We start from the raw sequence: 72,089 nt of genomic DNA on the forward strand, positions 1-72,089 counted from the left end.
TCAAGTTAACTTGAATAAGCCTATTTATCATGAGAAACTGAAAATGAAAATGTTTTTGCTTGAAATAGTTCAATCATTGAACTATTTGGATACTAACACAATCTATAATCTCACAACTGATTTTGCCGGTAACTGTAAGACCTATATATTCATTCAAGTTAACTGGAATAAGCCTATTTATTATGAGTAACTGAAAATGAAGTTTTTGCTTGGAATAGTTCAATCATTGAACTATTTGGATAATGTCTAACCAATATTATCAATGTATTCATAGTCTTACAACTGATTTTGCCAGTAACTGGAAAACCATAAGTATTCAAATTATTGACTTGAATAAACCGATTTATTATGAGAAACTGAAAATAATAAAATTATTGCTTGAAATAGTTCAATGATTGAACTATTTGGATACTATCACCGTCTATAATCTTACAACTGCTTTCACCGGTAACTGTAAGACCTATATATTCATTCAAGTTAACTCGAATAAACCGATTTATTATGAGAAAATGATAAAGTTTTTGCTTGGAATAGTTCTATCATTGAACTATTTGTATACTATAGTGAGGTCCACGTTATAATAGCAGTGGCAGAATAATAGCGATGCAGATTCTCTGCATTAATTAATTATATTTCCACACTGTCAAAAACATAATTGGCATCGTTGTGGACCTAGAAAAGGATAGTATCACCGGCTTTGTCGAATGATAGACAAGGATAGCAAAACCAAAGTTGATCAAATACTGTCATTATAACGTGGACCTAACTATATTACAGTGTTTTTGACGGTAACTGTAAGACCTATATATATTTTATTATATAGTTATTGTCTTGAACAGAATAACTAGTTCAAGTTATTGACTTGAATAAAACGACTTATCATAAAAAACTAAAAATATTAAAGTTCTCGCTCAAGGAAGTTGAATGGTTTTAGCTTTTTGGATGATAATATCACAGAATAATGTCTGTAGTCTGACTACTGTTTTTGCCGGTAACTGGATGACCTGGAGGCAATTCTTGAAGACAATTCTTGAATAGCTTCCAAAAGCTCGTTCTGTCTCTGTTCAAATTGCTCTCTCTGTTGCAGTTGCACCTCGTGGATACGTTGCAGCACGTGACTCATGTGTTGAACTGTGTTCATCAAGATGGCTAGGCTCTGGTCTGGCACCTGTAACAGTTTTTTTTTGTCATAGTCATTCAATTTCAGCTGATTTACATCCATGAAATCAAGCCGGTAAATAGCTGATTGTAGAAAAAATAAACATATGACTTTCATTACTGCTTACTACAGTATAGTTATTTGTGCAACTAGTGCGCAAAGTGACAGTTTGCTGCACCGAAAGAAACGTTTACGCCCGAGCCGTAGGCGAGGGCGGAATGGTTTCTTGAGTGCAGCAGAGGAGCTTTGCGCACGTATTTCACATTAAGTTTTTCCTACAGTTACCATTGAATATGAAAAGTGGGTAATTATGGGTAAAATTGCCTGAAATGCATCAAATGTTTTTCTGTGTAATTTTATTATTGATAAAAACCTTAATTTATTGTCAAATTGAATAAAAATGTTGTCCTTGGTTATAATATATACTTAATAATTAGCGCGTTGTGCTTGGTTGCACCTCTGCTCACTATAGCAGCCACAGCAGTCACTGTTACCAACTTCATTTTGATTTTGCTGCACTGTTGCTCCATATAACCTACTAAGTATTTTGCGTTGCCATGTTGCAAATCTGGAGTGCAGAAAAATTTTTCCCGCACTAGAGCGGAAAAGTGATTCTTTGCGTTCTGTAATCAGTGCAGCAATGGCCACTTTTCAACGTAACTGTAGGAAAACTATATTACCCACAGTATGGCCATTGACTGTCACGCTTCTGATTGGTTACCTCGATCACATGGTACAAATCCGCCATTAAGATTCCAAACAAACAAGTCCTATCTTATAGCATTAGAAATTTGGAACTTATCACTTCTTTTACCGATTGTAAACATATTTTGAACTCACGATGAGTTTGATATAACATTTTCGAAGGGAAATTGATTATACTTTAATATAGGCAATAAAGAAAATTTAAAAAACACTAATAAAGCTTGAAACATTAATTTTCCTTCCTTCGGACTCATCGCAGACCACTTCTACAGCTTTCGCGGACAACTTATTAGGAGCCACTGATCTAGATAAATATGCAGAAAGATAAATTTCAATTTCATTGTATTTCCTCATCCAATTTATTGGATCGAACTTCAAATAATCTAATTTCAAAATACTTTTTGCGGCTCAATTAAATATAACATTTTATGAAATTTTTAACCGTGATTAAGTGCTGATTAAGTAGTACGTCTTGACTTCTATCATTAATTCTCTCCAGTACTGAGTACCCTATCCATAACATGTTCAATAATTATTGATATAATATGGATTTAGAGTTGCATTACCACGAGCTTAAGATTTGAAATATTACTAAATATGAATAATAATGGTAATGTATTTTCTTTTTCAATTGCTTACATGTTTATTAAAATCATTAAGTAGAACTATGGCTAGAACAATTGACTTTTCCACAGTTTATATCCAATGTTGTGTTTAAAATATTATCGTCAGACTTATTGGCTGTCAACTAATAAACAAAATATTTGAATTTTATGGAATCTATTGTGATGAGAATTCCATATTTCCACAAATAGATATGACAGCTTCATTATTCTTTGTCAATGGAACAAAATTTATTACAATATCATGACATATTTCAAAAGCTTTTTGGAGATTCAGCTTTCAGGTGACATTACCTACCTTTCATTTTTACTCGCTATTATCTACGAATTACTATTTAAAGTTCAAAAACTATATTAGGAATATAGAAAAAACATTAAAGAAATTATATCGAAGTTAATATTCACAAAAAATATGCTTTAATAAGTAAAGGCAAGCGATTTTACTTATAATCGCCTATAAGCTCCATTGTAAAATTCAAATATTTGGAATCTTCATGGCGGCGGCGGAAAAAAATTCCAATGACCATACTGTGGGTAATATAGTTACTGTACTGCTTACTATACTGTAATAAAATCATATGTGTTCTTTACAGTCGAGCATGTTTCTTAGTTCCGAAATAGGAACAGCAACACTGTTACAAAGACCCTCCGTTTAGCGCTCCAGGTGGAAGTTTAGTCAACTACAATCAAAAAATTCCTGATTCGGAATTTGTAAACTAGGGTATGTTTACAGAATGCTTGTAATAACTTTAGCACAAGCAGGTAATGTTTTCTATTTTTCAATTATTCTTCTTTAGATTGTTATGACAAAAAATATTGTAAGTTACTTGGACGTGAATGTCTTTTGGAGTGCTCGAATGAAATTCTAGTCTCGGCTAACGCCTCGACTAGAAACATCATTCTCGACTGCACAAGTCCCCTTCTCATCCTTGTGACGTAAGATACTATTATTCAAATTCAAATTCGTTTATTTCGTTATAATCACCAGGAAACGTAATAGAATATTGAGAAAAACTGCTACCTACAAACGATTATAATGCACACAATATCAGAAAAGTTGGTACAAGCAATATTCCAATACTTTTTGTAAAGTTATAAACGCTGGGTTCTTAGTCATCAGCTGTCTACTAACGTCAATGGAAAGATACATTTTCAAGATGTTCGATGTTTTTGAACGGGTAGTATTATAGTCGACTAGACAGCTGATTTATGATGAATAATTCTATAGTCTGATTTTCACGGTAAAATTGGCGTATGAAGGAGGCTCCTTTTTCCTTTTATATTATCCTTGAAATGAAAAATCTCCAAAAACCTAGTATATACGTCGACGCGCAATTTAAAAAGGAACATACCTGTCAAATTTCATTAAAAACTATTACCGCGTTTCGCCGTAAATGCGCAACATAAAAACATATAAAAATTTAAACATTAAGAGAAATGCCAAACCGTTGACTTGAATCCTAGACCTCACTTCGCTCGGTCAATAAAAATCAAAATTTTTATTCACAATACAAACAATTGAGGGTCCTGCCAAACTCGAAGGTTTTTTGGCGGGTGCCCAGTTACAAAAAAATACGAGTTACAAAGATAAATAAACTTAGACAAAATAAATATTACATTTTAAAGATTTTGAAAGTATAAGATGGAAGAAAACAAATTCTAGATCTTGGGAAGTCTAATTATTATTTTTAACTCTGTGCAAGTGTGTGTGTGAATGCTTGTAAAATCTGACAAAGCATTTATTGGAACAGGTCCACTTCGATACTCGTTCCGTTACTACATAGTCATTTGTCCGTTTGCACTGTCCGGTGACGTCACAGTCACGGTTACATGTCACAGTCATGTTCAGGATTGCATTTTCTTATATTATTCGTTGTTTCAATTTTAATATTTGTATTATTCAATTTTTTGGTATTTTATTTCGTCCTTTAGGCATCTTACTTTCAAGATAATTGCTACTTTTTCATCAAAATTTCGCAAACGTTTTGCTTACGTATCGAGTGTTTCCGTCTTCTTCTTTGTTAGTCGAGCGTCGACCTAGCTTTTTGTCTTTCAATCTCTTCTCGTCGGTGAGTGCACATCGCTTATGTGGTCTACCTTTCTTCATCCAAATTCATCTGGTTTACTGAACGTTTTAAATGTGAATTATTCCTTCAAATTAATTCTTCAAATGTATTCATCAACTGTGATGCAATTATTTATCAATTTCTTCGTGTATTTACACTGATAGACTTTGTCAAGATTCCATAGTCTCGTGTTGGCGTCTATCGCCATTCTTCTAACAACATGGCTTCACCACTTGAAACTCAGACTTTCAATTTCATCATCTCTACCGTTTGGAAAATCAATCTAAAAATTCCACAACTTGAATTCGAGTTATTTGTTTGGAGTTCTACATGTTCCTGTGCACATTCCCATTGGGGGAATTGTCTGCTGTGCTTGATGCTTCCATTTTTTCGTAATCGCCTGGCCATCATGTCGTCGCTTACTGAACGTGCTGTTCCGTGCTGTTCCTTGGGGTACCGTGGATTCTTTGCCTGTCTGCCTGGCCGCATCTCTTTCTTCAAAATTTAATTCAGGTTACGTAAATCTTTTTATTCAATTTTCATTTTACTCATGTATTGCATAATTGTTCATGAAACAACCTACAGCGTGTCGAAACTGGACCACGTTGTTCTCTTTTTCTAATTCAAACATTCAATGTTAATTCATATTACTTTTGTAGCTATTATTCAGCTTTTACGGCAATTAAAAACATTTAATTGTCCGTACTTATTCGGCAATCGAGCCTATGTACATGAATTCAATATGCTACAGTGTATGTCTCATTGAGAGCACTGTCCTACGTTATTTCAAAGTTATAATATGTATTTCATTGTATTTGATAGCTACCCTTGGCTTGCAAGTGTATTTTCATATCTGAAGTGTTCTATTAATGTCTAACTTGACATTCAAATCATTGAAGGCCTATGTCGCCTATATTAATGTACTCAACATTGACAATTATTTCATTGTATTTTATAGCTACCCTTGGCTTACAAGTGTATTAATGTCGACCAAGACATTCAATTTTGTTGATAGCTACCCTTGGCTTACAAGTGTATTTTCATATCTGAATTGTTCTATTAATGTCTAACTTGACATTCAAATCATTGAAGGCCTATGTTGCCTATATTAGTGTATTCAACATTAATATGTATTCATTGTATTTGATAGCTACCCTTGGCTTGCAAGCGTATTTTCATATCTGAAGTGTTCTATTAATGTCTAACTTGACATTCAAATCATTGAAGGCCTATGTCACCTATATTAATGTACTCAACATTGACAATTATTTCATTGTATTTGATAGCTACCCTTGGCTTGCAAGCGTATTTTCATATCTGAATTGTTCTATTGATGTCTAACTTGACATTCAAATCATTGAAGGCCTATGTCGCCTATATTAATGTATTCAACATTGATAATTATTTCATTGTATTCGACAGCTACCCTTGGCTTGCAAGCGTTATCTTAAGGCCACCGACGCCTATTTCAATGTGTATGACATTGATTTTGGAACTTACTTATGTTAATGTCAACCAAGACATTCTCATTCCTGAAATTACTTATTGGTATTAATGTCGATTACTCTAAGGTTATTTGTACTAGTGTCAATTAAGACATTCAACTATTTCAATATATAGAGCATTATCTACATCTCATTGTCATTTGTTATTATTCTTTTTAAAATCATTACCATTGAATTTTTCAGCATTAACTTTATTATTGTATCATTTAAAATTTTCTATTCTCAATTCAGGTATCATTGACAGTACCTTATCAATTGTTGTCAGTCTTCAATGGTCATTAGTGTCATTAATTTACATTCATTCAAATTTTGTAATTGCTTATTTTCTAACGGTTTTATTCCATATTGTAATAAAATTCATCTGAAGATTTTATTCGATTTAATTTCCATACACTTGTTTTTGTATATGGCCATCTGCCTATTATTTTTTTAATATTAAATCTCAACTTGCTTACTCATTTTGTCTTTTATTGGCATACTCCCAGCACTTCAAGCTATCAGTTTTTTATGCACAGAATTTAGAGATTTATTTTGTAGGTATTAATAACAACTATCATTTACAGTCCACTGCCCTGACTTTGGATTCTTTCACATCCTTCTTCAGTTGTTCTATGCACTCCAGTCTTGGCCTTCCTCGCGCATTCCCTCCATTATTCTTTTTGTTAGACCCTCATGTCGAAGAATATGACTAACTAGTTGTGCTCTTCTCTTTTTTATTTCTTTCAGTAGAGAACCTCTCTCTCCAACTCTTCTCCTCATAAGTACCTTCTCTCTCCAACTGATCCCCAGCATTCATCTGTAGCATCATGTCTCGAAAGCAGAAATTCTTCTCTCTTCTTTTACACCCAACGTTCAAGCGTCACTTCCATAGATTGCTCCAATTAAACATAATCAATTTTAATTTTAGGATGGACTCCCACCAGCGAGCAAGTTTTACTTTTGCTGGTGGAAATTTTCATTTTCATTAAATGGTTCATGCTGTGCATTAGAATAGTTGATTTTTATTATACTGTATCATGCATTTTGTATGAAGATGGAAATAAATAAATTTGAATTTGAAACTACAAATTATAATGATAGAAAAATAATTTAACCTCAAATAGAGCAGCGAATAAAATATATCCAAAAAAATCGGAGATACAGAAACCTAACCTCAAAACATTTTGCTCGAAGCCTTTCGCTGTGATGACGCAAGAATGTGTGATGGGCACGCTAAGCCGTCGATCCCCACTGCCTAATAACAGTCGTTAAGTCATGTCAGAGGCCCTGAAATTGATCAGGTGTGACCTGAAAGCTCTGACACCAGACCTGAGCCAGCCAGCTCACTCGATACTATTATTATTGTAGTTGCCAGCCACACTCAAATGCTAAAAAACTTGAATACAAGTAAACTTGACCAATGTAAACCCAACTTACCGGAGTGGCATGTTCCGTACGCGCAGCCTTGCCGGGAGCAGAGTGTGTGTTCTGCGACGACGCAGCTCGCCGTCTGGAGTGGCCACTCTGCCGTGGCTCCAGCGCGTATCCGGCCGAATCTGCCGTGACTGCAGAAGCGGCCGCGTCAGCCTCTTCGCGCTCCTTGTCTCGCTTGGGGCAACTGCATACTTTCACTGGAAGCACTGATCTTCCTACTACTTGGCCGCTGAAACAAAAAGATTAATTGATGAAAAATAAAGAATTGGAAGTCACCTTAAAAGGGACAATGCAATAAATTAACGGTTTTAAGGCACCTTATAGACATTACAATCTGCTATCATAGTCTACAGTAGATTATTATTTTTTTGATAGATTAAATTATTTAAAAGTATTTTTACAAAATGAATTTAAACTTAAACATAGATAGATAGATAGGCAGCCTTTATTTTAAACTGGAGAGTGAAGTTAGTTTCTCTCCCACTTGACCCTCCTATACAATTCTAATGCATTTACATCACATCAACATAAGGAAATAATATCTTAATAGAATAATAAGAAATATGATAAAAACGTATAAATCAATAGTAATAGAAAATAAGAACAACTTAAATTAATTTAGGAGAATATATTTTAGACTGGAAAAAATATAAAAAATCTGGTGTGGTACACTCACACAACTTTCCTTGCTCATATTTGAAACTACGATCAGACTTTTGTATATGTGTATATATAATTGTTTTCAGAGTACTTTTTCCTTTGTGTAAATTGTGAAATTCGATGATTTTTTTTAGTCGTCATTTTTTTAAAGTCGTCAAAACAGCTGATCTACAGATGAAATATCTCGACTATGTGTTCTTTTTAAGAACTGCGCTACCTACCTACCTCATGCACGAGAAGGAGGTTACTAAGTCCATTTCTCAAGGATGGGATGAACCCACCATTAGTTTCCCAGAAAGGAGACTCATGCCAGTCAATAGAGCTTATAAATAACTACACAGAGTATGAATTTGAAAAAAATCGGTCAAGTTATTTTGAGAAAATCGTAAAAACATGTTTTTTTTAGTAATTATCCGCCTTTTTTCTCAAGTATATTACGGAGCTCCTGCAATTTTCTCAGAAATGAGACTCATGTCAGTTGATAGGGATTATAAATAGCTATCCATGGTATAAATTTGAAGAAAATCGTTAGAGCCGTTTTCGAGAAAACCGTGAAAAACATGGCTTTTTAGTCATTATCCGCCAATTTGAATTCAATTTTATTGAATTTCTTATTGTCAGATCATCATGGTATAAGGACCTTAAGTTTAAAATTTCAAGTCAATCGATTGATTAGGAATGAAGTTATCGTGTTCACAGACATACACACACACACACATATATATTATATACACACACACACAGACCAACACCCAAACATCAGGTTTTTGGACTCAGGGGACCTTGAAACGTATAGAAAACTTGAAATTAGGGTTCCTTAATTTTTTTTGGAAAGCAATACTTTCCTTACCTATGGTACTATGGTAGTAGGGCAAGGAAAGTAAAAAGTTGTAGAGAAAAAAAGAAGTTTTTTCAAGCAAGAAACATTAAAATTCCACGCAAACACATCCCTTTTACACACGCACACACACCTCTTCATTCTTTGCCCCGATCACCCTCCCTCAGCCACGCCAAGACCTCCGCGCAGAACAATGTCCGCCTCTCCACACTCCTCAAAGACGCGGGTAAGCTATTCCACAGTCTGCAAGCAGACTTCAAAGAAGCAGATAGAGAAGAAGAAGAAGAAAAGAATAGAAGTCGTTGTAGTGGTAGTGAATGTATAGTAAAGATAGAAGAATAGCGATGCCGATTCTCTGCATTAATTAATTATATTTCTACACTGTCGAAAACATACTTGGCATCGTTGTGGACCTGGAAAAGGATAGTACCACCGGCTTTGTCGAATGATAGACAAGGAAAGCAAAACTAAAGTTGATCAAATACTGTCATTATAACGTGGACCGCACTATAGAAGAGTGTCTGAATGTACAGAATGTCTGATGACAACCAGTTCATATGAAATAATTTCAATTATTGTAATGTACCGGTACTCACTGTTCAGTTTCCAGAGTGAAGACAAGATTGATAGGCCTCCGTGACATGCCGCCGGGACAGGATGTCTTGCATCCAAACTGGTAGGCGACAGCTGTCGTGTCGCTGCCTGCATGCGGCGTGTCCAGAGGCACCACCACGGAATGGCGACCGCTGTCCGCGTTGTACTCGTACTCCGCATTCGCGTGAGTCGCCGTCACCACGTGACCAGCCAGGTTGAAGTCTGCGCACAGGCACACGCCATCGCGAGCGTGGGCTGCAACATACACACAACTATTATTTTATTGCTTGGTTTGTTTGAATTTTCTGGGTTTTGGAAACGAAACAGAGAAATTATGAGATAAGAAGATTGCAAAAGGGAGGAGAGACACTTAGGGGTAACCGTCTACTGGAACCGTATTTAACCGATCCGTTCAGCCGTTGGATCGGACGAATCTGCCGGCCGTTAATTCGGCCGAATATGGTCGTCCATTGACACCGTTTACGTCAGTCTAGTTACCAATTATTTAATTAACTACTATCATAGCCACCAACATTTTTCATAAACAATGATTATATTGAGATTTTGAAAATTGAATAAACGAATATCCACTAAATTAGTTATTCATTATTAAGCAATCTTTGTTCACAGATTCCTTTGAACATCACGACGATGATGTTTCGATTTGTCGATGTGACGATTCGTCTCATATCCCACAATGGAAGGAACATGCTCTTGAACCAAACTTATCAACTTTTCATTGTCTATAGTTACAACATATAAACATATAAACATATAGTCCTTTATAAAACAGAACAACTTAAACTAGTAGTTCTGTGAACAGTAGACCTCACGCAGTATTCTCATCCACAAGTAGCCTACCTGATTGAAACTATAGACCTTATGGAAATACAGCAATAGACTGGCTTCTCAACACATCTGTGTAATCACTTGTCAGCTGATTTATGATGAATAATTCTATAGTCTGATTTTCACTCTAAAATTGGCGTAAGAAGGAGGCTCCTTTTTCCTTTTATATTATCCTTAAAATGCAAAATTTCCAAAAACCTTGTATATACGTCGACGCGCAATCAAAAAAGGAACATACCTGTCAAATTTCATGAAAATCTATTACCGCGTTTCGCCGTAAATGCGCAACATATAAAAATAAAAACTTTTAAACATTTAAACATTAAGAGAAATGCCAAACCGTCGACTTGAATCTTAGACCTCACTTCGCTCGGTCAAAAAACAAACAAACAAAAAGACTGTAAAACAACTGTAGGTTAGGAACACTTTATTGTCTCAGCTCGACTAGTTAGTTCGGCCGGATAGAACCGGAAAATCCCATTCAATTCGGACCGAAAAATTGATTGGCCGGAGACGGCCTTGTGAACTTGTTGCAATGGACGAGCATCTATTCCTTTCTTTGTTGGGGGATCGTTCGGTCGGATTCGGTAGTTTTCGGCCGATGCTAGTTCGGACGAAAACGGTTCAAGTGGACGGCCCACCATCTTTATGGAAAGATATATTTTCAAAAAGCTCCTTGTTATCTTTTCGGATGCAACATGTTGCTCTTGAGAAGATACAAAAGAGCATCTGTTGCTTATGGAGGAATACATTTTCAAAAATGTTCGATGTTTTTGAACGGGGAGTATTATAGTCTAGTGACCTTCCGCCGATAGGCAAAGCTACAGGACCCGGACTGTATATCACAGGTTATATAGACTGAATAGCTTATATATCACATTTTCACTTCAGCTGCTTGTCAACATGAGATCTCTAGGCTTGTGTTGGCCTTTGAATGGCCTTTGTGTAGGCCGCTTTGTTGAATGATAGACAATAATAGCAATACCATTGCTAATCAAACACTGCCATTATAACGTGGATCTCACCATAGACAAGGCACTGAACATTCAGAAATATGATTTTTCCTTCTATGTCCAGTTTTCTCATCGTTTAATATCGCGGTAACAACGCATTTTAGGACATTTGTTTTCCAGAGCTCTTTTCTCTCTATTTTGATGTACACAGAAGCACCTCACTAAAAGTTTGTTGGTCTATTTCAGAAACACCCTGTACTCACTCATACTATGGAGATAGTGTAAGAACAAAAACGAAAGATTTCACTAGACTCACCCAAGTGGTTCGGATCACACTTGAAGGCGTGAAGTGTGCACCTGTTGACAGGATTATTGATGTGGTCCGGGATGATATAGACAGGAAGCGCCCTCACGCGGAGACCCATCATGTTCTGAGTGTTCAGTCGAAATTTGAATAGTAGCACTTTGTTCACATCTATGAAGACTTTTCCCAGCTTCGGCGAAAACTGAAAAATAATGACAATAAAGATCAGTGAAGCATTGAAACCTTCAAAGAATAAACTTCCCAAATTATCACAAAAATAGCCTACATTCTTGCCAACAAACAGTATATTATATATATGCATATGCATTTATAAGTCAAGGTTAAATAATAATTTTACACTGAATATGTTAAATTTTAATAGACTCAAGTAAGACCTGGAGCTACTGACATGCCTCTTCTTCAGCAGCATGAAATTCTGTCAGCCCTCCATGATAGGAGTGTTGTGGACACTCAGATATCAGGTGATTCATTGATTGAATTTGACCACATTGACACAGAGTGTCAGAGGTGTATCCCCATGCTGTTGTCAGCTCAGCACACCTTCCCACCTGCGTCCTAAAATTTCTATGTCTCCCGACTACATAGGCCAAAGTCCCTTTCAGGGCAATCCAGATAGTTACAAATAGTATGTATTCTTGAATATAGATTCACAGGCATGGAAGTTCAGAAAAGGTACTACAAATACAATTCAAGTACAATAGATTCACGGGTACAGCAAATTTCAAATTATCTGACTAGAGACTGAAAGAATGTTGATTTGTTATAATTTAGAAGAAGTTTATTGAAAGGCAATATGAATGGGAATGGTAAGCATAGAAGAGGAAGGCCCAGGAGGAGATGGCTGGAGGATGTGAGGGCCGATTTGCATGTTTTAGGCGTCCAAGGATGGAAGAATGTGGCGGAGAGAATAGAATAGCTGCTTTTATTTTCACCTAGGAGGGCGAAGTTAGGGGCAGCCGGCCCTCTATTACACTCAACCCTCCAATACTACGCTAAATAATTACTAGATTAAACAAATCAAATTGAGAAAAAAATATATACAATATTACAAACAAGGTAAATAAATATTATTGAAATACAAAATAATAATAATGAAGAAAAAATATAATAACAAAACCGAAATTATAATACAGGAGAGAGGATTGGAGGCGAGTTGTGCGGGAGGCCAAGGTACACATCGGACTGTAGCGCCAACAAAAGTAAAATATCATTTAGGAGAAATATTTGATTCAACCCAAACAGAGACAAGAGTTCTATAAAATTGAGAAGAAATAGAAAATTGAATCACTAAATGAATGGGTTTATTTTATTTATTTATTTATAAAATACTATAATCATAATACAATTATGACATTGGAGGAAAAACTAGGCTGAGCCTGTACTATTTTTCTCCAAAAATTTTGATAAAATGTTAATGTTGTCCAAAAGATAAGGTTATATAGTCACACACTGCTTCGTCACTTGAAATGATGATTTAAAATTTTGAATTTTGAAGGTTGATTTTATACTCTAAATGAATCACAGTAAATTAAAAACTTTAGAAATATTGCACTTATATAAAAAATTTGAATATAAAATCAAAAACCTACTCACTCAAAAATGTTTGTTTGATATAACAGTGGTAGAAAAATCCAAACCTTAAAAACATTTCAAGTTTTGAATTTATTGCTCAACTATCATTATTATTTTTATTGCAAATGTTTGCAATGAATTGTCAAAGAACAAATAAACAAAAGGTTTGTTATCCATATCTCACCACCCAGGCATGCTTGCTGTTATTTCCTCCCAGTTCGACCCCAAAGTCGTAGATTCCTGGATATGTGTCCAGACACGGCAGGTTTCCCGTGGGAGAGCGAACGTCGCTAGGAACAGCGATGACAAGTCGTTCATAACAGTTATTCGGATCTATCGGTGCGTTGTTCTCCTGCGTGGAGTCGCAGATTTCATCCGTACATTCCTGAAAAAGAACGGAAATTGATTAATTTCATACAGAATCAGTTTGTTTTCCTGTGGTTTGAAGTGTTGAAAACAGTGAAACAAAAGTGAAAAGCAGTTGAATAACAAACAGTTGAAAAACGAACTGAGAAGCAGTTGAATAAAGCCTCGTTTACATTGATACTTAGGTTACAATATAATTCTCAACTATGAATGATTGGGAAAGGAACAACAGACTTAAAGCCCAAAACTGTTCATTTCCCAAATTTAGATAGAAATTGTCCAAAAATAGGTTATGTTTACACTTCACGATTTTTGTCCAATTTTAAGTCCAAAATATTTATAAACTAGGAATTTAGAATTGTCAACAAAATGTTTCTTTGATTTATTATGTGACGGATAACATTACATTATACGATATTTTCAATACCAACTGATTAATAATTATGATAAAGTTAAAGCAAGATTTATCATGTTACTGAGAATCATTAAATAAATATTATAGGACCGTATTAATGCATATTGGAGTTATTCCTAATGGGACTTTGATTACTGAACATTTTAGACAAGATGAACAATTGGAAATTATAGAAACTAGAAAAGCTGGATGGATATGATGAAATCGAGAAACAGTTTTAAGAAGAGGTAGAATTTCACAATAATTTCATAGAATGAAGAAATGAATAATTATGTCTTTACAAGAAGGAGAAAATCGATCAAATTCAAATTGAATAAACAAAGAACTGTATGAAACTGAACAGATGAATATCACTGTAGAAATAAGGAAACCCATTCAATTAATTTGGAAACATCATCTGGAGAAAGAATTTTATTTGAAAATTTTATTTTAAAGAATTTTAATATGATAGTTTTTTGAACACTAAATATGTTTTTGTGTTCAAATATGCGTAAAAAATGTTTTAAAAGGACGTTTAACATAATTCATTTATTATTTCATGCGAAAATCGTTTCATAATAACTTATTTAGTGAACCTATCTGGTGTTATAGAGCTGCTCAACCAATATTTTTCTTTCAACTCATTTAAAATTTACATTTTATTTATTTATTGTATAGAGCATACACATTTTTCATACTGCAGTCGGTATTTTTTTCAATTTCCAAGTAGCTTTTTAAATGAGTTGAAAGAAAAATATTGATTGAGCAGCTCTATAACACCAGATAGGTTCACTAAATAAGTTATTATGAAACGATTTTCGCATGAAATAATAAATTAATTATGTTAAACGTCCTTTTAAAACATTTTTTACGCATATTTGAACACAAAAACATATTTAGTGTTTAAAAAACTATCTATTGAAACTTCAAGACAATGATGTCTATATGGAATTGGGTTTGTATAAAAAATAGAACAATCTAACTGACATATTTTGATTTATTTAAAATACTGTACAAGCTTTTCACTGATAAATAAAGCATGTATAGTTGGAAATATATCAATTTAATATTAAATTATGTATAAATAATGGAACAATATTTACCTGATTGTTAGCCATTGTACTGATTTCAAATACAAACACTTCACTCTCAAATTTTCACAATTATTTCGAAGTGAACAGTGGTTAAGTGATTAATTTCAGTAATAATTAGCACTGATTAATTGAAGTTTCAACAGAACTCACTTGCTTGCAATAAATGGTGTCCTCAATGTTCATATTCCACATCTCGGACGAGTTCAACGAAAGCTGAAACGAAAATGACATAATGAAACTCAATAAAATCAACAAGTAATATCCTCTATTTACAGGCAATTTTTCACTATTCAGCAAGTACTGGACTCAGTAGATATTTTATCGTGCTTTAACAACATGGAACAAGCTCTATAAAATTTATCAATGAAGAGAGATGATAGAGTGGTTACAACAAGATCCACATGAATTTGCAAGTCAATTCAAAATCGCAGTCTTATCAATTTATTGAAGGATCGAGCTGATTCCCTAAGTAATTATATATCGTAGTTTACAAAGTTTATTGAACCTTGAGGTAGAAAAATAAAAGAGCGTCCTACCAATAATAATATAATGATTAGATCGGGAGATGATTCGAAGAGGTTTTTGTGTTTTATTCTACTGAGACGGAAAGTGGAAATATCTATTTTTAAAACTGAAATTCGATAGCAATAGATGGAAATGATAAGCCGATTACTGAACACGTTCTTTCTATTCATTATTAATTCCTATACTTCCATAGATCTTTGAAAATATTTTTACTCTGGGGAATTTAAATCGACTACATTTCGAAAATAAAAATCTTTAAGGCTGAAGCATGTTTTTCCACATTATCTGTGAAGCTATAAGTAATGATTAGTTACTTGACACTTATTTGATTATTTATTTGATAGAACATAAAATAAATCATAACCTACATCTTGAGTAAAAAATTCAAATATGAAGAAATGATCCAGTTTCATTATGATTACTGTTGTGGTATTTTTTCCTTAATAAATGAAACAGTTGAAAATTAATTTAATTGATTATTAATTATTATTATATTATAATACTATTAATATATTATATTATTAATTATTATTCATTCATTCATCAATTGCCAACCACAGTCTAATTCAAATTAATTTCACCCAAATTTCAAGGCATAATCTGACTTAGAGATAACGAAACTATTTAAACTGGAAGAATAAGCAATATGTCTACAAATAATTGCTTTGAAGGAGAAAATAAATATATGTTTTTCCAGTTGTCATACATATGCGTATTGCTAATGTAATTGATAATAAATTACATACAGTAATAGAAATAGTCTTTATTCATCAGATGTAAGAAATACATTGAAACAGTGTCAATAAATTGAATATAAATAACTAGGCTAGCCTAGTATATATAGACAAAAACGTTTCGTCAAAAATCAATGTTAAACTCTTGAAAAGAATACAGCGACAATTTGACCAGATATTCCTTTAGATTCTTTGCAAACATTCTTGGATCATCTAATATTTGGAGACTGCTTGGTAACGGGTCGATGTAAAACGAGGCAAACGACAGAAGAGTCCTGCGACAGTCGAGACCAGCGACGGTAGAGACCGGCGACATTCGAGGCCAGCAACGGTAGAGGACTCCTGAAAAAGTGGCCTCAAATGTCGCCTGCGTTAGGCGACAGTTGAGGCCACTCTAATTTTCTTACACTCCCGACAGTCGAGGCCTACGACCGTAGAGGACTGTTTTACAGTGTATGTAAAACAGTCCTCTACGGTCGTAGGCCTCGAATGTCGTCGGTCTCGACTGTCGCGCCCCCTAAAAAACACAGTAAAAAATATTTTTAAGGAAGAATGTTTATGTAAAGTTGTTGATTTTTCAAATCAACTTTCTAGATTATATAAAAAGGTAAATTTGTTCATTACTCTAAGCATCATACTACTGTATATAACCTTTTTCTATTCTCTGAAGCTCATTAATTTTGTAACTTTTAAATTCTTTATAACTTTAAATTCGCGTAACTTTGAAAGTTCATCATATAAAATAAAGATACCAGCATCTTTCCATCCTCCAATTGAGTTTCGTCAACAAAGGTGGTCAAGTCATATACATTCCAGTACTTGGATGATGGTCCCTAAACATATTTTTAAGTAATGGGAATCCATTACTACTGCATTATGCCTCCTTCATTGACAAATCTAAATATTTATCTATCTTCTATCCATCTATAAGACGAGATGGTGTCTGTCTTTCTGTCTGTTTGTATGTGAGCTCATCATGCTTGAAATACTTGACTGATTAAGCTGTAATTCTTCACAAAGATGATCATTCTGAAAATCCTTCAAGGATAAGCACTATCTACCTTAAAAGTTCATATGCTTTTTTTATGAAGGAAGTTTCTATGATTTAGTTTTCAACAAATCAAAAGTTATAATCATTATAAAATGTATTTTGTCTGGAATCGCAGTAGGATGTGTCCTCAACTGTCGCCTGCTGCAAGCGAGTCTCTAATTTTTGTACAGGCCCGACAGTCGAGACCAGCAACGGTAGAGGACTCCTGAAAAAGTGGTCTCAAATGTCGCCTGCGTTAGGCGACAGTTGAGGCCACTCTAATTTTTGTACAGGCCCGACAGTCGAGACCTACGACGGGAGAGGACTCCTGAGAAAGTGACCTCAAATGTCGCCTGCGTTAGGCGACAGTTGAGGCCACTTTAATTTTCGTACACTCCCGACAGTCGAAGCCTACGACCGTAGAGGACTGTAAAACAGTCCTCTACGGTCGTAGGCCTCGAATGTCGTCGGTCTCGACTGTCGCGCCCCCCTTGGTAACTTTACAAAACACTTCTTACCTTTGTATATAGTTTTTTTCGTAAAAAGATATAATCTGTGCCTATCTATTATACGACCAAACCTTGTATTAAAACCGTGAGTGTTATTTCTCAAGTTTGCGTCACAATTTTTTTTGAAAAAGACTATAACATCATTACAAAATATGATCATTAATGATTGAAGTTGTACCAATAGACTGTGGGTTAATTAGCATTTCTCATACATCGCAGATTTAATGTAGAAAAACAATTTTTAAGCTCAGTCTGGTTATTTATGTTCAACGGATCTCGAAAACGGCTCTAACGATTTTCACGAAATTTGGAACATAGTAGGTTTATGATATAAAAATTCGATTGCACTAGGTCTCATCCTTGGGAAAACTCGCTGAACGACATAAAAAGGATAATTCATCCTTGGCTGAAACTGCTGAGACTTTCGTCGTCGGTGGATAGTAAAAAGTGAGCGAGTGATTCTGGGGAAAATCAAAATATCGCATCCCCGAAATTCATAAGCTGACGTATAGCCAGCTGTAAAATATAAACACGTTCATTTTAGAGAATTGTGTTCTGTTTATAAATAAATAAAAATAACAAGCGAAGCTCGGTGCTCCGATATTTAATATTACAGGGTGATTCATAATTATGGTAAAAAAGGAGAGAACTAATAACTCATAGGTTGTAGCTGATTGCAAATAGAACATTGATTTCAAAAACATCTGTTCCAAAACAGCTGATTTATTTTGTTTTAAATAAAAAATATTTGAAAGAAATTATCAGCTGAAAATTATTTTCAGAAATATTTTAGCTCACTGTTGAACAAAAAAACAAACTGTAAGTTAGGCCTACTGTAGCCGCGCTGTGTTTTTTGTTTAATCTATTAACCAGTTATTTGTAACTATTTCACTTTGCTGTTGTGTTAAGCTGCGTACACATATTCGTGCTTCCAACCCGCACCGAGCACGCTCCTCCCTCGTACCGCCCTCGTTCCTCCATCGCACGGCAGTCGCTCCGCCTCCGCTCTCCAGTCGCACCCATCATGCACGTTACGGAAGATGGTAGATCTTCTCGCGTTCCCCGGTCGAACCATTGTTGCTCGCCGGTCAATCATCAATCGCTCTGCTGGAGTGACGTTCGGTTGCGGAGCAGAGCGAAAGTCTGTACGCACCTTTAAGTGTCAACTTTTTTAAAAATGGCAGGTAATTTTAGACATTATTCATACTCCGAGTTAGCTGACATGCATTTAATGTATGGAATGGGACACTACTGTAATAGTACTGAAGCAAGACGTTTTTATCAAGAGAACTTTCCTAACCGAGTATGTCCAAGTTCAAGGCTTTTTTCCACTATTCATCAACGTCTGTCTGAAACAGATTCTTTGATATCCAAAGAGCACATTTATGCAGGCAGACCCCAATCTACTAAGACTGTTGAGTTGGAAGAACAAATTCTTAATGAGATTTATGAACATCCCGAGAAGAACACGAGAGAATTGTCAGTGCAGTTTAATGTCAATCAATCTATTATTTGGAGGATACTAAAAGAGCAACAATTACATCCATACCACCTCCAGAAAGTTCATACTCTATTGCCACGAGACTGTATTCCCTGTACTGGTATTTGCCGATGGTTTTTAGTAAAACTTGTTTACCCAAACTTTTTAACAACCGTTTTATTTACCGACGAGGCACACTTTACAAGAACAGCTATCGTTAACGTCCACAACTAACATATTTGGGCAGCTGAGAATCCTCATGCCATCAATCCTAATCTTCCACAACATCAGTTTTCAGTAAACATTTGGGCAGGAATCATAGGAGATCATCTACTTCTGTTGGAGCTTCCTCCCAGGCTTAATGGCATAATCTACTAGTCTTTTGGTATAAGTTTAATGTCATTTAGATATGCTACTTTCATATAAAAAAACTTTTCATAAAAAGCCGAATATTCTATTTGCAATCAGCTACAACTTGAGTTATTAGTTCTCTCCTCATAAAACAGCAAATTTTTGTGGTGTAATGTACTACATAAGAATACATTTTATCCAACTTTTATTTAAATTTAGTTTACACAGCTTACATAATTTTTTTCAGAATTGAATTCTCTACAATTTTTATTGCAAAAAATTATTTGTTTACTGGTCATTAAAGAAAGTTATTGGGCATCAAACGTAGAAGTCTGTGTTTTTCTACTTTTTTTGCATATTTCAACCTTTTTCTCAAAAACTACTCACACTACAGGTTCCAGACTAGTTTTATTCAATTTTTAAGATATTTTTCCATATGAATCCAGCATAAGTTTTTCAAAAACTAGTCCCCAAACAATTCAGCATTGGTGTATTTCACCAGAGGAACTGAATTCCGGGCGAAATCTTTCACCTTGTATAGCTCGCTAATGAAGCGTTTATGGATATATGTTTATAGGAACTTTTTTTCTTATTTTTATCTCTACTATCACGTATTAAATTATTTCACCATAATTATGAATCACCCTGTATATGAGTAATATTAATAATACAAGGATAGAATTTTTTGTATTTTGACTTGAATTGAATAAAATTATTGATTGAGCAACACCAATGTTATATGTGACCACCCTTGTATCATACAAGGGTGAGAAATTTGAGTTATGGTCATATTATTGAATACATAAATAATATGGTAATACTTACATTACTGGTACTTCCGGGAAGAAATACACTGAATTGTTGGCCACGTCTTCTGAAACACAAAAAAATTGTTAAATTTAAGTAAAATATTCTAAAAAAATATATTCATAAATAATAAAATTGATACTAGAAATATAAGTAGAAAAATGATATTATTCAGAATTAAAATGAATGAATTCCGGGCTACTTTCTTTTATTTATAGAAATAGAAGCTTTTTATAAAAGGGTACTATAATTCTCTTTTATAAATATTCAGAACTAATAAAGTAACCAGGGGCCTGTTTCATAAAAGTTACAAGCTAATACAGGAGAATCCCCATTCCAATTACATTCTCAATATAGCCGATAAAATCAGCTGTTCCTGTATTACAGGACTAAGTTCTTATGAAACAGGGCCCAGGCGATACTAACTTGTCGAAAGTACGGTAATGAAAATATACTTCATGTAAATTATTACAGGGCGATATTTTAGTCCTGTTATCCAGTTTTTATTGAATTTATAAAAAGGAAATTTAGTTGTTATAAGAATGTATAGGCATAGTATTGTTATATTTAAAAGAAATACAGTATTATCATTCCTCATTTACTAAAGATTATTGAAAAATATTTTTTTTAATATTTAAAAATCAAAATCAATGCACTGTTAAAAATGATCGCGAGACGGTCGAAAGTACTGCAGTCAGTAAGTAAAAAGATTTTGTTTATTTACTTAAATATTTGACTGCATGTCGTGTGAAATACATACAAAAGTGAATTTTATTCATTTAATTGTATCTTATTATCATTTAATTTTTCATATTCAATTATTGATCATTATTAACAACAACAATCAATTATCAATATTAAATCAGAAATACAAAAATAACTTTAATCACAGCTATCTACCATGGAAGGCGGTGGAAAAAGACAAGTGACAACAATGTATTCCTATATTTTTACTGACTTTATGACGTAAATCTTACTATAAAAGTTGAAGAGAGAACTAATTAATTTGGAGACGCAAGAGAAATAAATCAATTCTCAACATGAATCGATAAGATAAGATAACTTTCAACTGCATCGACGCAAGATAACCGCGAAATTGAAATAATATCCATCCTTTCTATCTATTGCCTACATCAAGTTTATAAAGTGGTTAATATACCTAATAAAATGAGTTCGAAGTCGAAAATAGTAACTGGTTGAGATAGTCGCAAACTGATGAATAAAGCCTGTAATTATATTTATCACTCTACTGATAGTTCATTTTTGATAAATTCTAGTTTTGAAAAGAGGAAAATCTTAAATCAATTATTCTAATACCTACATTAGAAACTAACAAAACTAAAATACATGACTTTTTGTGTAGTTGAGAGATTGATATTGTTGTAATTATTCATATTAAATAAAATACTAAGTTTTTTGACAATATCTTAGTAATTCATTTAATAAAAATATATGAGACCAATACGCTTTATCTATGTTTTTGAAGGAATAATACAGAATATATAAAAAGTATATATGCCAATAGTGTATTTAAATTTTCTTTAAATTTGATCACCATTATCGAATCATTTCGAAGGAATTAATATAATGATTTTATACTATATCTACTGTGAATTGTAACATTATTAATTTTGGCAATATCAAAAAAGTGAGATTGTCATGTTTCTTTTAATACACTTCTTTGAACAAATTGTTACCAGTAACATACAATATGGTTTAATGAAAGTAAATCAACCAAAATTATTGGAGAAAATAATTGAAGAACACCTTGGGTGAGAAGTTGTAAAAACAAAAAAATTCTCAACATGAATCGATAAGATAAGATAACTTTCAACTGCATCGACGCAAGATAACAGCGAAATTGAAATAATATCCATCCTTTCTATCTATTGCCTACATCAAGTTTATAAAGTGGTTAATATACCTAATAAAATGAGTTCGAAGTCGAAAATAGTAACTGGTTGAGATAGTCGCAAACTGATGAATAAAGCCTGTAATTATATTTATCACTCTACTGATAGTTCATTTTTGATAAATTCTAGTTTTGAAAAGAGGAAAATCTTAAATCAATTATTCTAATACCTACATTAGAAACTAACAAAACTAAAATACATGACTTTTTGTGTAGTTGAGAGATTGATATTGTTGTAATTATTCATATTAAATAAAATACTTAGTTTTTTGACAATATCTTAGTAATTCATTTAATAAAAATATATGAGACCAATAAGCTTTATCTATGTTTTTGAAGGAATAATACAGAATATATAAAAAGTATATATGCCAATAGTGTATTTAAATTTTCTTTAAATTTGATCTCCATTATCAAATCATTTCGAAGGAATTAATATAATGATTTTATACTATATCTACTGTGAATTGTAACATTATTAATTTTGGCAATATCAAAAAGTGAGATTGTCATGTTTCTTTTAATACACTTCTTTGAACAAATTGTTACCAGTAACATACAATATGGTTTAATGAAAGTAAATCAACCAAAATTATTGGAGAAAATAATTGAAGAACACCTTGGGTGAGAAGTTGTAAAAACAAAAAAATTACCTAGTACTAATACCAAAATTATTGAAAAAAACTAAAGAGCTTAGGTGAGAAGTTGCAAAAAACAAGAAAATTACCTAGCACTAATAACAAAATTATTGGAAAGAACTTAGGTGAGAAGTTGCAAAAAACAAAAGAATTACCTAGCACTAATACCAAAATTATTGGAAAAAACTTAAGAACTTAGGTGAGAAGTTGCAAAAAAAAGAATTACCTAGCACTAATAACAAAGTTATTGGAAAAAACTAAAGAACTTAGGTGAGAAGTTGCAAAAAACTAAAAAAAAATATTTACCTAGCACTAACACCAATCAATGGTTTAAATCTACAGGATTGTAAGTGAACTTGATTAGTACTAACTTGGACCTTTGACCTGGTCTATAACGATATTCCAGTAAACAAGATGAAACACACAGGATTAATAATCAGAGGGTTTGAGGGTTTCCTGAAATGAGATTCAATTCAACCTGTCATCATTCTCTGTAAATATCATCAATTCAACCCTATTTAACCAATACTGACAATGCCAGAAAGTAGTAAGCCTGCGCATTAGCGACTTTGTTTTTGATATTTATTATTCATCTTCCCACCACACAGTTTCAAAGTTGTTGGTTCTACATTCTCCGACGATATGTTTATTCATTTATCAAGAAATACAAGGAAAACTAGCTTACTTGGAAGACTTTATGTATCTTCTTAAAACGGTAAATAATTTGATTTTAATCTAGCTATTTTATAGGGAATTGTAGATTATTGTAAGTATTTTCAATTCAATAAACAATCTTTATAGTAACATAGAAACATTCTATTTTTATGATAAGTTGAGGGAATTATTGTAGACTAGTAGGTAACCCGTGCTCCGCAAGGTTCTATTTTAAGACTTGACAAACTGAAAACTTGACGTGATGAAATCCTGAAGAATTACAAATAGGTCTATAACCATCCCCGGTTAATAAAGAGTCTATATATGCAAAATTTCAAGTTAATCAGTCCAGTAGTTCAGACGTGATGATGCGTCAATAGTTATTTGTGCAACTAGTGCGCAAAGTGACAGTTTGCTGCACCAAAAGAAACGTTTACGCTCGAGCCGTAGGCGAGGGCGGAATGGTTTGTTGAGTGCAGCAGAGGAACTTTGCGCACGTATTTCACATTAAATTTTTCCTACAGTTACCATTGAATATGAAAAGTGAGTAATTATGGGTAAAATTGCCTGAAATGCATCAAATGTTTTTCGGTGATTATTAATAAATAAAATTGAATAATGTAGTAGTGTTTGAATGGCGGGGCGGCTGTTTGCTAAATGTAGCACTCTGCTGTCGCTGTCATCCACTGTTGTACACCATGTCCTTAATATTATTATAACGTGGGCCTCACTATGAGTGTTACCAACTTCATTTTGATTTTGCTGCACTGGTGCTCCATATAACCTACTAACTATATTTTGCGTTGTCATGCTGCAAATCTGGAGTACGCAAAGTACTCACTTTGCGCACTAGTGCGGAAAAGTGATTCTTTGTGGCCTGCAATCAGTGCACAAATGGTCAATTTTCAAGGTATCTGTAGGAAAACATAATTTTCCTATCCCGTACTTGTATAAGCCAGTTCTTCCCTTTATTATAGTGGATGAAGCTTAATTAGGAGCCTATTGAGTATTAATTCTATTTCAGTTTAAATACTTGAAAGATTTATATTTACTCATCAATTTCAAACCTACGTTATAGACCTATTTTCAATTCCCCAAGATTTAATTACGTCAAGTTTTCAGTTGAGTTTTTGTTTAAAACACAAATGAAAATACATTGACAAATGCATAAAACAAATAAATTTACGTTTTTTATTTATTCTCTTTGATAAAACACTATGAATCTGGAATCTAAAAGTAGGCCTACTGCCAGATTCACTTCAAACCGTCCATATTCTTAATTATTGTTGAACGGAAATCCAAATTAAATGCTGTAAATCACCCGGAAGACTTCTGCTACTGCAAATATTGACAACAGGGTAAACAGCTAGATGGAAATTCGATGAGCGCTACTATTCAAAAATTATCCCGGGAATAATTTTTCATTAGTAGCGCTCATCGAATTTCCATCTAGCTGTTTACCCTGTTGCCGATATTTGCAGTAGCAGAAGTCTTCGGGGTGATTTATAGCATTTAAAACACCCGGGAATAATTTTTGATTAGTATAGCGTTCGTCGTATTTCCATCTAGCACAGTGGTCGCCAAACAGTCGATCGCGAGCTACCGGTAGATCGTGGGGTAGTTTTTGTAGCTCACAGAAATGCTCGTGCGAAAGAATGTAGTTCAGTTTGAATATATACTTTGTTATAGTTCTGACACTGTGTTACTTGTAAATATTTGAGGTACTCAATACCTCAATACTCCAAGGAAAGTAAGTGTTTTTTCAAAATATTTACTAGTAACACAGTGTCTGAACTATAACAAAGTTATTATATAGTGTTTCGTCATGGAAAACAACATCAATTTGAATATAATATACACTTTCCCAGTCTGAAGAAAATTAATGACGAGAAAAATCCTCCACAGCACCGCAGCAATAACCAAGAAGAATACGTTACAATTCTTTCAGACTTGTGACAACAGTTTGATCAACGATTTAAAGATTTTAAAAGCATATCAAATATGGTAAAATTCATCAACTCTCTTTTGTTAAGATCTATGCAGAAGATTTTGCAGCTTGTGTTGTACAACATTTTGGTGGATATCAGGCTTCAGTTGAAATGGTATTTGTGGATTTTCAAAATGATCTGTCTCCCAGATCACTTCCATAACTGGAAATATTTGGCCTGAAGTCCCAAAAGAAAAATATCCAAATATTATTCTAGTTGCATAGAGGTTGAAAGCCATGTTCAGCTCTACTCACTTGTGTGAAGCATCTCTTTCAATTATGAAATTCATTAAAAATCTATATAGGAACAGACTGAACTATGAACATTTGGATAACTGCATCAGAATGGCGGCTACAACGCACACTACAAACATCAAGAAAATACTTGATGACCAAAAAGAGTTCCACTGCTCTCATTGAAATGTACATTTGAACTTTTTTTATACTTTTTGCTATGATATATGAGTAGATTTCAACACTAGAAATGTATCTTTATAGGCAATAAAATATACTTTCTTCAGTCTAATATTCGTTGGTAGCTCACTAGATTTATAAATGCTATTCAAGCTCACAGGCTCATAAGTTTGGCGACCATTGATCTAGCAGTAACCCAGTTGTCAATATTTGCAGTAGCAGAAGTCTTCGGGGTGATTTACAGCATTTAATTTGGATATTCGTTAAACACTAATTTATTAATTCATTAGCATTTGAATAAATGCAATTTCTCAGTAAATTCCATCATCTGACCATATTCCTTTTAAGTAGTATAAACCCTTTCCATTCAACACATGCTAGATGTGGAGTGGATCTTACAATAGTGCAGGTTCATAGGTTGCTAACGTTATTTCAATCTTTACAGATTTCTCCATACACACGTTCAGATTCACCTTGAGGCCAGGCGCCTCAAGACAGACCTTCATATTCAACGTCGCATGTGAGGACGCCTTGAGTCTGTGAAAATGTGAGGGTGTTGAGGCTTCAAGGATAAACGCAATGGATAAACTGGTACCGTATTTGTTTTGTTAATGTATTAGCTATTTTTAGAAATTTCCACACAAAAATGTTTAGTCTAAGTGCCGGTTGCACAAATGCCGGCTAAATTTTAATCTTGATCATTTTTACTTTCCTTGCCCTATTACCATAGGTAAGGAAAGTATTGCTTTCCGAAAAAAATTAAGGTACCCCAATTTCTAAGTTTCTATACGTTTCAAGGTCCCCTGAGTCCAAAAAAGTGGTTTTTGGGTATTGGTCTGTGTGTGTGTGTGTGTGTGTGGTGTGTGTGTGTGTGTGTGTGTATGTGCGTCTCTGTACACGATATCTCATCTCCCAATTAACGGAATGACTTGAAATTTGGAACGTAAGGTCCTTACAATATAAGGATCAGACACGAACAATTTCGATCAAATGCGATTCAAGATGGCGGCTAAAATGGCTAAAATGTTGTCAAAAACAGGGTTTTTCGCGATTTTCTCGAAAACGGCTTCAATGATTTTGATTAAAGTTATACCTGAAATAGTCATCGATAAGCTCTATCAACTGCCACAAGTCTCATATCTGTAAAAATTTCAGGAGCTCCGCCCCATCTATGCAAAGTTTGATTTTAGATTCTCAATTATCAGGCTTCAGATACAATTTAAACAAAAAAATTCGAGTGGAATAGATTGAGCATGAGAATCTCTACAATTAATGTCTAGTAACATTTTCACCTAAAATTAAAAATAAGCTCGAAATTCGAGAAAATGTGATTATCCAATTGCAAACTGTTGATTCTATTAAATGATTCACTATGAAGAGATAGCAGACCTCGTGCGTCTCCAGCGTTATTGCCCTGTCACCAGCTGGCTCAAATCTTTGAATAGTAGACTTGAGATGCGCGGGAACACTAGTGTCAGACTGTCAGGTGATCAATTTTCATAACGGCAAGGAAAGTTGTGTGAGTGCGCCACACCAGATTTTTGTAATAGGTCTTGCAAGACCTTGCAATACATTGTCATTGTGATAAAGAATACTTAAAAAATGAAAATTTCACGAGAACCAACCAGAGAAGCCGTGTTTTTAAAAAGGTCTTCTCTGATTGGTTCTCGTGAAACCAATCACGATTCAAACTCAATCAGCTTTTGTACAACCAGGCCTTGAATAAGTAACATAATGCTTGGTGATTATTCCTATAGCGGGCCATTCACTATCCGATATGTTATCCAACTTGAGGTTCATCAATTCGACGTTGGTAAGTGAATGGGGTTTCTGTGGGAGGGGTGTATGCTGTCGGAAGTCTGGTGGACTGTTCAACTGACTTGTCCGACCTCGCAAGGTCATCCGACAAGACAGCTCCGATTTGGAACCTGAGTGGGAATGTTGCAGTACAAATAGCGAACCAATGGCTGCTGCCATGATTGAAATTGAAATTTATTTGCCAAACATGTAGACATTTCTACTACAATCCACAAAATAATATCAGTAATAAAGTTAACAAAAGTACAAAAATAGCAGAACCAATGAAATGAAATGAGAAAATTCTTTATTAGGCGGAGTTAGGACTTTCAAGTCCTCTCTACCACTCAACCTCAAACCAATGGCTGCTAACATGATTGAAATTGAAATTTATTTGCCAAATAATTTTACAGACATTTCTACAATCCACAAAATAATATCAGTAATAAAGTTAACAAAAGTACAAAAATAGCAGAACCAATGGCTGCTAACATGATTGAAATTGAAATTTATTTGCCAAATAATTTTACAGACATTTCTACAATCCACAAAATAATATCAGTAATAAAGTTAACAAAAGTACAGAATTAAACAACTGATTCAATTCTGGAAAGTTTCTGTTGTGTGTTGTTGAATAAGTAGACGATTAGTAATTTGACAAGTTGTTTATTAATCAGACAAATAGACATGAAGACATAGACAAGAAGACAAAACAGTTCAGGTCATACATAACCTCATAACGATTCACCCTGGCTTGGCCCGCGCTTCCTTCTCTTGTTGCCAACTGAATGAATGAATCAGTACCAACATACAACAGTTTCAAGGCTGGAAGGTTTCCAAACAGTCTCATGACAGCTAGGACGTTGCCAATACACAAGACAGGGGAATCTAGTAATCCTGCAAACATCAGGCCAATCTGCATTGTTCCAGTCTTCTCAAAGGTGATCGAGACGGAGATGAGGATGCAGTTGACCAACTTATTTGAAGGAAACAACCTGCTGCCCTCTTCACAACACGGTTTCAGGAATGGTTAATCCACGACAAGCGTTCTACTAGCATTGACAGACACTATCCAGAGTGCTTTTGAGGCTAGCAATTCCCTAGCCCTCACACTATGTGATTTCAGTAATGCCTTTGACTGCTTCCTCACAAAATAATGATGGAAAAGCTTTAGAGATATGGTCTAGGTGGCACAGTCCTGGGAACAGTGGCACCTTACCTTAAGGCGGTGCAAAGGCTAAAAATAAACTTTTTACTCGTGATAATTTTCAAAGTTTTTCGATTTGTATACTATCAAGCTATCAAAATGAAAAAGGTTTCTCAGGAAATAATTACTTTTTGAGATATGAGCGCCTAAAGTTATATTTTTGGGACAGAACATTTCAAATTCGGTAAGAGATAAATCCATGAGATTTAGGGCCGTTTGCACAGTTACAGTTTAAACTAGATTTTATTTTAAACAGGATTAAATACATATCTCGTTTGTTGTCAAGTGGCTCATTTTGAGTTTAAACCACCAGCTGATTGAATTCAGTTTAAGCTTTGACTGTGCAAACGGCCCTCAGAGGATAGATTCAATTCACTAAAAATAACTTTTAGTTGAGTTATTTTTGGTAAATTGAATAACTTTTTCAAAACTTGATATTTTTAGAAAATTTATGTTTTACTAGAACAACAATACCATGAAAAATCCATCCTCCAAATCTCATGGATTTATCTCTCACCGAATTTGAAATGTTCTGTCCCAAAAATTCAAACTTCAGGCGCTCATATCTCAAAAAGTGATGATCGGAAAAAAATGTTTTCCTGAGAAAACTTTTTCATTTTGATAGCTTGATAATATACAAATCGAAAAACTTTGAAAAATATCACGAGTAGAAAGTTTATTTTTGCCTTAAAGGCAGAAAGCAAGTGGTCAAACAGTTAAGTTCTCCTCCAATTTTCGTCATATAACACTATAACTAGTAGTTATGTGAACAGTAGACCTCACGCAGTATTCTCATCCTCAAGTACCTGATTGAAACTATAATAGACCTTATACAGCAATAGACTGGCTTATCCACACATTAATTTGTGTAATCACTTGTCAGCTAGCTGATTATGATGAATAATATTCTATAGTCTGATTTTTACTCTAATATTGGCGTATGAAGGAGGCTCCTTTTTCCTTTTATATTATCCTTGAAATGCAAAGTTTCCAATAACCTTGTATATACGTCGACGCGCAATTAAAAAATGAACATACCTGTCAAATTTCATGAAAATCTATTACCGCGTTTCGCCGTAAATGCGCAACATATAAACATTTAAACATTAAGAGAAATGCCAAACCGTCGACTTGAATCTTAGACCTCACTTCGCTCGGTCAAAAATCAAGCAAAGCTTGGTAGTATATGACACGTCAAAAATATTGAGTACAGTAGGCTACTCAAAATAAGTAATTATAAAACAGAGAAAAACTTAGAAGTGCCACTTCAAAATTGAAGGCTGTGGAGTATGGTGTACCACAATGTTCAGTCCTAGAGCCCATGCTGTTCATATTGCTTATGAACGACTTCACGAGCAGGCAGGGTGCAGTACTCTTTGCAAATGACACCACCTTGATATCCAGAGGCACCACCATCGAACAGGTGAGAGAAAGGTCTACCAGTCTTATTGAGGAAGCCAAGCTATGATTCTAGGCTAACAAATTAAAGCTCAATGAAGATAAAACGAGCATCCCACTCTTCTCATTGAAAAGACAAACAGCTGCAGAAGAACCAGTGAATCTGCTAGGATCCTCGATGGACAGGAGTTTGAGTTGGAATCACCACGTTCAACAGGTGTGCAGGAAACTTTCAAGAGTATTATAACCTACCTCCTCAGAAAATTGAGACAACACTTGGTTGAACATAACAGCCTCATGATGGCGTACCATTCACTTTTCCAGAGCCACATCAACTATGGCTATGTGACACATTAACTATTGCTATGTGCCACATTAACTATGGCTATGTGACACATTAACTATTGCTATGTGCCACATTAACTATGGCTATGTGACACATTAACTATGGCTATGTGACACATTAACTATGGCTATGTCACACATTAACTATGGTTATGTGGCACATTAACTATGATGTTGATCAGCAATACTGAATTCCTCCACTGAATAAAATGGATTCACAATCAGCCAGGATCTAAGTAACTTCCATGTTCAACTGGCCCAATAAAAACTTGAAACTATGGGTTACTGCTATGAGGCCATTAACCAGCCGTCCATGATGTGCTGCTCCTGCAGAGGAAATTTACCTTCCATACTTCAGGGATCATTGCAGGCCTCTCTTCAGGAGTCTTGGAATCCTCACTGTTTACAAGCCAGTATGTACTGTCCACACTGATGTACATGAAGAAAAACCAGTATCTGCTACAAATAAGAGGTGATATACATGCATACAATACTGGACATGCTGCCTCATAGGAGATATCTCGAAGCAGACTGGCTGAAACTTACGACAGCTTCCCAACACAGGCTATAAAATTATTATTTTCCGTTCAGAAAATACCAATGTGTCATACATAGAAAAAATGAGAAGTTCTGAATTTATTAAAATTGTATTGATTTGCTTCTGATGAAGAAAAATAATAAATTTGACAGTCTTCCCAAGGAGATACAAGGCAAACCGAACTCTAGGTTCTACACAACACAATATTGTGAAGAGCAAACTTGTTTAAAGGCCACTCTACTCGTTGAGAAGATAAGGGAGAAGCCATTTTTTTGCGGATCTAGCACCTCCACACCATATCCATGCAGTTTTTCTAAATGTATGTGACAGAAGTTTTTTGACACTGCCTATCTGGAGATCCCAGTCATTGGCAAAAACGTCAAGTATTCGAGTGAGTAGATATTCAAGTGAAAACCATGAGAACTAACATTAGATTCATACACTTTTGGAGACATAATTTATCATGCCTCTCATATGTCGGGTTGTTTCCATGTTTTATGCTCCAGAATTCGTGCTTTGGCTCAATGCTTGCTTGGTCTAACCCCAGCCAATATTTATAACTTACTAGTAGTTCTGTGAACAGTAGACCTCGCGCAGTTATAAAACACAGTCTCCTCTAATACTGTCCATCAGAGTGAATTGTGTCCTGTCCTGTCGAGTCGGCGAGATATCGGTGTAGAACGACTAATGGCTGTTTGGGTTGTTGTATCAACAATGCTAATAATTTGATGTGAACAGCTATATGCTACTTCCATTAAAAGCTTAGAGTTGAAAGCAGAGAAAAGTCGGGAGAAAATACTGTGCTACTTTAAGTTATCAATTGCATGCCTCACTGCATGCAATGAATAGTCCACACAACATCTGTCCTTTTAATAACTTACATTGAGATACTGAATTGGATACGTCATTGCATGCAATTTATAATCCACTCGACAGCTGATTTATTATGAATAATACTATAGTCTGATTTCTAATATTGGCATATGAAGGAGCTTCCTTTTTCCTTTTATATTATCCTTGAAATGCAAAATTTCCAAAAACCTTGTAGGCTATATACGTCGACGCGCAATTTAAAAAGGAACATACCTGTCAAATTTCATGAAAATCTTTCGCCGAGAATCGAAAAATATTTCATGAAAATCGAAAAAGTTTCGCCGTAAATTAAAACATTTAAACATATAAATATAAGAGAAATGCAAAAACCATCGACTTGAATCTTAGACCTCACTTCGCTCGGTCAATTATAAATAGTTGGGCTGAATATTATATTGTTTTGATATTTATTAGGTAATGTTAAATTTTTGATTTGGATTAAGGGGTAACTTAATAAAAAACTAAGCTTATTACAGATGAAGATCTCTGTAAAGCCAAAAATAATTGTAAATTGCCAATTTTACAGTATTTATTAGTATTTGCAACAGCCATACATCTCGAAAAAGTACCCTTTTATTTCCAGGACTTAAAAACTATCTTACAGTACGCGTCCAGTAGCTTTGCTCCGTGACTTTGAAGGAAGCTTTCTACACACGGATTCCCAAAAAGCTCCTTGGAAATCTTTTGGGTTGCAACACGTTGCTTTTGAGAAGATACAAAAGAGCATAATATGTTGCTTATGGAAAGATACATTTCCAAAAAACTCCTTGTGTATCTTTTCGGATGCAACACGTTGCTTTCGAGAAGATACAAAAGAGCATCTGTTGCTTATTGAAATATACATTTTCAAAAATATTCAATGTTTTTGAATGGGTAGTATTGTAGTCTAGTGACCCTCCGCCGATAGGCAAAGCTACAGGACCTGGACTGTACACCGGTATTTTGTATTCTAAAAAACGTTGCAAATAATATTAATTGTTGAAGATGAAAAAGTTGAGTACTACTGTATATGATAGCCTGCTCATTGATAGAGAAAACAATTATTGATACCACATATCCACACTGAAAATGAGTGAATAAATAATTTGATACTTAAGCGGTTTACTTACAAATCTCCCATTATAAATTCCAGGTCACTATCATTGATTATCTGAGTCTCATAACTTCCGGATTGATCGAATCTGAAAACAAAACAAGATTTTAAAATACACTAATATTTGAAAGAAATACATTGAATGATCTAGTTTAAAAAGCTTCTTAAAAAGAAACCTTGTTCAAAAAAGCCTGATAATCTTATTGCTGGAAAAACAGATAATATCAAATAATGATAACATTTTCAGGAATAATAAAACAATTATTTGAGCAAAAGCAATTAAATTGTTATCAGAATGGATTTAAAAAAAAAATTGATAATGCATTATCAATAGGAGCTCAAATGGAAGAGTCAAACCCCTTTATTCAAAATTTTAATAACTTTGAATAATTAATTACGGTATTTGAGTTACTTTGTGTTGCAAAATTGTTATTATTACACAATGTAAATTCTATATTATAAAAACTATATTATATTTGAATTATAGTCATTTTGCCGCTAGGTTCTGTTTTATATAGAACCCATAAAGTGATTTGAGAAGCTACTTAATAATATATTAAAAATATAATATGGAAAATATTTTAATTTTAAGTTTTTTTAATGTATTGTATATGAAAATTTTTTATATTTTTCACATTTGTAAAGTTTGTTTAATGATTTTGGCAATATTCACTTACTACCGTACCTAAAAACGACATTTTTGATATGCCAATTTTTATAGCCTATGTGTACAATTTCAATTAGCCTACTTTCTTAATTTTCATATTAATTACTTTTCAGATTTTAGGATTTCTAAACCATCCAATTTTGCATATTACGGCCAACAAATTTACTTCTACATTTCTGGTGAGTGGAATTTGAGCTAAATTATAATACAGTTTTACCCAAGTCATGATATGCCAATCTATTGTAAATAATAAGACGATTAGTCTAAAGAAAACAAAATATCATTTCAACAATTTTTTATATATTAGTGCTTCAAGTTAAATTATTTTTAAATAGACGAGTTCATTACACAATTCTTAGACAAAATACATTTTCAAGGTGGTACGGTACCTATTGTTTATCAAATGACATACGCAGCTTAGGTATGTACCTAGGCTACTTAATTTCTTCATTTTTTTCATGTAGATCCAATTTTATGTATTCAGATCGTTGTTATATGAGTCGAGTTTGAATGATAATTATTATTGTCCTATAACTGATAAGGCCTTTGAAAAACGTTGTATAATAAACTAAATTCTCACCAAGTGAGTCTACCATCATCTAAATAGTTTATTATTTTATAAAAAACGTTTCATGAATTTGGTGTTACAGTGTTATAAAATGATAAGGGTAATATAATTAATATGATAATAGCAAATAAGTTAGCTTTAGTAGTTCACGAAGTTGGAATTATTGAAAAACACACAGGTACCGTAGACGATTGAGTGGTCAACCACTACCTTTAAATTATTTATTTGTCACTCAACTTGATGAAAAAAATTAATTATCATACAAATCTAATAATAGTACCTGTAAGATAAAATTTTAATTTAGCTCATCACATCCAGCCATTGAATAGAGAAAACAAAAAAGAAGCCAATAACATTTTAACCAAAAATAAAAATAAGGTTCGTAGGCAACTTAAATTGAATTCAAACAATGACTGTAAATTTAAAATTGATTATTGATGAATTACGTACCTTTGTATTCCAGACATTATGAAGGCTTAAAAAAATATTAAAATGCACAAAAGAACAGAAAAAGACGTAGAAGGAAAGTAAAAAGCAAGCCGGCCAAAGGCGTCAGACGTCAGAGCTAAAGTAATTTTTGCAGTGCAGAGTGCAGTCGAAAAGTTTGAAGCTTTCTATGCCAATTAAATAATTAATTATTATAAAGTTTTCCTGTAAGTATTAATGGAAATATTGAGTTCTATCTAGAATTATATTATTCTGTATTTTTAACTAAGACCTTTTTACTCAAAAGTGATGGAAAATGGTTTTTTACTCAATAATATAACTTTTTCAAAAAGTTGTTTTGTTGGCTACACTGATATCCCGCCTAAGCGCTCTTATTCAAATTCATAAAAAATAACATTTGAAAACAAATAGTTTTTATATTAATTTTCTACTGCAGTATTAACCACAGTAAAAAGAGTTAAAAAAATACTGTTATATGAAAGTGTTTCAGTTTTATTGTTATGGTAATTCTACAATAATAATACCGTTACCGTACTGTACTTATTTCCAGTAAATGATAGACTTCATTAATGTTATGATATTGCAACAAGTGAAACTTTTTCTACCAAAAAATAACAAGATTCTATCAATTTATTACTTGATAAAGAAACAGTATTTATTTATTCTCAATCATAGTGTCATGGATATCAAGGGGTTTGTTATCAAGTGTAGCTACTATTATCAACTTTTTTTATTCATTTTTTTGATGTGTTCTTGTTGTTTATGTGATTATAGTAACTTATGGACCTACAATAATAGGCTAAATCGAGATAATAATTAATTAATAAAGAAACTTCAAATTTCATATTCCAATTTCTAGATAAAACAGTGTTTTGGACATATAAAGTAATTGAATTAATGAACTATTATGTTATCCGTTTTTGTTCTGTATTAGATTTTGGTTTTCCACAGATTATTCTCGAAAATACTAACTTATAGGAAGTTTAGAATCTCATCTAATTTTGCAAGGAGGCTCAGTCGAGAGCAATGATTGTAATCACCTTCATGATAACGTTGAATGGAATATAATCTCATTCTTCTGGCGACTCCAAAACAGTCGACAAAAGAGCATCTGAATATTAAATCCGTCCCATTCATTCACAACGAAAAATGATTGTTGTGATTGTCGTTGGTTTGTGTTGGAACAATTCAATAGCAACAAAGAGGCCTAAGGAGGACCAACTAACTCGTTTTCTGGCCACGTCATGTGGAAAATGAGATTTTCACTCTCTGCTTTGTCGCCCAGTGTCTCTGTACCCCACTGTCACTGTCTCTCACTGTCCCTGTCCACCACTGTCTCTGTCACTCACTGTTCCTGTCCCCCACTATTCCTGTCCCCTTCTGTCCCTCATCATCTTTGTCTCCTACTCACACTAAGTGAGTCGAGTGAAGTAGTTTGCCAGTATGTATGTTGTGAGAGGACACAGGAAATCACGTAAGGGCCAAAATTTCATCAAGCTAGAATGTCCCCTACTTCCTTCACCCTCCAATATTTCCCTCCCCTCCCTAGCCAGCTACTGGCATTCAAGTATCAGCAATCATCCATGCATGTTGACTGGCCCCAGCTGTACTGAACACTGCTCAATGACTGTCCTTGTTTGGGCAAGTAGAGTTGCTTTTCCATCATAACTCTTTGGTTTCTAACACCTGATCGCTGATCAATCTTTTATTTTTTCCCAAGAGACTTTCTTCGACAGTAGGGAACTTTACAATTTATTTTTTTTGAGTCTTTGAGGAAGACAATTCAATCACTTTTTGACTCTTTAACAAAGACAATTTTATTTAATATTTTTTGGCCCTTGGGAGTACAGAAGTCTTGGGCTAGGCCTGTTGCACTCGAACATACATAACTATATTATAATTAGTAACAGTATTGATGAATAAATTAATAAGAGTGGAACAATGCTGTATGCTGCATTAATGAGTGATGAGTATTCTCGAAAGGATAAATTGTGACACTTATAAAGCGTGTCTAAAATAAAAACCAAAAAAGAATACTGGTAATATTCTTTGGGATCAAGTAACGAGTGATACATGCCTCACTCAATAAGCGCATACAGAAACAAAAATATGCTTATTATGTGTGTCTTATCTATACCATTTATTAATCCTGGAATAATTAAAATAATATTAATTAAATTGTCTAGTGAAGAAAATACAAAGAACTTGGCAAAATCAACTGACGAAGAAATTGTTTCAAGTAGCCCGAAGAAAATATGCTTCAAATTGATAAAAAGTAGTGGAAAATATACAATTAATCATGGAAATAACTATCCCACTTGATTTTTCAAGTCAATCTTCCTATAGTTTTTGCAACAATTTGTGAATATAATTTTTTTCAAAATGCCAATAAAATTTCTTCAACTAGATAAAATGATTCAAATATCTAGGCCGGCCTAGTGCAGGCCTCAGATTCAAAAATAATGATAATATTATATTTTTATGGAAAGCAGTAAAAGCACAAAAAACAGTAAAAAATATGCAATTAGTCCATCTATTAACAATTAATTATGTAAACAACTATTCTACTTGATTTTTCAAGTCAATCTTCCTATAGTTTTTGCAACAGTTTGTGAATATAAATATTTTCAAAATTGCCAATAAAGTTTTTTCCACTAGGTGAAATGATTCAAATATCAAGGCCTAGTGCAGGCCTCCGATTAAAAAAAAATGATACTATTATATATTTTTATAGCCTACATAACCTATTCCAATTCCGGCTACACGAAAAATACCAAAAAAGATTTTGCAACTGGATGAAATAAATTTTAATTTCTAGTACAGGCTTCATATACAAAAAATTCAATCACATACATCGTTACCTACTTCAATTCTGGCCACCGGTAGGCTACTCACTTCACATTGTTGCAGATAAATTGATAAAAATCGAAATCCAACAATTGGAATTCAACAATTGCCTGGAAAAGGTAGCCTATAACTGCTGGCCTCTGATTTGCTTTGCATTCTTGATTAGAAAAGAGAGCCGGGCAACAATTATTCGGCCTATATGGAGAGGCCGAGTCACAATTAGAAGGCAGAGGTCCAATTATATTGTTCTAGTGTGATTCACTTCAAATATCAGCATTCCTTGTATAATAACAACAAAGATCCCGATTCAAAAAATGCTGACCGAGTTGAGGGGGATCTCGCAATAGCAGATTCCTTGTGTGCATGTATTGTGATTCTACAGAACGGAAGTTTTGCGTCTTTTAAATTTGATTAAGTCGCCATGTGTTTTCACTCATCTATTCCTCCACTATATTCAGCGCACTGCCTCTTGTTTTGTACTTGATTCGTGAGATTTTTCCTCTTGGATGTTTCTCACTGCATAGAGTAACCATTTTTATTTATTATGATAAAATTCAAACCTAAAACTAATATTGATAAAATCTACAGAGCACATAACTCATAACACGTTATCTTATTTCTTTAGGGCTACTCTTGAATAGAAATGAAAAGTTGAAATCCAAGTAGGCTACCCTTTTTTAAAATTGTTTATTTACGACATGCTTCGGCCATGATGCCAATATCAAGTATTGTTTTGGATTTTTATTTTCTCATTTCTCATAACACATACGACTATATTGATGTTGAGTGGTGGATATTGATACCCTAACACATATAATTTATAGTGGGGTTATATTTTTCATTGAATTATCTGTGCCTATTGAGAAATATTCAATGCATAAAACTTCATTGTTTTTATTGTATCAAATGTTATAATATTCTAATTTATATTGTTATTGTTTTTGATGAATCACTTTGATTTGATTTGATTGATGTTGTGTAGCTTGATAAATATTGTCTTTTCTCTTTAGGGCTATTTTTCAATACAAATAAAAATATAAATCTGAGTCAAGACTTGAAAATGGGATTAGTGGCCGAAACATGTTGTGACGAAATAATTTAAAAAGGGTACTTACATTTATATTTTTATCTACCTGATAAATATGTATTTTATTGATAGAATTAATGGGACACATCATATAGATGTTGTAGAGTCTCTCCATTATTACTCAATAAGGAGTGGAGTTACCTGTATTATCAACTTTATTGATCACTTACACCATTTACAGCTGCGTTTACACCAAAGTTATTAACAAAATGTTAATAACTCAATCCTCATAGATTCTATTAGATAAAACATAACTTGTCATACACATGATGAACATATGTGTTTGTCAAGTTCCGTTCAATATAATAAAATCTATAAGGATTAAGTTATTAAGTTTCTGTTAATAACTTTGGTGTAAACCCAGCTTAATTTCCAGTTCTTCCTTATTGCATAAGAATACATGACAACAACCAATAAATAGTTTATGGAAATTGATAGTAATGTTGCATTAAAAGAGCCTAACAACTGATCATACAAAGGAAACCTTTATTCTGTGTATTCAAAAAAGTACATCATTAATAAGATTAAAATATAAAGAATCCCATGTAGGCTACGGTAATTGATCTTTCCTTATTTATTTATTTTCAAAGGAAACTCTTTACGAGTATTTTAAGCCCAGGTGATAATTAGGGGGTGAATGACTATGCCGCACAAACGCTTCCATTTGTGATGATTCAATGAATGAATGAGAGATGATGAAATGAAATCTGAGAACGTGCACACAGCCGATACAAAATGAGAGTGAAATAGAACCCGAATTATTAGAATAGAAATATAGAAAAGAGTCCCAAACCTTCATTGTATTGTATTATATCCATAAACACTCATTTGAATTAATTATTGTAACTTTTCTAATTTTTTAATGTTATTCTGGCAAATAAATTATTATAATCATAGTCTTTATATTCAGTGCCGTACTTTAAAAATAACAATATAATAGTATGAATAATAGTAGATAATTTCAAGTACTTATAGGAGCTGTTTTCGATCACAATTTGTTTCAAGTTGTTTTCAATTTCTCTCTGCATGTTGAAAGGGTTGAGAATAAGGCATATCAGCAGCTTGGTTTTATCATCAGAACATGCTCACATTTCAACAGCATACGAACTCTGTGATATCTGTTCAGGACACATAATTAAAACATGATCTAGTACTGTAAGTGCATGATCATTGCACTGATACATTATTCGAGAATTTTGTAAATATTTAAAATCACCTCAGAAAGTAATAATATATTATATTCAATTGTTTTTCTAGCAAATCTAGCAACCCTATCCATTATAAAAAAAACACTTTTTCGTAGCGTTCTGGAGTATGGTTGTGTGGTTTGGAACCCATACCAAAATTCACTGATACATCCTTTGAAGTGTGTTCAAAACAGATTCCTTAGATATTTATATTTTAAAAAGTTTAACAATACATGCCCCTTCGACTTTCCCACATCACAACTCAGAACGATGTTCGGTGTGGAATCATTAAAATTTAGACGTGATTTTAGTATGATTTTGTTTGTTTAAAATGTATTCAATGGCAGAATCAGCTCAATGTTTTTGCTTCCCCAGTTAAATGTGTACATTTCTGCAGTGCCTCGCCGTTCCAGTTTTAAATTATTTATACCATATTGCAACACTATAAATCATCAGAACTCTCCCATGTATAGATCATCATTCATTTTCAATTGCTTCTCGGATTCTCTTAACTTGTCATTCGGTTACAGTCGCTTTCCTAGGGATTGTAGGCGACTTCTGCAAGTGTGTGACTGTCGAGTGTTTAAATGTGTCTCTTGTCTGTTGAGTTGATGTTGTATGTTTTTTGAATCCACTTTTGCACTAGTCCTCAAGGGTATGATTAGTACTGATTCTGTTTTTTTATTTTTGTTTGTTCATTTCTTTTTTTCTATTATTGATTCTCTTCTTTCATTGTAATTTTTCAATATTATTTTTTTCTGTACTCTTACTATCTATGTAGGCTATTAATTGTGTTGTTATGGAAGCAATTTTTGGGAGAAATCCTGTATGCTTCCATGTTTTTCATAAATAAATAATGCTAGAATTAAGGTGAAATAAAAACGATATTGTCAGTTCCACATGATTTATTTGAGCCAAACTTAAGTTTTAATGCACTGAGGCATCATCTTCAGGGATCTTTTTTTTGTCAGAACACCACTAACCAAAAAAAGGTCACTGAAGATGATACCTTTAGTGCATTGAAACTTAAGTTTGGTTCAAATAAATCATGTGGAACTGACAATATCGTTTTTGTTTCACCTTAATATGGAGAAATTCCACAATATCTCTGTACAGATAGCAATGTCAATTTTTTGCCTGCCTATTAGGCTACATGGGAAACCATAGTTGGCTAGGTATCTTCCTCTCTTTTTTCTCTTCTCCAACACTCCCAACCACAAAGTCATGGCTCACTTATTCTATCTATAGTAGGCTATGACAAAGCCCATGGTTTTCTATATTTGTAACATTCTATTGTATTTTATTTGTTTTGTGATTCTTTGTCATTTTGTTTTGTCTTGCTTTGTGTGTTTTAATAAATTGAAATTGAATTTGAAATTGAAATGCTAGATTTATTTGTCACAATAAATCATTTGTCAAATCACAGCCTTTATAGATAGATCTAGATTTATCTAAAGTAAGCCATGGTCTGATGATAATATTATTGTGATTTGTAATTCTATTGATGAATAAATGAAAAATTTGTGATTCACTACTCGAATCACAAGTCCCATCATTTCTGAATTCAAATTCGAACTCTAAAAAAACTCAAATTCATCACAATAATACAAAATATGTTGGCTTCATCACATTATGCGATACAGCAGTTTGTGTGTTGGTCGAGCTGCGATCTTGATATGGTAGGCATAAGGCTTGTGCCGCAACGCTCAGCTATATATCTTACTTTTTGCGCATATAAATGCTACCCTGGGGACAATTGTGCGCTGTGGAGGCTCTGCATGTTCCGGCTTCAAATTTCTCATTCCTCTTCTCAAATTGGAGACTTTTCTTGCGCATGATAACGTGTTGTATACGCCTACCAGGGAATACACACAATGCCTCTCTATTTTTATTCATTCATTCTATTATTGTACAAAACACTATCATAATCACTTTTTGTTATTAGAAAAAACGACTAGCAGTCAGATATTTTTCTAATAGCAAATAACGTGATTTAATAATAAGCAGTTCGTGATGGAAAACAACATTGAAGAATATACTATCATAATAATATAATTATGTCACTTTTAGCTATTAAAGAGCACGACCAGTAGTCAATTTTCTCCAATAAATGAATTAATTACTCACTGTGACAACGAGATTTTCCGGCAGGTCCGCCATCTTCCTAGCTGTCACAGTGAGTGATTAATTCATTTATTGGAAACATTTGACTGCTAATCGTTCGTTTTAATAGCAAGAAGTGATTTAATAATTAGCAGTTCGTGATGAAAAACAACATTGAAGCATAATATTATGTCCATGGAGGAAGATCTAGGTTGAGCCTAGAATCTGTTATTTTTTTATATAGATACTCACTATTACTTTTGAAAAATTTAAATTTCAGCAGGAAGAGATGATGACACGTTATGTATAATTATATTTATTCTGTTGCATATCCTTACTTTTTCACTGGAATAAAACTTGAATTTTAAAACTACTAACATGATCAAACATTACTCCAAATACTCAACTTCACATACAAAATAACAGTTCAAAAATTGAGTGCTGGTTGCACAAAAGCCTGTTAAATTTTATCCGTGACTGCAGGGGCGCCATTTAGGGGGGGCAGGGGTCCTAGGCCCCCCCAAGGATCAGATGAATAATGAAAATGCGGGTCTATCTACACGAATCCTTAGAATCTCATACTGATTTAATACTTTTTTAAACAGCAGTAGTATAATTCCTTCTACAGTATCAACAATGTAGCAAAATTGCCTTGGAAGTATGGCTACGGGTATGGAGTAATAAAGAATATATTTTTCTCTGTGGTATAGTTGAAGCTTAAATTTAGAATGGGTACAATTATTGACGAGGGCACAATAAGTGAGTTATTGCATAAATTTCAACGTGAGAATTAACAAGTTGCAAGATGTCACAGTGGAAGCAGAAGAAAGGGCTCAATTAGACAATCAAATGATGTATGTACAGAGTTGGTGAGAATTATGGGAACAGCTTAATGTTTCTTTAGTTTTCTAACTAAAAGTTATTTTCCAATTAGAATATGATCCCCAATGAAATTGTCATTGTAAAAGAAAAAATTATCTTTTTCCATGATTTTTAAGAAATCTGTTTCAGTGTATTCCTACTTTACGCCTCTCTGTAGACCTATATTTCTAATAAATACGTCTTGTTAAACTAATAATGTATATGCTTGTATTGATACTTCAACTACATTTGTATAAAACTGGAGAAAATGAAGCATATAATAACATCTTCGAATGTAACATTTATGGGGAAGCCCAGGACCCTCTATCCTTTGGAGGTATTCCTTCCCCCCTCTCACCTCTCAGTTTTTGCCCCCCCTAGCAGTTTGGTGGAATGGCGCCACTGCGTGACTGATTCCAGGAGAACCAATCAGAGAAGTCATCTTTTCAAAAACCCCTTCGCTGATTGGTTCTCGTGAAATTAATCACGGTTAGAATTTAACCGGCTTTTGTGCAACCGGGCCTTATGAAGTGAAAGTGCACTTACTATTGGTAGTGACGATTGTTTCGACCTGGTGTGAGTCATAATCAGACTGTAGAGACTTACTCAATATTGGAGTAATTAGCTACTATAGTTAGGTCCACGTTATAATGGCAATGGATAAAGATAGAAGAATAGCGATGCCGATTCTCTTCATTAATTAATTATATTTCTAAACTGTCAAAAACATAATTGGCATCGTTGTGGACCTAGAAAAGGATAGTATCACCGGCTTTGTCGAATGATAGACAAGGATAGCAAAACCAAAGTTGATCAAATACTGTCATTATAACATGGACCTCACTATACATTAGAGTAGTGTTGCATTAATTACTCTAATGTTAGAGTAAAGTTTTTACAGTCTGATGATGATCCACACAAGGTCAACCATAGGCCTACCAATAGGAAGTGCAGTTTCACTTCATAAGTGTTTTTAAAATTCGAATTATATTCAATTATGTATAAGACAATTTTATAGTAGATATTTCCACGTATAATTCATCATACAATTAGTCTATTTTATCATATTCGATTCTTATATAGGCTTCAAATTTATTTATCATTTCGTTAGTTCAAGATATTAAGCATAAATACTATAAAACTCTATATAGCATACTTTTGAAATGGGATAAAAATCCTCAATTACAATTTTTATATTTTAATAATCCACAACATGGATAAATATAAAAAAGATACTCGAGGATTTATATTTTATTTCAATAATGTATAAGGCAATTTTATAGTAGATATTTCCAAATATAATTCATCATACAATAGTCTATTTTATCATATTCGATTCTTATATAGGCTTCAAATTTATTCATCATTCCATTAGTTCAAGATATTAAGCAAAAATACTATAAAACTCTATATAGCATACTTTTGAAATGTGATAAAAATCCTCAATTTATCACAATTTTTATATTTTAATACATAGATAAATATAAAAAAGATACTCGAGGATTTATATTTTATTTCAATAACATTGTAGCAGCCTTTTAAAGGAAAGCCTAATGTATAACTTACATTAAACAAGAGTGTTAGTCAGCAAAAATGAGATGCATTATATTTGTAAAATATTAATATCCCTTGGACTACCAACCTTCTTCACATACACGGAATACCAACTGGGGTAACTGGGTCACCCCAACAAGATTTCTGTTTTATATCTTTATTCTATATTTTTCCATTAATTCATCTATGAAATGCATTACAAAAGCTTTTAATATAATTAAAAATAAATTTCTTTTGTTGAAAAATATGTTTTCAATCAAAAACTGACAGGACAAAAAAATTGAGCATTCTATCAAATAGATGTAGGGGAAATGTTGTCAAATAATTAAATTATGGCTATAGAGAAGCAATTTTTTCAAATTTAGATTTCAAGTGATCATTATGAATCAGGTTTGGCGAAAAAATGATAATTGGACATTAAATTTATATCTTATGCATTCCGATAATGGATGGAATATACCAAAAAATTGCATGACATGGAATACCAAGCGGGGTAATAGAGTTACCCCAAGGATAAATCTGCTAATAATTGAAAAAATAAGAGGAATGAAATGATTTTATGAGAAAAAACAACTAAAGTGATATGTTTTTAACAAGTACTCAAGGTTTCAATGAAATACAACAACATTATCTACAAAAAAATGGGGAAAATGTGGGTTGGGGTAGTCCAATTACCCCGCTTGGTAGTGGAAGGGATATAGAAGATTTCTGATAGTCAAAAATATTCAAAACGATCTCAGTGGATAGGCACACTACTTCCTATGCCTACCATATCTTATCTGTAGTAATGGATTTCATTATTCCACGTCTCATGTATAACAACAGCATCTCATCCGAGTTTTTTTCTCAAGTCACATGCAACAATCTCAATAAGAACTTATCTTTTACAACGCAGAAATAACCGTTCCCGATACATATATATGATACTTGGATTCCAACTGCCTTACCATTCAGTATTCATTGCAGATTGCTTAGGAAGCCTGAAGCTCATCATACTCTTGTAAGTATAATACGGTATATATGTATCTATAAAAGTACCTACATTATTATAAGTGGTCGACTTGAAATAGTATATATGTGAAGTGAGATTCCCTTCAAACTCTTACAGAATTGGTAGAATAGGAAGTTTGCCGCTATATCTAGAAGGTATACTGACAGTTAAATGTGAATCTCACTACAGGAAGGAAATGGAAATGACTGCAAGTCTATAAAATTTGACTGCGGCAGTCAGCAAATGTGGTCAACATATAACAGACGTATTGGCAGTAAAACTGCATATGAGTTGAGTTTTATGACAATCGAATTCATTATCGAACTTTGATCATTGGTCGTCTTCTCAACAAGTCGATGTTAGTGGAAGAAGTGCATTAACTTGGAGATTTAACTCACAGTATCCTCATGTAAAATGCATGAAGTCTTTCAACATCTCTCATTCATTCATAATTACAAATGGAAGCGTTAGTGCGGCATTGTCACTGGGCAAAAGCATGTTTTTACTTTCCTTGCCCTATTAACATAGGTAAGGAAAGTATTGCTTTCTGTACTGCTATTGAAAAAAATTAAGGTACCCCAATTTCTAAATTTCTATACGTTTCCAGGTCCCCTGAGTCCGAAAAAGTGTTTTTTGGGAAAAAGTGTGTGTGTGTGTATGTGTGTGTGTGTGTGTGTGTGTGTGTGTGTGTGTGTGTGTGTGTGTGTGTCTGTGTACACGATATCTCATCTTCCAGCCTTCCAGTTAACGGAATGACTTGAAATTTGGAATGTAAGGTCCTTACACTATAAGGATCTGACACGAATAATTTCGATCAAATCCAATTCAAGATGGCGAAAATGTTGTCAAAAACAGGGGTTTTCGCGATTTTCTCGGAAATGGTTCCAACGATTTTGATAAAATTTATACCTAAAATAGTCATTGATAAGCTCTATCAACTGCCACAAGTCCCATATCTGTAAAAATTTCAGGAGCTCCGCCCCATCAATGCAAAGTGTGATTTTAGATTCCCAATTATCAGGCTTCAGATACAATTTAAACAAAAAATTTCAAGTGGAAAAGATTGAGCATAAAAATCTCTACTATTAATGTTCAGTGACATTGTCACCTAAAATTGGAAATAAGCTCGAAATTCGAGAAAAAGTGTTTATTCAATAATGCAAACTGTTGATTCTATTAAATCATTCACTATGAAGAGATAGCAGACTTCGTGTGTCTCCAGCGTTATTGTCCTATCATCAGCTGTCTCATATCTTTGAATAGTAGACTTGAGATCCGCGAGAACACTAGCGTCAGGTGATCAATTTCCATAACGGCAAGGAAAGTTGTGTGAGTGCGCCACACCAGATTTTTTCTATTCCAACTACTGTACTGTTCACTCTATCCTATGAAAGAGTTGCCTTTGAAAATAAATAAACTTAGAAGTACTTTCTCATTCATTCAAAAAAGTGGAATACACCGTAACTGTAGACCTCAATATAGTCATCTGTTCGTGTTTCAATTGTGTCATTTTTTTCTCTAAGAAGGAAAACCACTATAGATTCACATCAACTGTGGATGTTGATATTAAATATGCAATATTTTTATTTCTTGTTTAATGTCATATTTAAATTCTATCATTTTTGTATGATTTCGATTCATTGGATACCATAGACCAGTGAAAACTTATACAGATTGTTAATTCTATACATAGACAAATAATATTAAAATTAAAATTGTAATATTTAAAATTAAATATAATATTTTAAATTAGTATATAATATTCATAATTGTATTATTTTTATTATAATTGGTTTATGCTCTAGATGATTGAGTATTATTTTGTATGCATTGTTTTTGGCAATAAAATTTATTATTATTATTATTATTATTAATTGGGTAGCCAGAGCAGGAACGGAACTGCTGGTGTTCGAATACGGTACAGTGTATACAGATTATGAATAAATTAATTGGTAATTGACTTGGTTCAATTTCTTTCATTTTATGAAAGATTTAACATGGCCTTGTATACATAGACGTATACCGTAATGTACGGAAGGTATATAATAAAGTAGACTACTTACGGTTTGCTTTATGTATGTTACTAGGTTTTGAAGTTATTAAGTTGAAGTAATTCTATTCTATTCAAAAAACAAGTGGAAAAGCAACTGTATAATAGGTGAACAATAAATGCAGTTATTTGATAATAAACTGAAAAATAAGTTAAATTTTCTCATAAGACAATTTACAAGTATTAACAAAATAAAAATAGAATTAAAAATCTGAGTACCCTTTTTTGAATTATTTTATCACAACATGTTTCAACATTGATGCCATTTTAAAGTGATGAATTTTTGAATTTTCATGGCATGAATGTTGAAACATGTTGTGATGAAATAATTCAAAAAAGGGTAGACTACTGAGATTTTTATTTCTATTTATATTACAAGTAGCCCTAAAAAGAAAAGAGACAATAATTAACAATTATGGTTTCACAATAATTTACAAGTAATTATAAGGTACATTTCAGTTTGATACCTACAATACCGGTACGGTACCGTATTGAACTATCACAATATTCATAATGTTTTTTAGCTATATGTACTGTTGAGTTGGAAATAAATTCTGTATATCTGAAAGTGGTTATTATCAATAATTTTTCTTTTCATAATAATTATTCATGACAAAAGTTCATATTGCCATTTCTATTGACGAGCTTATTCATATACATTAAAAAAGTCAAAACACAAAAAATCACAATCAAAAATAAATGTCTAATAAAATACAAAAAGAGGCTTCATGGCGGGGTATGATGAATAGAAAGAAAGGAGGAAAAATACCTAGCCAACTATGGTTTCCCATGTAATAGGCAGGTAGTGGGTTTGAAATTGGTTTTGAAATATTGAGTTCTTGAAACATTTCAACATCATTGAAATTGAACACAATAAAAATGATCAAGTGCTGTACCCTTCTTAGTTCTTTGGGTAGGCTACTTGATAAATTTTGATGTATTTCAATAATACACTATCCCTATAGAGAAGAGTGATTATTATTAATGGAATGGTTCACTGGTGCTATCCAAACACAATTTTTTTCTTTATTCTTTATTGATTCATACAATAAGTACATCCTCAAAATGATAGGGAGAGAAAAAATAAGGTCACCTTGTGCTATTGCTCTCCCAAATTTAGATGAGGTTACACATAGTAACCTTATTATTTTAATTTAATTTTAAATATAACAATATTAACTACTACTTTAGATGACATCTTTTTATTTATAGTGGGTCACATTATCTGTAAATCTTTTATATTTTTTAGAAATTGATATTCTTATCGAAGCTGAATAGTATTTTTCATGGACTGAATAAATTTAAATTTAAATTGACCGAGCGAAGTGAGGTCCAAGATTCAAGTCGACGGTTTGGCATTTCTCTTAATGTTTAAATGTGTAGATGTTTAAATGTTTATATGTTGCGCATTTACGGCGAAACGCGGTAATAGATTCTCATGAAATTTGACAGGTATGTTCCTTTTTTAATTGCGCGTCGACGTATATACAAGGTTTTTGGAAATTTTGCATTTCAAGGATAATATAAAAGGAAAAAGGAGCCTCCTTGATATGCCAATATTAGAGTTAAAATCAGACTTTAGAATTATTCATCATAAATCAGCTGACAAGTGATTACACAGATGTGTGGAAAAGCCAGTCTATTGCTGTATTTCCATCAGGTCTATAGTTTCAATCAGGTACTTGTGGATGAGAATACTGCGTGAGGTCTACTGTACACAGAACTACCAGTGTATTATTGAAGTCTGAATAAACCTAGGCCTACTTCTTTTGAAAATTTACTTTCTCTTACTATTCCAAAACAAATTGAATATCTTCTATATTGCTGGTCATGTACATAGCCACAAAACAAGTTGAGAAGAATTTTCAAGGATTGATACCTACTAAATATATTGTATATCTTTGAGGTTTGAATATGCCTAGGATTATACTTCTTCAGGAATATTATTACCTTTTCCCACTATTCCAGGAGATTGAATATTTTCTCTATTGCTGAAGTCAAGTAGAGCCACCAGCCACAAAACAAGTTGAAGAATGTTTGTTCAACATCAAGCATGAGCGACCATTCTGACGTACGAATGCCATACATTACCTGCATGTGCGTTTTGAATAATGTAGAGTCGCTGCAGATACAGTGTGACTACATGATCACTATATATCTATGCAGGTATCTGTAGTCTTTGTAATCTACTACAGTATCTATACCTATATAGTCTCTGTATAGTAGCATAGCCCTTTGGTGGCGTTGAGAAGAAAATAAATGAATCTTCCAAGGTTGGAAAAGTTTACCCTCTCTCACACACACACTACCTATCTCTCACTCTCTCTCCCTCTGACCGTCGGTGCGTAACGTTTCGGCCGAATAGATTCGAGAGGAGGATTTTCTGGCTCTTTCTCCCCTGGGACGCCGAGCCCGTTTAATGCCCCGGGTTCGAACCCTGGTCTCTGAGGGAGGGAGCTCTTTCTCGATCTCCGACGCACAGGTTAGGTTAGGTGCGGGAGCTTCCCTGTAATACAGTTATCCCACTTTGAAAATGCATTCCATTACTACACTGCTCTCAGCATTATCGTAGTACATTGAAGCTAGAGAGATAGCTCATTTAAATTGTAAGAAATATGACTTATTAAAGCTATCTTATACTACGGAATTATCAAGATCAGTCTGCTCATTGTCGATATACCTAGGCCACGTTCGAAAAGCTGGAACAAACAAACAAAATAAAGTTTTATTACAGTAATTTATGACATTGAAGTTTTCACAATTAATATAAAACCACTAACAAATCATCATGAATAGGCCTACAGTGAGGCCTATACTTTTCAATAATTGAGAATACCTAGCCTGCAAACAAGCGAACAAGAAAGAGTGAAAATTAAAAAACAATTAAAATGAAATGAAATTGTATTTAATTGACATCAAAATTTATAAGATATATCATAATATCATAAAATAACTAATTAACTCATTATGAATAGACCCACAGTAGGGCCTCTATATACCGTTCTATTGAGAAAACCTTGTCTGCAGATATAAGACAAGAGAGTAAGTGTGAGATAATAATTCCCACATTTATTAGGAATTGAAATTAACTAGAATAGTCTTTATTTTTCCATTTAAATCAAAATATCAAAGACGAAAATATTGTATATCTTACAATGTTCGTACTATTTTATAATACTATCTTATCAAACATTGTATAGAAATTGAGAATTACAATCTGATGAATTAAGTTGATGAGACACTTTGTGTCAAAGATCAAAGTGAATATTAAATACGGTACACTTACTTTTTTGGTTGAGAAATTTGAAATTAATGCATTCTAATCCTAAGGAGGAGCATCATCAGCCTTTTCATTGGAATGCATTATCTACATTTCTCAACCACAAAAAAGAGTATTTTGAATATTTACTTTTTTCACAGTGTCTCAACTTCAACAGAGTTTTTATATAAAGTGTTTTGTCATGGAAAACAGCATCAGAATAAACTTTACAACGATTGTGTATCGCAATAAAAATATAGCAGTAAATGTAGCCCATCAACATTGTCTATCGAAAATGATTATTCTTCAGGGCAAATCTACCTTAATAATAATACACAGTTCAATAATTGAACTATTGAGAAGCTGAACTTATACAATACATTTTGAATTTTGAATAGGTACCTAATTAAATTACTGCTCATCCACCTACCGCATTGTTTTCACGGACTGATCAATTGATCACATGCAGAAAATGCAGAATGATTGTTAAAAAAATATTTTAACTCACTAAATTATTTTAATTAGCTTGAATTGTGTTTCAAGTACCGTACCTAGTATTTTAAAGGTACCGTACCGGACAAAGTTTGAATTATTATGATTTTTTTCTGTGATCAATTGATCATTTCACTAAATTATTTTAATTAACTTAAATTGTGTTTCAAGTACCGTACCGAGTATTTTAAAGGTACCGTACCGTACAAAGGTTGAATTATTATGAATTGTTTCTGTGATCAATTGATCAGTTCATTTAAACTATGTGGTAGGTAAATGAGCAGTAATTTGATTATTGAAAACTTAAATATGAATTTTAATTGTGTTGTTATAAAATATAAGGATACTTGATAACTTTTATTGTGTGTGTCTCAATAATTTCAGTATAGCACTCCTGATTTGATTTGTTTTTGATATGATTCGTCGACACCCAAACATAAAAAGTGTATAGGTATGGCAATTCTATTTTTAATTTCCTTGCCCTACTACCATAGGTAAGGAAAGTATTGCTTTCCAAAAAAAATTAAGGTACCCTAATTTACTGTGAGTTTCACTTCAAATTATCAGCATTGTTAGAATAGGTAGCATTGGTGCTAGTCAATAGGGGATACTGTTCAGTTTGAAGTGAACCTCACTGTTTTCCTAAGACGTTTATATGTCTATGATATCACGTTAAAATATGATATCACTCTACTAATGTAGGTAATATAGTAGCGTTACCGTATTCAACAAAACATTTTTTCATGTTCCGTATACTTTATATTACAGCCAATAGAAATGAAATTTAATAAGAAGGCCTACCCATTTCAGAAATCACCTTTCACTTATTTTCTATTTCTTTAATAGTTATAATACTTTTGGCATTATATATAATATAGTCAACTTTGTAATAATTAACTGCCCACACACGCATTGTCTCTGTCTCCTTAGTTGGACAACGTTGTCCATATATATGCTGGTGAGTAAATAAGGGTATAATCTCCCGAGAACAAATTTATTCTTAGCTGAGTGGAAAGAGGAGAGACTGCTCTTGTGTTCCGTGGGGATCAAACATTTTCATGCGACCCTTCCCTAATATCCCTTGGCAATTGTAGGCTATGACTGTACTTTGAGGCTCTCCCTCCTATACCGCACTCTTCATCTATATTATGTAAATTCATCTATAACTTTGCTGTATTGTAAGCTATTGTATACAAGTGTATAAGCCAGTATATATTGTAATCTACATAAATAAAGTACTCAATCAATCAATCAATCAATCACTCTTCATCTAAAACTCCCGTGTCCATGAATATATGTCTTGCTCTATTCTATTCAGAAACTTGACTGTATAAAATACATACTCATATATTAAGTCTTGCTCTGTTCTATTCTGAAAGTGGACTATATAAACTGCATCAAAACCACGGTATTTAGATGAAAACGGTAGGGGTCATGAAATGTGTGCGCAGTGGCCAGCCAGCTAGATTGCGTCATCGCCACCAACCGAGGTTTTTAACACCTATTGCCAATTTATGAATTTTTTTTGTTAAAAACAGATGATTGGATATAAAATGACGTCAGCTACACAGGAAATGTAGCACAAACATGCGCGTGACACCTACCGTCTTCGTCTATATACCGTGATCAAAACTATTTATACGTCTTGCTCTATTCTATTCTGAAAGTGGACTTCATAAACTGCATCAAAAACTATATAATATTGTATCTTGCTCTATTCTATTCCGAAACTGGACTGTTATAGGCTGCATGAAAAACTACCTACCTGTCTTTTAAGTCTTGCTCTATTCTATTCTGAAAGTGGACTCTATAAACTGCATCAAAAACTATATAATATTATTGTATCTTGCTCTATTCTATTCTGAAAGCGGGGCTGAATGAACTTCATTGAAATAAATTAATGTGTTGCTCTATTCTATTACAAAATAAGTGGACCAATAATACAAACTGCATTGAAATATATGTATTGTCTTGTCTATCCTATTATATTAAGCGAGCAATTTCTGTATTAAATTTATATATATCTGGTTATTTTTATATCTGGTTATTTTCATATCTGGTTATTTTTATATCTGGCTATTTTTATAATATCTGGTTATTTATGTTTAACGGATCTCGAAAACGGCTCTAACGATTTTCACGAAATTTGGAACATAGTAGGTTTATGATATAAAAATTCGTTTGCACTAGGTCTCATCCTTAAGAAAACTCGCTGAACGACATTAAAAGGATAATAATTCATCCTTGGCTGAAACAGCTGTGGATAGTAAAAAAGTGAGTACGGTATGTGAAAAATCAAAATATCGCATCCCCGAAATTTATAAGATGACGTATAGCGAGCTGTGAAATATAAAACACGATCATTTTAGAGAATTGTGTTCTGTTTATCAATAAATAAAAATAACGAGCGAAGCTCGGTGCCCCAATATTGTATGTAATGTCTTGCTCCATTCTATTCTGAAAGTGGACTGTATAAACTGCATCTGAAACGATAATATCAATATTATAAACTACAATATTATGTCTTGCTATTCTATTCTGAAATTAGACTGTATAAACTACAACTCAAAAACAATATATATTATGTCTTGCTACATTCTATTCTGAAAGTGGACTGTATAAACTGCATCTGAAACGATGGAATTAATATTATAAACTACAATATTATGTCTTGCTATTCTATTCTAAAATTACACTGTATAAGCTACAACTCAAAAACAATATAATATATTATGTCTTGCTACATTCTATTCTGAAAGTGGACTGTATAAGCTGCCTTGGAGCTATATGTCTTGCTCTAATCTATTCTGAGGGTGGACTGAATAAACTGCATTATAATATATTTATGTGCGGTTGCCCTATTTTATTTCGAAAAAGGAATGTATAAACTGCATCAAAAACTATAAAATGTCTTGCTCTATTCTATTCTGAGAGTGGACTGTATAAACTGCATCAAAACTATATGTGTCTTGCTCTATATATTCATTAGCCTTGTTCACACTCATAAGTGAAGGGAAACGCTCCAATGTAGATCGAACGTTCATGGGATCAATACTCGACATAGGCATGGCATCAACATTCCTTTTGTCCGTCTGGAGAGACTAAGGTCCAGTCATCTGATAATGGGTGGACGTTTATTTAATAAATTGCCCCTCAAGTTTAGAGACATTGGAACCATAGAGTTCAAAAAACTCTACATACGTGGCTCTGCTCAAACCCTTTTTAATAATGTTGAAGAGTTTTTTCAGCTGCCTGAATCCAGCATAGACCTGTAATGCTGTAAAAATGCTGTACTAAGATAATGTGCTGATACATTTTGTATCTTGAATTCAGTTAGTGTTCTTCGAAATAATAAAACTGATTAACTCCAACATTTTTATTACTGTGTAGTTTTTGACATAGAAAACATAGCATGCTATAAAACAATAATTTTGAAACCAACTGACAATAATACGTTCTGGGTGTTGATTTTAGAAACCATTTCACTCCAGTTTGAAAAATAAACGTTCCACACTACATTATTGCCGAAATTAACCTTCTCCAGATAATGTGAGAAGGCAGAATGCTGGTGAAATGCAGGGGAAGTCGGCGAGCTAATAAATTATTTACTTCTCTTGTTGGCAAGTTGGGGTGGTGGTGGGGGGTTGCCTGACTGTGTGTACTTGTAGTTTTTCTGGCAATTTATGAACATTTTTATGTGCGTTCTACACATGCCTTGTAAAAGATGAGTAGCTATTATTTATGTTTTCCAAGACCACATATTGCACGGTTCAGAGGCTGCATTTTTCCTGCTAATAGCTGGCATTAATTATTATCAAAGTATGGAGACATTTATTTCAAATTCAATGATGTTTATGGTATATTTTCTGCTCATTCTAACAATATTTGGTTCGTTTTAGCAGCTCTACCACACTGTGAACATGAGTTATGATTTGCGTCAATTCACAATTAAATAAAAAGACTATGTGTAATTATCAAAATGTTTGTCAAAAAACCAATGAAATTGTATTTTTTAATTGATAATATGAATAATTATCACAATATCAACTTCTCAACTACACAAGAAGTCAATTCACAATGTTATTATCTCAAATCATTAATTACAGTAATATATTTTATTGAACAATATCTGATGTGTTTGATAATATCCACAATACAATATTTATCAGTATATTATATATTGTATAAAACCTGTTATTTGAGCTTTCTTTATAACTTTAATCTCCATTATTCTATACATTGCAATAGAATATATTATTTATCAGTACATTAGATATATAAAATCTGTAATCTGAGCTTCCTTTATAACATTTATCTCAATTATACAATGTACTATAGATTGCAATACAATATATATAATTATATATAAATCAGTAGGTATATTAGATTGTATAAAATCTGTAATTTGAGCATTATTTATAAAGGTGCGTACAGATATACGCGCTCCGAACATGAGCAATACACTTTTAATCAGCTGACTATATCTGTATTTTTACAGAAACGGTAAGATACAGATATAAAAAGCTTAGCATCAGCGGATTGTAAGTGAATTGCTCATGTTCGCGGCGCGTAAATCTGTACGCACCTTTACAAATCATTGCAATAATAATTATACTATGGATTGCAGTAAAATATTTATCAGTTTATTGGATTGCATAAAACCTGTAATCAAGCTTTCTTTATAACATCAATCTTAATTATAATATAGATTGCAATACAATATTTATCAGTATATTATATTGTTTAAAATCTGTAATCCAAGCTTTATTTTAACATCATTCTCAATTATACTATAGATTGCAATACAATATATATCAGTAGGTAGGCTATTATATTAGATTGTATGAAATCTGTAATCTGAGCTTTCTTTAAAATATTAATCTCAATTATACTATAGATTGCAATACAATATTTATCATTAGGTAGGTATATCAGATTGTATAAAATCTGTAATCCGAGTTTTCTTCATGTCATGAATCTCAATCTTAGGTACCTACTATAGATTAGAATTTTAAGTTTGTTTTTTAGTCCTGCAAAATTATTTCTTCAATAGGTGAATATTTCCTAATTTAGTGATAATAATGCGAAATATTTCTTCTATGTTTGGTTTTGAAGCATCCAAATTTGAAAATCTACTTTTCCTACAGATACCCTGAAAAGTGACCATTTGTGCACTGATTGCAGGCTGCAAAGAATCACTTTTCCGCATAGTGCGCAAAGTGAGTACTTTGCGTACTCCAGATTTGCAGCATGACAACGCAAAATAGTTAGTAGGTTATATGGAGCACCAGTGCAGCAAATCAAAATTAAGTTGGTAACAGTGAGTGGGCTGCTATAGTGAGCAGAGGTGCAACGAAGCACAACGCGCTAATTATTAAGTAGATATTATAATGGAGGACAACGACAGCACAGTGCCACCACAGCACACACCACACAGCTGCCCCCGCCATTCAAACACACATACATTATTCAGGCAATTTTACCCATAATTACCCACTTTTCATATTCAATGGTAACTGTAGGAAAAATTTAATGTGAAATACGTGCGCAAAGTTCGTTTGCTGCACTCAAGAAACCATTCCGCCCTCGCCTACGGCTCGGGCGTAAACGTTTCTTTCGATGCAGCAAACTGTCACTTTGCGCACTAGTTGCACAAATAACTATTGTGAAAATAATTAAGTACTGAAAATTTTGTTAAGTGAACAACTAAAAGACTTGACCTACTTCGGACTATGTGCAGCCTCATCTAAATTTGGGAGAGGAATAGCACAAGGTTACCGTACATTATTTTTTCTCTCCCTATCATTTCGATGATGTAATTATTGTATAAATCAATAAAGAATGAAGATTGCAATACAATATTTGTCACTATATTAGATAGTATAAAACCTGTAATTCGAGCTCAATCTCATGAAGTATTTCTATAGAATCTCAATCAAATATTGATCCAATAATCTATTCCCCATAACTCATTTTCTCACATAATTCCAATAAACAAAACCCTTGCTATTCTGAACTAACACAAATCCAATAAACATAAACCCACCCTTTTTATTTTAGTCTGAACGGTGGATCAAAAACAAGTCAAATCTTGGCAAAGACTTCGTAATGCAGTCTCTAAGGTATTGGAGCAATAGGGCGATTCACTACAAACTGTCAGCATTCCTTATGGATTCCAACACATGCTTCCCATTTAACCAATACTGACAGTCTAGAGTGAGTAAATGTCTATAAAGTGGAGCTCTAGCAGAGCTGTGAAGGGAGAAAATATTGATGAAAAAACGGGTACATTTGTGCTTCTTCTTCTTCTTCTTCTTCTTCTTCTTCTTCTTCTCTCTTTTTATTCTTCTCTGTTCTTCCCTCCACTTTTTCTTCTTGTTCTTCCTTTCTTTCACTTCTTCTTGTCGTCCTCCTCCTCCTCTGTTTTCTTCTTCTTTTTCTTGTTCTTATTCTTGTTCTTCTTCTTCTTCTCCTCGTGTCGTCATCCCCTTCTTCTCCTGCTTCTTCTCTCCTGCTCCTTCTTCTTTTGTTCTTCTCCGTTCTTCTTCTCCTCCATCTGTTCCTTTACCTCTTCTTTTTCTCTTCCTCTTCTTTTACTTCTTCTTCCTCTTCTCCTTCTTCTCATTCTGCTTCTTCTTCTCCATCTTTATCTTCCTCTTCTGCATCATCTCCTTCGCCTTCTTCTTCTGCTTCATATTCTTTTTCTTCTTCTTCTGCTTCTTCTTCTTCTTCTTCTTCTTCCTCCTCTTCTTCATCTCCTGTTTATTTTCTCCTGCTTCTTCTTCTTCTATTCTTCTGCGTTCTTCTTCTCCTTTTTCTTCTTATTATTATTATACACACTCCATATTTTCCTCCTATTTTTTCCAGTGTATACCTATTTATATTCTATATATATATATATCCATATCACATATTATACAGTGTATATGGTACTTATATATACCTACCAGCTGACGCCATCTTTCCAACCTGCTTGCTTCTTTGCTCGTTTAGTCATCTTATTGAGAGTGAGAGGGATCATCGACTTTCACGCTCCTTTCAGATTTTCAAAGCTAATACACTCTCTGCTTCATCCACAGGTTGAATACTCTTTTTTCGATGTTTCTACCTCTCTTGCACCTCCGCAAGGTGGATGGAAACTGTTCACAGGGAAAAAGACAGGAAATTAGGTGGGTATCTTCAAGATTGATTTTTTGAAATCGATTATTTATATTCAGTACATCATCTTTTTCAGTAGAGCCAGTCAGGTCACACAATATTATTATTTTCATCATCTTATTATGTACTGGTTGATAATACGGTACACGTAGATTTATCTTTCTCTATAGGCCCTAGGTACTTTCATGCTTCTATATTATTCTGTATCCATATAGATTGGTCTTTGTCTTTTTTCTATATACAGGGTGTCCCAGATAAGGTGTAAACCCCGGCTACCATAGATTCTACATGCAATTTGAAACAAAAAATGTTCAGTAAAATTTTCTCCTATCGACCTTCGTTTTCGAGATATATCGATTTTTCGATATTTTTCAAGTAGGCGTACTTCCAGTCATTAAATCGTCAATATCTCAAGAACCATTGGTCTTAAGTGAATTTTAAGGACATCGTTGAAAAGAAGACAAAATTTCACATTGATTTGAGGTATAAAACATAAAAGTCGATTATTGAGTAGTATTTTTTAGCGGTCAAAGTTGAAAAAGAGTGATTTTTGAAGTTTTTTGAAAACTTCAGACACATTTTTCTCGATTTTTTTTCCAGGGTACGAAATAATTTTTATAGCGCAAAAACTTCCGTTTTTGATTATCTTTCGAATGAGACCAAATACAGGTGTCTAGCTCAAATCCTCGAATCAGAATTTCAGTTTAAATTCGATTTTTTAATTGAAAACATAAGTCTTGTTTTTGAACTTGAGTAAAAGGAAAGACTTATCATACTAATAAACTAAAAAAAAAACTCTCAAACAAACTACACTCGAAATAATACTCTAACTAAAATATAAACTTGGAAACAGAAAACAACAAAACTGAAATAGTGAATTGGAAAAATCAAACACTCATGAAAAAACTAGACTTAATAACTCAGGAATACAAACGAACGAACTGGGAAAACTTGACTATTGACTGGAAAGACATCATTATCGACTGACTGGAAGCACAATACTCTTCATACAATGACTGCGAGAATTGTCTCTATTGTTGGGTGAGCATTGGAAAAACTTTTCATTCTATCAGAGGAGCTGATTAATGAAAAGATTGTTTTTTTCTTCTCACTCAATTGAATCTCAATGATATGAATAAAATTATTTAAAACAACGAAAAAATGCCTTTAGGGTGCTCTTCTTGAAAATTTTCATTTTTTAACACTCTAGTTTTGAAATTTTCCTGGAAAATTTATACTCATTCGATAGTTTATAAAATGGCAAAGTTTTTTCATTATTGGAAACATAGTGTTACCATGAAAAAAATCGAGAAAAAACTGTTTGAAAAGTTTAGATTTTAACTCTACTTTGAACTTTTTTCAACTTGTATCTCAATAACAATTGCAGATACGAAATTCTAACCAGTTTCATTGAATTTCTCAGCCAAATTTCCAATAGAGAAAAGTATTTTTACACCCTCAATCACTCGACACAGAGCTATCAAATTGTAGACAATTATTCACACTCAATCAAGATAAGTCTCGTTTTTAATTAAAAAATCGAATTTAAACTGAAATTCTGATTCGAGGATTCGAGCTAGACACCTGTATTTGCTCTCATTCGAAAGATAATCAAAAAAGGAAGTTTTTGCACTATTAAAATTATTTCGTACCCTGGAAAAAAAATCGAGAAGAATGTGTCTGAAGTTTTCAAAAAACTTCAAAAATCACTCTTTTTCAACTTTGACCGCTAAAAAATACTACTCAATAATCGACTTTTGCATGTTTTATACCTCGAATCAATGTGAAATTTTGTGCTCTTTTCAACAATGTCCTTAAAATTCACTTAAGACCAATGGTTCTTGAGATATTGACGATTTAATGACTGGAAGTACGCCTACTTGAAAAATATCGAAAAATCGATATATCTCGAAATGAAGGTCGATAGGAGAAAATTTCACTGAACATTTTTTGTTTCAAATTGCATGTAGAATCTATGGTAGCCGGGGTTTACACCTTATCTGGTGTAAACCCGTATACAGGGTGTCCCAGAAAAATGTGTCTGAAGTTTTCAAAAAAACTTCAAAAATCACTCTTTTTCAACTTTGACCGCTAAAAAATACTACTCAATAATCGACTTTGGCATGTTTTATACCTCAAATCAATGTGAAATTTTGTCCTCTTTTCCACAATGTCCTTAAAATTCACTTAAGATCAATGGTTCTTGAGATATTGACGATTTAATGACTGGAAGTACGCCTACTTGAAAAATATCGAAAAATCGATATATCTCGAAAACGAAGGTCGATGGGAGAAAATTTTACTGAATATTTTTTGTTGCAAATTGCATGTAGAATCTATGGTAGCCGGGGTTTACACCTTATCTGGGACACCCTGTATATAAAAGCGAAATGGCACTCACTCACTGCTGACTGACTGACTGACTGACTGACTGACTCACTCACTCGCAGAACTAAAAATCTACCGGACCAAAAACGTTCAAATTTGGTAGGTATGTTCAGTTGGCCCTTTAGAGGCGCACTAAGAAATCTTTTGGCAATATTTTAACTCTAAGGGTTGTTTTAAAGGGTTTAAAGTTTGTCTTTTAGCATTTATATTCATTCTTCTTCTCCCAATCTCTTAATTATTATAATATTGAAATTTCCATATCATATGTTACTATAGAACTATAATCTAGATAGAGTACCTCTTCGAAACAGTTGTTAACTGGCAACTGAATTAATAATTTTGTCAGGTTGGCATTAAGTTGAGTTGACTTTGTTAGGTTGGCATCAAGTTGAAGATTCAAATGCATTTATCGCAAAATTGATTCGGCACTGCTACTTCAATCCTGGGAATATTATATTACTAGCCGTCAGGCTCGCTTCGCTCGCCATATCCGTTTAGCCAGACGTTTAGTCAGTAGACTGGATTGTCCTAACATATGATAAAAATGCTCAAATGAAAAATGCAGGCCAGCGAAGCGAGCCTGCTGATCTCATTCCTGGATGATCCAGTCGGAGGTCCAGGGGGCGGAGCCCCCTGGCTAGACGGACATGGCGAGCGAAGCGAGCCTGACGGCTAGTCTCTTTATAAACTAAAAATATAAATCTGAGTACCCTTTTATAACTAATAATTAAATAATTTTAAAAAGGGTATTCAGATTTATATTTTTATTTATAGATTGGTCTTTCTCTATGGGCCTACATCCATGTTTCTTTTTTATCCCATCTGTTCAACGTAAACTACACACTTTGTGAATTATAAGCTCAGTACATAATAATTAATTGTACTGTATTATAAAATTATCTTCTTCTCAACGGGAATGATAATTTTGCTACAATATTTACAACAAGATAGTTCCGCCAGACGGCGATATGCCATGGGGAATAAGCCGACATTTTGTCTGTACCTGTTTATTTAATGTAATGGATATTTATTATTGTTGATATTTATATTGTTTAATATTGTTAATAATTACTATCTAATGTTTATTACGCATGCAATTGTTCAATAAAGGCCTTATTTATTTATTTTTTTTTATCATTTCATGTATTTATTTGTTTTTATAATAATTTGACGTTTGCCATATCTGTAATGTACAGTTTTTATGCAATAAAAATATTTATTATTATTATTATTCTGCTGGTATGCTTCTTCACAACCAGATGGTTGGTCTTTAGAGTGCTTACGGATCCAAGTCAAGTAAGCGCACTTTACTATTGAGTTTGTTGACTGATGAATATAGTTCGTATTATACATGTAACAATAACATACAGTTGTAATTTGTTGACTATTGACAATATTAATGTATTATTGAAGTTCCTATTAAACAAATATTAGTCGCAGTTGTTTGTCCCACTATTTTCACTTAGTTGGTATGATGGTGTTGTGTAATAGTCACTAGTTTTCCGTGATGTTCAGGACCCTTATTATTATTATTATTATTATTATTATTATTATTATTATTATTATATTATTATTATTATTTTACAACAAGATAGTGTATGCTTTCAGCTAAAGGTACTTAGATGAATTCATATTTTTAGCGATCTACCGTATGCTTTTATCTGAAATAAGCCTAGCTGAATTTATATCTACTTATTTGTTCATTTTTCCAGATACATTTTGAAATACTCAGCCACAAGATAGCTGAAAGCTCTCTGTCTATAGTGAGGTCCACGTTATAATGGCAGTATTTCACTAGCATTGGTGTTGCTATCCTTGTCAATAAATTATTCAACAAAGCAGATAGCTCTATCCTTTTCCACCTCCGCAACGTTGCCAGACAACAATGTTTTTTCAACAATGTAGAAATATGGTTAATAAACAAAATATTTTATCTCAATTATGAAAATCTTTTCATTTATCTTAATCATTGAAAAATATATTTCATTGACAAATAAAATGTAATTGATTATTTCAAACAAGAATGAACAATTGATATTTCATAAAATTAACAGTATCAGGTATACTCTATAGAAGGAGACAGTGGCAAGGCAGAGAATCGGCAAAACTGTTTTCCTATATTTCTCCACTGCCGTTATTTATTTATTTATTCATGAATACATGGAAGCAAACAGGATTCTCCCAAAAATTGCTTCCATATAACACAATTTTCAAATAGTTTTATTAGGTATTTGTTCTTGAGCAAGTACTCATACAAATAGGAGTTACTATTCTAATCTACCTATTCTAATCGCTACTATTCTTAAACATTTAATCAAAACACGAACATTACAAAACCCTGTTAACATAAATTATAATATTATTCAAAACTAACGTTAGAAACTACAAAAAATAGTTTGGCTATCATTGAGTGATATAGCATTATAAAAACTAACAAGCACTTGGAATAGAATTATTATTATTATTATTATTATTATTATTTATTTATTTATTTATTTATTATTTATTTATTTATTTTTTATTTATTTATTTATTTATTTATTATTTATTTATTATTATTTATTTATTTATTTATTTATTTATTTATTTATTTATTTATTTATTATTATTATTATTATTTATTTATTTATTTATTTATTTATTTATTTATTTATTTATTTATTTATTTTTTATTTATCTATTTATTACTTATTTATTTTTTATTTATCTATTTATTTATTATGGAGACAACAGGTTACCCCTAATGTGTCTCCTTCACAAATACAACAATACAAGATTAACAATGAGCAATGTAGAATTCCAGGTATAGCAATACTAAAATTATCCAACAATATTATCAATTCTGTATATTAACACAATAATTACAATGATTCATTTTAAATATTTAAGAATACAAAGACGTAAACCTGACCTATTGGATTATAAAGTGGACCTGAGTAGAGACAGAAGAATGTAAGTTTGAAGAAGATGTTTGTAAGTTTAAAAGGAAAAAGCATTAGCAGAGATATAATGCTATGAAAAAGTTTTAGAATAGATAATGCAGTTTCAGTTCTGCATCCACAATATTTTAAAATGCGGAGAGTGGAATAAAATTCATTGCACAGAAGTTGATAGTAGAAGAGCTTGAATTATAGAGTGATGCAAGCTCACAGATACAGTGAGTCCACTGCTAGTTGTGTTTTAAAAGTACACAAACTAGGATTTACTTCGACAGCGTTTCATTGTTATGACTCAAGTTTTATGAGCGAATCGGTTTTAATGTTGCTGCCATCCTATAATTCACCCTGCATTATGGGATTCAGTACATGCAGCTGAGCGTTCGGAATCGCCACTAATGTACTAAAATTCAAATTTAAAATACTGTTCTACCAAAACAGTAGAGTTGAGAGTTTTATTTGAGAGTTTTATTGTATCGATTGATAAACTTTTCAAATTGTGGATGAAATCTTATTATTTGTGATTGGGATATAGGGTGGAAATGGTTGTTTCGTTGTTTTTGAATTGGATGTTTAGATAATATGATAGATTTTCCAATTTACAATATTTTTTCTCACTTATCTTCTACCAAGGCTATTCTAGAGATGAATGCAAGTAGTATACTTATTAAGGATAGATATCATTAATAAGAAATTGATCCAACTGGTCCATATAATGAGCCAGGTGGATGGAAACCAAAAAATACTTGAACAATAGTTTTGACGATTTGATTTAATAGATATTTTCTAGTCCTTCAGTTTGGATAAGATTGCAGTAATATTAGGATGGAAAAGACATTGGGGGGAATAGTCAGTTGGAATCAATTAATTAATTTAATTTATTGTAATAGAAAGTAAATAGTAAATAGATAGTTTCTTTATGGCTATACCAAGTTACATTGGAATAGGTTCCTACTATCAAATGACACAATTTGAATTCTTAACAACTACTTTTGATTTACAACTTGAAATATAGTATTGCAGTCATTCATAAACAAATTGAGAAACTAGTTTTGGTTGTTACACTATTATCGATCACTAGTAGACTTGTCTAGAAGAAATATAATCAGTAAGGATGGAGCTATATGATTTGTAGCTGCTTCACCTGTTTGCCATTGGCTGAAAAAGACATTGGTCGGTTCATTCACACTACAGCTATGAAACACAATTTTACAGCAATAAAATTTTCATTCGTATTTCACATTACAACAACAGAAGTTTATACAACAATTTACAAGTCTATATTTATGAAGAAAATTGAATGAAGTGATGATTTTCAAGAGATGATGATTCTAAGAGCATGTTATTCATTGTGATATTGTAAATTTTTGTTGTTTATCTCATATTTTTTTTTGTAATTACTTTTATTTGAAGTACTCTTGAAAACTCGACCAATTTTTTATTGCATTTTTATGACTATACAAATATTGTGTTACCATATTTCATTTTCCATTCTTTATTTGTACAAATAACACTAAATGTAGAGGTATCATTGGAAGATACATAATAAGGCAGTCTCTCCTCACGCACATACTCGTTTCCAGGTAAGGAGAGCTATTCCATCAAATTATTGTACCTATATTTTACATTCCAAATGTTTGTTATGTTGCTTTTGAGAATAACAAAAATTTCTCAATTTTGTAGCGTGGATATTGATGTTGACTTTTCCATAGTTGAAAACTTCTACATAACTAATGATGTGTGAGCACACACGAAAGCATTCTCCTGTAAAATGCTAATTTTTATTCAAATAAAGTGGATTTTTGACATTTCATGTCTGTTTAAAAACTTTTCCATTCATGAATTTAGGTAATATAATTCAGTCCAAAATAAAGGTGTATTGTAGCCTACTTATTGTATACCTCGTATATGTTGTGTTGGAAATATTATTGGAGCATTATTTGATTCTATAAGATATTTTCTGCTCATTTTTATGATTTATACCTCTAATTTGTTATGCTTTTGAACTACTTTAGATAGGACTGTTCTACTTTGGAACTTATTGTTTTCAAGTACAGATAATGACTAAATTCAATTATATATAGGTTATACTGAAAAAAATACAAGATATTGTCCAACTACAGAATCATTAAAAAATTGAGATAAAAGTTTCAGTTGATACACCACTATCAATATCTGGTAATTGATGAGGAAGAAGAGCTTCAAATGCAAGCATCATTGCACGTTTTATAATTTCATTTATTGTTATTGCAAGTAAAAACTGGCTACAAGAAAAATTTATTGTGAAAACTGGTTACTTTTCCAGCAAGAAAGGGAAAAAGCTGGGAGATTAATGTTATGACAAGGTTGCGATTACAAGAGCAGAGCATCGTAGTCGAAATTAAAAAGTGAGGAAGCAATTTAGCAACACAGATGTTAAAAGGAAAGAAATAATCAAAGGAAAACAAGTAGAAACTTTCACCCCGTTAAGGAAGCCAGCTAATAAAAAGGCTATGTTTGTTTTTAATTCGCTGGGACGAAAGAAGAAAGAACAGGAGTTCTAAAATTTACTGTATCGCCCCCTTTTTGCGCTGGGGTGCCTTTTATTACCCCACTTAGCCCGTTTAATGTTGTCCTCCGAGTAAGAGAAAAACTTCGCTCACTCTTGAAGAAGAGACAATTTTGCAACGTCGTTTTGAATTAATTCTGCGCTCTCCGCTTTCGTTGAAAGTTGCGCTCTAAACCACATCATCACAACATGTTGACAACAAATAACAACTAACAACATGTTTGTGAGCAGAGAATCTTGTCTGTTGTCTCTGTTCAAAGCGCACATATATATGGGTGAACTGACAATAATGATAGACGCGTTGGCCCAGCGTTCTCTACTGTGTAAACTACAAAGCGCTTAATTATTATAGCGATAACGTTACCTTTCTATAATGTTAAAAATCTGGTGTGGCGCACTCAAAGACCTTAAAGAGATATAGACCCACAATGCCTATGCCTTCCCAATGATAGCTCTTACTTGAAATTGAAGGCTGCCATTGGGGTATTTTAGCACGAGATATTATACATTATTTAATTATACATTATTTATTTGTAATACTATAGATCACAAAAGCATTGGTGGCATTGGTATGTAATAATCTTATGGGTTGCCCCCTCAATGGCGGATTTCAATTCCAAGTACGACACTAGCGCTACATGTGAGTTTATGCATCTTTAAGGTCTTTGGGCGCACTCAAACAACTTTCCTTGCCGTTATGAAAATTGATCACCTGACGCCAGTGTTTCTGCGCATCTCAAATCTACTATTCAAAGATATGAGACAGCTGGTGATAGGACAATAACGCTGGAGACACACGAGGTCTGCTATCTCTTCGTAGTGAATGATTTAATAGAACCAACATTTGCCAACAGTTTGCAATTCAATAATCACATTTTCTCGAATTTCAAGCTTATTTCCAATTTTAGGTGAAAATGTTACTGGACATTAATTGCAGAAATGTTCATGCTCTATCTTTTCCACTTGGATTTTTTTGCTTAAATTTTATCTGAAGCCTGATAATTGAGAATCTAAAATCAAACTTCGCATAGATGGGGCGGAGCTCCTGAAATTTTTACAGATATAGGACTTGTTGCAGTTTTATAGAGCTTATCAATGACTATTTCAGGTATAAATTTGATCAAAATCGTTGGAGCCGTTTTCGAGAAAATCGCGAAAAACCCTGTTTTTGACAACATTTTCGCCATTTTAGCCGCCATCTTGAATTGCATTTGATCGTAATTGTTCGTGTCGGATCCTTATAGTGTAAGGACCTTACGTTCCAAATTTCAAGTCATTCCGTTAACTGGGAGATCAGATATCTTGTACACAGACGCACATACACTCATACATACACACACATTCACACACACACACACACACACACACACACATACACATATATACAGACACACACACACACACACACACATACAGACCAATACCCAAAAACCACTTTTTCGGACTCAGGGGACCTTGAAACGTATAGAAATTTAGAAATTGGGGTACCGTAATTTTTTTTCGGAAAGCAATACTTTCCTTACCTATGGTAATAGGGCAAGGAGGGGCGATGTCAGGATACACCACCGTCAAAGTCAGACACATCCATCCTAGCACTAAAAATCAGTCTTGTTTTGGCGGTGTCTAGTTTTGTCGTTCTTGTGCTGGAAAAGAAGTGTCTTGTTTTGGCGGGGCGAGTCTGTGACTAATTTCTCTACCTGGAAAACAGTCTCTGGTTGTCGCTATCTGCATTTGACGCTTATGTCAGAATAGCTGGCAGAATAGCTTGGAAGTAAACTGGTTTCAATTTTGGCACAGACTGTACTTTCTTTGAAATATTCTGTTTATAACTTAGAGTGACTGTAGAAGTGTGTGTGTCACCACCGTTAGACAATACTCCTGCGTGACATTGTATCTTATCTCAACCTTATTATTTTAGTTCTATTGCTTACTCTCTCATTCTCCCTCACGCTCACCCCCTCCCTCCCACTCACCCCCTCCCTCACACTCTCTCTATCACTCCTGCGCCTTTCGCTCTCGCTCTCACTCTGTCTCACACAAACACACACACACACACACACACACACACACACACACACACACACACACACACACACACACACACACTCTCACTCTCTCTCTTACCCGGTTGTGTGCTAATGTTCTCCTTTCTTCAAAACCCCTCAGGGTTTTGTTATTATTTCATAGAATGCTTCAGACATATTATCTTCAACCTATCTTGAATTTGACTTTCCCATGCCTAGATTTGTATTTTTTTTATGTCAATAATATTCATTACTATCAATTCTTGCTTGTAATATTGTGAAATCCCTCATTCCACTGAGTAGGATTGTATAATATAGTTAATGTAGCATCGTACTGGAAGGTTGATGGTTGAATGTGAGAGAGGGCCGGCCGTGCAAAAAAACTAAAACTGCAATTCAATTGAATCCTCACTTCTTCACTTTCTCACTATAGGCCTATATCCCTCAGAAACACACTCTCTTGTGAAATACACAATCCCCTACACTGAAATAATTTTACTCCTTCAAGTTTTGTGCTCCCAAATTGATAATACCGCCCGTTGTTCTCTCAATAATATTTGTTGAACGAGCGTTAGCAAGTTCTTACTTTTTACTCAAGTTCAAAGTTGTTGCCAGTCTGTGGGTTTGCTTGTTTGTTTGAATGCACTACAATAACTTTAGAAAGAGTTGATTGATCAGCTTCAAATTTTGAACACGCACTCTTCGAACCTTTTTACAGGTCAAGTTCGTTGAACAACAACATATTTTACTCACTTCTTCGTCCTTTTTCAGGATATAAAAGTAACATTGAAAGTACTGCATGAGACAAAATAACTTGCTCCTGTGTGTCTGCCTGACTATTATCCTTCAGTAGCATACGCGTAATATTAATGATACAAATTGTGATGGCAGTTGCTATGTCGTTGGTATTATTGATTTAACAAAATTTGAATTCTGATTCTGAATCATTTAACCATACGGAGAAACCTATGAAGTCCTATGGATTCACGTAGGCCTACAGCGTAATATTAATAGGAAAACAGCTTGATGTTCCTTTTCCAAAGATAATATAACAGTGGGCTCCACTGGGATTTTATTCAAATTGAAAAAAATTCTATAGGTAGCTTCAAAATAATTTTGGTCTGCCATCTTCGTTCCGCCACATTGAATCAAAAATTTTCTATGTGAAGGTTTTAATACAAGATTCGAATAATAGAGAATTTCAAGAGACAATGAATGGTGGAAATCGCTCATAAATATATCAAACCGTTTCAAAGATATTCACATTTTAGTGTTGAAGTTTTTGGATATCTGTGATACAGAAATATTGCTCGCCTAGAACAGGATAGATTATTCATCACATATTCTTATCATTATCGTTCCCTAGCAACCTATTTTAAGCGTTTATATAGTAGCTGCTGAGAGAGATTTATGTGATAGATATACCTGAATAATACTATTAAATACTATATTCGACTAAACAACGAGTGACCCAAATGAAGCGATTCAAATATAAAAAAAAGAAAAATGGGAATGCGAAAAATATTATAATATTTGGAACTCCATAACTTATCATTTAATTAAGAGACATTTATAGGATTAATAATTTATTGAAAAACACTAATAATTTAGCAATATTGCACTAATAGTTTTAATTTTAGATGACTCTCTCCTGGATTATTGAGTTATGTGTTGGATATTCCTCAGTGATTGCTGCATCATCTGAGAAAACTCCGTAAAAGTGATCTCTGTTCGAAATTAACAGAATGCTCATGTATAGACATTTAGAAGAAAACAAACATTTCATTTAATGTTCATTGAAATCGACCACATCGGTATTATTTACACGTGAATTACCGGTAGTGTATTGTTAATGTATTAAGATTTGAGAAGATAATATGAGCATCTTATTGGTTTTTCTCTCAATGATTGAAATGAATGGCTAAATTGCTTTTATATAATCATGAAAATATCACAGTTTATTACATTCCAGTACAATTATCTTGTTTCACAATCCATTTCTAAGTAGAGCTCATATGTATCGTAATCTTGCCATACAATTACCAAGTTGATTTCATTCAACTTCAGTGGTGCCATTTCACCAAACTGCTAAATGGGGGGGGGTAAAAACCAAGGGGTATTGGGGGGGGGAGGAATATACCCCCAAAGGATAGAGGGACCTGGGTTTTTCCCCATAAATGCTACATTAGAAGATGTTATTATATGCTTCATTTTTTCCAATTTTATACAAATGTGGTTGAAGTATGAATACAAACATATACATTATTAGTTATTGAATTCAATCATGGAATATTTATTAGAAATATGGGTCTACAGAGAGGCCCTAGAGTAGGAATACACTGAAACAGATTTCTTAAAAATCATGGAAAAAGATATTATTTATTACTCTCTACCCATACTTTCAAGGCGATTTTGCTACATTGTTGATACTGTAGAAGGAATTATACTACTGCTGATAAAGAAAAGTATTAAATCATTATGAGACTCTGAGGATTCGTGTAGATAGACCCGCATTTTCATTATTTATCTGATCCTTGAGGGGGGCCTAGGCCCCCTAGGCAGCTGATTATAAGTAAAAATTGATATTGATATTTTCATAATACAGTACACCTGAAGAATTGGCAAAGTTTATGGTAAGGGGTGAGGAGGTACTCAGCTCTTCCAACTAACATCTGATTAGTTTTGTGCAGTCTACTATAACAGACGTTCCCATATGGATGTTACTATAGACGTATTTATCATCGTATTCAATTTCTGTTTGTTAGTTTGTTTGTATGTCTGATGGAAATCGAAAACGGCTCTAACGATTTTGATTAAGTTTGAAATATAGAGTTTGTGATACGAGAATCATCATTTGGATTAGGACTCATGTTTAGGATAACTCACTGAGGGAACTTAAAAATGATTAGGTACGGTAATAATATTCATCAACCGAGTAGCAGCTGACTGAGAGAGTTTTCCGTCGTCAGTTAAAAACAGTTGATCGAGAGAGTTCTTCATCGTCAGTTGAAAACAGCTGATCGAAAGAGTTTGCCATTGTCAGTTGAAAACGAGACAGATGTGTTGAGTCACCAAGTTTGTTGACGTCATTTTTTTGAAGTTATTGCATGATTCGTGAAAATGGTGCAGAGAGCAGCCGAGTGACAGCAACGCAACGCAAATTTGAATTTAAAACATAATGATTGCGGTAATATTAATCAGGTAAATGCTAAAGTAGTCAGTTTTAATATACCTGAGTAATTGAATTATAGCAATTCATTCACTTCTAAATTTCCATCTCTATGTCTTTGTACTTTCAACTCTGTTTCTTTGATATTGTTATCTTCATAGACGTGAAGTAGATAGATAAGGGTGGGTGTCTTCCATGAGTAAAATGAAATGTCTATTTCCGACTTCTGCAGTTGAATACTTGTAGCTAGTAGTTCTGTGAACAGTAGACCTCGTACAGCATTTATAAACAGATCTCATTGTCAATATAACACTTCAATTAGCCCTTCGGACATAGGAAAAACAT

At 33.2% G+C, this 72,089-nt stretch overlaps 1 protein-coding gene across 3 annotated transcripts; it reads right to left on the reverse strand.

The window, feature by feature from the left end:
• Nucleotides 1-267: 267 nt before the first annotated feature.
• Nucleotides 268-35,231, reverse strand: LOC111056290 (cellular tumor antigen p53). Of its 3 annotated transcripts, none has more exons than XM_039425633.1 (9): nt 35,094-35,231; nt 33,425-33,496; nt 20,571-20,616; nt 15,267-15,329; nt 13,447-13,647; nt 11,682-11,871; nt 9,566-9,818; nt 7,475-7,700; nt 506-1,168 (listed from the first exon to the last, which is right to left on the reverse strand). In XM_039425633.1, exons 1-9 carry the CDS (start codon nt 35,108-35,110, stop codon nt 977-979), a joined length of 1,260 nt encoding a protein of 419 aa, XP_039281567.1. In that variant the 5' UTR covers nt 35,111-35,231; the 3' UTR covers nt 506-976. The 3 variants fall into 3 exon arrangements, with proteins under 3 accessions (XP_039281569.1, XP_039281567.1, XP_039281566.1); XM_039425632.1 differs by having other exon boundaries at nt 20,571-20,619; XM_039425635.1 differs by lacking the exons at nt 20,571-20,616; nt 33,425-33,496; nt 35,094-35,231 and having other exon boundaries at nt 268-1,168; nt 15,126-15,329.
• Nucleotides 35,232-72,089: the final 36,858 nt, after the last annotated feature.

This window comes from Nilaparvata lugens, chromosome 4, assembly GCF_014356525.2.
Source record: "Nilaparvata lugens isolate BPH chromosome 4, ASM1435652v1, whole genome shotgun sequence".
Lineage (NCBI taxonomy): Eukaryota > Metazoa > Arthropoda > Insecta > Hemiptera > Delphacidae > Nilaparvata > Nilaparvata lugens.

Coding starts and splice junctions, on each gene's coding strand:
- LOC111056290 (XM_039425632.1), bottom strand. Junction 20,620..33,424: donor GAATTTATAATGGGAGATTT/GTAAGTAAACCG, acceptor TTTGTGTTTCAG/AAGACGTGGCCAACAATTCA. Junction 9,819..11,681: donor GTGTGATCCGAACCACTTGG/GTGAGTCTAGTG, acceptor TGTATGTTGCAG/CCCACGCTCGCGATGGCGTG.